The sequence below is a fragment of the Crassostrea angulata genome, chromosome 5 (genome assembly GCF_025612915.1).
Source record: "Crassostrea angulata isolate pt1a10 chromosome 5, ASM2561291v2, whole genome shotgun sequence".
Classification (NCBI taxonomy): domain Eukaryota; kingdom Metazoa; phylum Mollusca; class Bivalvia; order Ostreida; family Ostreidae; genus Magallana; species Magallana angulata.
In genome coordinates this window covers 42407630-42479718 of record NC_069115.1, presented here as the reverse complement: position 1 = coordinate 42479718, position 72089 = coordinate 42407630, and the positions used below count along the sequence as shown (strand labels likewise).

General features: G+C 33.1%; 1 protein-coding gene and 1 long non-coding RNA gene across 3 annotated transcripts; one reads left to right on the top strand and one right to left on the bottom strand.

Moving 5' to 3' along the window:
• Window positions 1-34521: 34521 nt before the first annotated feature.
• Window positions 34522-43221, top strand: LOC128185064 (uncharacterized). 2 transcript variants are annotated; one of them, XR_008243814.1, is made up of 3 exons: window positions 34522-34548; window positions 37146-37211; window positions 43028-43221. It is a non-coding gene; the product is annotated as an uncharacterized LOC128185064 (long non-coding RNA). The 2 variants fall into 2 exon arrangements; XR_008243815.1 differs by lacking the exon at window positions 34522-34548 and adding an exon at window positions 36456-36488.
• A 5341-nt stretch (window positions 43222-48562) lies between these two features.
• Window positions 48563-56732, bottom strand: LOC128184806 (uncharacterized). The gene is made up of 3 exons (XM_052854396.1): window positions 56492-56732; window positions 56197-56372; window positions 48563-49948 (listed from the first exon to the last, which is right to left on the bottom strand). Exons 1-3 carry the CDS (start codon window positions 56715-56717, stop codon window positions 48563-48565), a joined length of 1788 nt encoding a protein of 595 aa, XP_052710356.1. The 5' UTR covers window positions 56718-56732.
• Window positions 56733-72089: the final 15357 nt, after the last annotated feature.

Below are 72089 nucleotides of genomic sequence, written 5' to 3'. Positions count from 1 at the left end.
TGAAACCCGTTAAACACATGTTCAATCAAATGTCCATCATTCATTTAAGCTTCGTGCCTTAATCTCTCACAGTTTCTGAGATCTTGCGGTTACTTTGTTTTCTATAAAAGAGGGCTACCTGAGATATTTGAGATGTCTCACCGGAAGTAGAGGTTTTGTTTTACCATGTGTAGATGACCTTTTGTATTTCTATGGCTAATATGTTACTTCAATGCTAAATAACCAAATATTTCTAAAAATTCAAAATTTGGTGTACTTCCTGTGACGACCGGAAGTTACGCCAGATAAAACAAAATAATGTTAACACATGTACATACATAGGTCTATCATCCTACAAAGTTGGGTTGTTGAAGTAGTTTCCGTTTTCGAGATCTCGTCGAAATAAGGTTTTTGGTTTCGGGACAGGAAACGGACAAACGGAAGTGCTCAATGTAAATTGTATTAAATATTTCTTGTAGACTTGCCTTTTGTACATTATTTTTCATTTATCTAACTAAAATTATCAACGGAAAACAGATAAACTGATAAACAGCTCGATTATTTTTAACTCTTCCTGTGTAGACCGGAAGTGACAGAAAACAAAATGAAACCGGTTAAACACATCTTCAATCATATGTCTATCATCCATGAAAGTTTCGTGTCTTGATCACTAATAGTTTCTAAGATCTCGCGGGTACAAAATGTGTTTTTAATAAAGCTACCTGAGATGATTGAGATATCTCACCGGATGTAGACTTTTTTTGTTTATTTAACATTGCAGAGATAACTTATGTGTAGATTTATACTGATATAATTAATTTGTGGAAAATGAATTTTTTGCGTGAAATAACTATTTTTGAAGTGCTTCCGGTGACGACCGGAAGTTACGACGAACTAAACAAAAGTATTTAAACACATCTACATACACAGGTCTATTATCGTACAAAGTTTGGTTGTTCAAGTCTTTACCATTTTTGAGATCTCGAGGTGACAAGCTTTTTTGTTCCGGGACAGGAAACGGACGACCGGAAATGAATTTTGAAAAAATGAAAAAAACGTCCCTAGCGTTTATCATTTCCTATTATTCCTGAAAATTTCAAGGAAATATATACAGTCATCTCTGAGAAAATCGGGGAAAAAAATAAGAATAATAATAAGAATAATAACTAGACTCTTGTTGCTATAGCAACAAAAAGGTCTTCCGTTCCTCATGTATTAATCTGCACAAGAAATCCAGTTATCTTGTACACAGAAAATGAATAATATATATATAAGTTTTGTGTCTTGATCTATCATAGTTTCTGAGATCTTATTTATTCTTTGTTTTTAAAAAAGAAGGCTATCTGAGATATATGAGATGTCTCACCGGAAGTAGAACTTTTTTTTACCATGTGTAGATGACTTTTTGTATTTCTATAGCTAAAATGTTACTTCAATGCTAAATAACCAAAATATTTTTAAAAATATCAAAATTGGGTGTACTTCCTGTGAAGACCGGAAGTTACGCCGGATGAAATAAAATAGTGTTAACACGTGTCCATACACAGGTCTATAATCCTACAAAGTTTGGTTGCTGAAGTCGTTACCGTTTTTGAGATCTCGTCGATATAAGGTTTTTTGTCTCGGGACAGGAAACGGACAAACGGAAGTGCTTAATGAAATTTAAATTTTTTATATCGTGTTACTTTCCTATTTTACATTATTATTTATCGAAGTAGCTAATACTATCAAATTAAAACAGTTTAACGGATAAACAGTTTGATTTGTTTGAACTCTTCCGCTGTGGACCAGAAGTGACGGAAGACAAAATGAAACTGTTTAAACACATCTTCCATCAAATGTCTATGATAAGTAAAAGTCTCGTGTCTTGATCACGTACAGTACCTGAGAACTTGCGGGTACAAAATATGTTTTAAAAAAGCTTCCTGAGATAATCGAGATATCTCACCGGAAGTAGAATTTTTTTGTTTATTCAACATTGTATAGATGACATATGTTAGGATCTATACTAATATCTTTATTCTATGGAAAATAAATTAAATACGTAAAAACAAAAAAATTTGAAGAGCTTCCGGTGACGACCGGAAGTTACGCCGAACAAAACAAAAATGTTTAAACACATCTACAACTATAGGTCTATCATCCCTCAAAGTTTGGATGTTCAAATCTTTATCGTTTCTGAGATCTCGATGTGACAAGCTTTTTGTCGCGGGACAGGAAACGGACGACAGGAAATGAATTTTTAAAAAATGAAAAAAACGCCTAGAGATATGATCATTTTCTATCAATCCTGAAAATTTCAAGTAAATCTATCCAGCCATCTCTGAGATATCTTGTGGACAAAAACTGGGAAAAAAATAATAATAATAATAATAATAAAAAACATTACAATCACTAGAAGGTCTTCCGTTGTAACGGAAGACCTTAACTAGACTCTTGTTGCAAAAGCAACAAAAAGGTCTTCCGTTTTGATATACATGTTTCAATTTAATTGTAAGACATTGCTTCTCTAACAGAGAAAAAAGTGGATATGATAATTATTGTGAATGATATATACGGACGTTACTTACATGTAAAACAACGAGAATGAAAAAGAAATCAATTTCTGAAGTACTTTCTGTGACAACCGGAAGTAACACCGAACTAAACAAAAATGTCAACCATTTGTACAATCATAAGTTAATCTTTCCTCAAAGTTTGATTGTTCACGTCTCTGCCAAATTTAAGATCTCTTTGAAACAATATTTTTGTCTCGGGACCGGAAACGAACAAACGGAAGTGATTGATAAATACAAAAGCTGGTATTTCCTATACATTTGCTAAGCGAACATCACTGTTTGTCAAGCTAGATGAAACACCCAAGAAAGTCAGTTAAACTTGTTTAAAACAGGATTTGTTTGAACCCATCCGATAAAAACCGGAAGTGACAGTTGACAAAATTAAACCCGTTAAACACATCCCCAATCAAATTTCTATCAATCATGAAAGTTTCGAGTCTAATTCGCTTACAGTGACAAAAATCTCGCGGATATCAAATTTGTAAAAAAGAAAGCTACATAGAGACATTTGAGATATCTCACCGGAAGTAAACATTTTTTGCTAATTTAACATTATATAGATGACATATGTAAGATTGTATACTGATATTTTCATTTTATGTAAAATGAATAAAATATGAAAAAAACAAATTTTTGAAGTGCTTCCGGTGACGACCGGAAGTTACGCCAAACAAAACAAAATAGTGTAAACACATGTACATACATAGGTCTATCATCCCACAAAGTTTGATTGTTCCAGTCGTCATCATTTCTGAGATCTCTGGGAATCAAGGTTTTTTGTCTCGGGACAGGAAACAGACAAACGGAAGTGCTCAATGTAAATTGTATTTAATATTTTTTTTGTACTTGCCCTTTCTACTTATTTATTCATCAACTTCACTACAAATATCAAAGGCAAACAGATAAACTGATAAAGAGCTCGATTTGTTTGAACTCTTCCTGTGTGGACCGGAAGTGACAAAAGAAAAAATGAAACCGGTAAAACACATCTTCAATCAAATGTCTACCATCCATGAAAGTTTTTGGGTTTGATCATTAATAGTTTCCGAGATCTCGTGGGTACAAAATGTGTTTCCAAAAAGCTACCTGAGATACTTGAGATATCTCACCGGAAGTAGAATTGTTTTGTTAATATAACATCGCAGATACAACTTATGTATAGATTTATACTTATATATTTATTCTATGGAAAAGGAATTAAATGCGTTAAAGTTGTTATTTTTGAAGTGCTTCCGGTGACGACCGGAAGTTATGACGAACAAAAAAAAATAGTTTAAACACATCTACAGCTATAGGTCTATCATCCCACAAAGTTTGGATGCTCAAGTCTTTATCGACTTTGAGATCTCGAGGTGACAAGCTTTTTCAACGCGGTACAGGAAACGGACGACAGGAAATGATTTTTGACAAAATGAAAAAAACGCCTAGAGATATTGTCATTATCTTTCATTCCACAAAATTTCACAAAAATCTGTCCAGCCATCTCTGAGAAATCTTGTGGACAAAAAAAAGGAAAAAAAAATAATAATAAAAAACATTACAATCACTATAAGGTCTTCCGTTGGAAACGTAAGACCTTAATAATAAAAAGAAACATTACAATCACTATAAGGTCTTCCGTTGGAAACGGAAGACCTTAATAAAAAGAAACATTACAATCACTATAAGGTCTTCCGTTGGAAACGGAAGACCTTATCTAGACTCTTGTTGCTATAGCAACAAAAAGGTCTTCCGTTCCTCATGTATTAATCTGTTAAGTCCATTTCTCTTGTAAGCAGAAAATGGATATAACATATACTGAAAAAGAATTCCAAAGAAATAAAAAAAAAACAAAAAGACAAAATGTCAATTTTTGAGTACTTTCTGTGACGACTGGAAGTTACGCCGGATCATACAGTACATAGTAAACATATCTTCATACATTGTTTTGTCTTTCCTCGAGGTTTTGATGTTCAAGTTTTTGTAAGTTATAATATCTCTTTGAAAAAAGGTTTTTAGTCTCGGTACCGGAAACGAACAAACGGAAGTGATTTAAGAAATTAAAAGTAGATATTTTAGTACATTTACCTACGGTACGTTTCTGTTCATCAAATTAAGTAAAATATTAAAACAAATCTAAAGTTTAAAAAAAAACTTCTATTCCTTGAACGCTTCAATTGAGAACCGGAAATGACGTACGACCAAATGAAACCCGTTAAACACATGTTCAATCAAATGTTAATTATACATATAAATTTTGTTTCTTGATCTCTCACAGTTTCTGAGATCTTGTGGGTACTTTGTTTTTTTAAACAGAAGGCTACCTGAGATATTTGAGATGTCTCACCGGAAGCAGAACTTTTTGTTGTTTATTTATAATGTATATATGAACTTTTGTATTTCTATAGCTTAAATGTTACTTCCATGCTAATTAACCAAATATTTTTAAAAAATCAAAATTGGGTGTACTTCCTGTGACGACCGGAAGTTACGCCGAACAACACAAACTAATGTGAACCCATGTACATACATATATCTATCATCCCACAATGTTTGGTTGTTCAAATTGTTACCGTTTTTAAGATCTCGTCGAAATAAGGTTTTTTGTCTCGGGACAGGAAACGGACAGACGGAAGTGCGCATTGTAAATTGTATTAAATATTTCTTGTATACTTGCCTTTTGTACATAATTGTTCATTAAAATAACTTAAAATGTCAAAAGAAAACAGTTAAACTTATAAACAGCTTGATTTATTTTAACTCTTCCTGTGTGGACCGGAAGTGACGGAAGACAAGATGAAACCGGTTAAACATATCTTCAATCAAATGTCTATCATTCATAAAAGTTTCATGATTTGATCATTTATAGTTTCTGAGATCTCGCGGGTACAAAAAGTGTTTTAAAAAAGCTACCTGAGATAATTGAGATATCTCACCGGAAGTAGAATTTTTTTGTTGATATAACATCGCATAGATAACTTATGTATAGAATTATAGTTCTATGTTTATTCTATGGAAAAGAAATTCAATGCGTAAAAATAATTATTTTTGAAGTGCTTCCGGTGACGACCGGAAGTTACGACGAACAAAACAAAATAGTTTAAACACATCTACAACTATAGGTTTATCATCGTACAAAGTTTGGTTGTTCAAGTCTTTACCATTTTTGAGATCTCGAGGTGACAAGCTTTTTCGTTGCGGGACAGGAAACGGACGACCGGAAATGATTTTTGAAAAAATGAAAAAAACGCCTAGAGATATTATCATTCTCTTTCATTCCAGAAAATTTCAAAAATATCTATCCGGCCATCTCTGAGAAATCTTGTGGACAAAAAAAGGAAAAAAAAAATAATAATAACTAGACTCTTGTTGCTATAGCAACAAAAAGGTCTTCCGTTCCTCATGTATTAATCTGCACAAAAAATCCAGTTATCTTGTAAACAGAAAATGGATATAATATGTATAATCTTTGTGTCTTGATCTATCACAGTTTCTGAGATCTTATTTATACTTTGTTTTTAAAAAAAGAAGGCTATCTGAGATATATGAGATGTCTCACCGGAAGTAGAACTTTTTTTTACCATGTGTAGATGACTTTTTGTATTTCTATAGCTAAATGTTACTTCAATGCTAAATAACCAAAATATTTTTAAAAAATCAAAATTGGGTGTACTTCCTGTGACGACCGGAAGTTACGCCGGATAAAACAAAATAGTATTAACACATGTACATACATAGGTCTATCATCCCACAAAGTTTGGTTGTTCAAGTTGTTACTGTTTTTGAGATCTCGTCGAAATAAGGTTTATGGTTTCTGGACAGGAAACGGGCAAACGGAAGTGTTCAATCTGAATTGTATTCAATATTTCTTGTATACTTGCCATTTGTACATTATTTTTCATTTATCTAACTAAAAAATATCAAAGGAAAACAGTTAAACTGATAAACAGCTCGATTTTTTTCACTCTTCCGGTATGGACCGGAAGTGACGGAAGACAAAATGAAACCGGTTAAACACATCTTCAATCAAATGTCTATCATCCATGAAAGTTTCGTGTCTTGATCGCTTATAGTTTCCGAGATCTCGCGGGTACAAATTGTGTTTTTAAAAAGCTACCTGAGATAATTGAGATATCTCACCGGAAGTAGAATTTTTTTGTTGATATAACATCGCATAGATAACTTATGTATAGAATTATAGTTTTATGTTTATTCTATGGAAAAGAAATTTAATGCGTAGAAATAATAATTTTTGAAGTGCTTCCGGTGACGACCGGAAGTTACGACAAACAAAATAAAATAGTTTAAACACATCTACAGCTATAGGTCTATCATCCCACAAAGTTTGGGTGTTCAAAACTTTACCGTTTTTGAGATCTCGAGGTGACAAGCTTTTTCAACGCGGGACAGGAAACGCACGACCGGAAATGAATTTTGAAAAAATGAAAAAAACGCCTAGAGATATTATCATTGTCTTTCATTCCAGAAAATTTCAAAAATATCTATCCAGCCATCTCCGAGAAATCTTGTGGACAAAAAAAAGGAAAAAAAAAATAATAATAAACTAGACTCTTGTTGCTATAGCAACAAAAAGGTCTTCCGTTCCTCATGTATAAATCTGTACAAAAGATCAATTTCTCTTGTAAACAGAAAATGGATATAATTTATACCGTAAAGGAATTCCCAAGAAATAAACAAAACGAAAAGACAAAACGTCATTTTTTGAGTAGTTTCTGTGACGACCAGAAGTTACGCCGGATCATACAAAACATAGTAAACATATCTTCATACATTGCCTTGTCTTTCCTCAAAGTTTGGATGTTCAAGTTTTTGTTAGTTATAATATCTCGTTGAGAAAAGGTTTTTATCTCGGGCCCGGAAACGAACGAACGGAAGTGATTAAGAAATTGTAAATACATATTTAAGTACATTTACCTATGATACGTTTTTGTTCATCACATTGAGTAAAATTTTTAAAAATTCTTATGTTAAAAAAATAAACTTTTCTTGCTTAAACACTTCGAGTGAAAACCGGAAGTGACGTACGACCAAATGGAACCCGTTAAACACATGTTCATTAAAATGTCCATTATCCATACAAGTTTTGTGTATTGATCTCTCACAGTTTCTGAGATCTTGGGGGTAGTTTTTTTTTTTAAAAGAAGACTACCTGAGATATTTGAGATTTCTTACCGGAAGTAGATCTTTTTGGGTTTTTTTTTATACCATGTGTGGATGATCTCTTGTATTTTTATAACTAAAATGTTACTGCCATGCTAAATAACCAACATATTTTTAAAAAATCAGAATTTGGTGTACTTCCTGTGACGACCGGAAGTTACGCCGGATGAAACAAAATAGTGTAAACACGTGTCCATACACAGTTCTATGATCCTACAAAGTTTGGTTGTTGAAGTCGTTACCATTTTTGAGATCTCGTCGATATAAGGTTTTTTGTCTCGGGACAGGAAACGGACAAACGGAAGTAATTAATGAAATTTAAATTTTTATATCTTGTTTACTTTCCTATTTTACATTATTATTCATCAAAGTAGCTAAAACTATCAAATAAAAACAGTTTAACGGATAAACAGTTTGATTTGTTTGAACTCTTCTGCTGTGGACCGGAAGTGACGGAAGACAAAATGAAACTGTTTAAACACATCTTTAATCAAATGCCTATGATTAGTGAAAGTTTCGTGTCTTAATCACGTACAGTACCTGAGAACTTGCGGGTACAAAATATGCTTTAAAAAAGCTTCCTGAGATATTCAAGATATCTCACCGGAAGTAGAATTTTTTTGTTTATTTAACATCGTATAGATGACATATGTAAGGATCTATACTAATATCATTATTCTATGGGAACTAAATTAAATACGTAAAAACAGAAAAAAATCAAGAGCTTCCGGTGACGACCGGAAGTTACGCCGAACAAAACAAAAATGTTTAAACACATCTACAACTATAGGTCTATCATCCCACAAAGTTTGGATGTTCAAGTCTATACCGTTTCTGAGATCTCGTTGGTACAAGCTTTTTCAACGCGGGACAGGAAACGGACGACCGGAAACGATTTTTGACAAAATGAAAAAAACGCCTCGAGATATTGTCATTTTCTTATATTCCAGAAAATTTCACATAAATCTATCTAGTCATCTCTGAGAAATTTTGTGGACAAAAACTGGGAAAAAAATAATAATAAAAAACCTTACAATCACTATAAGGTCTTCCGTTGGAAACGGAAGACCTTAAATATAACTTTTTGCTTTGAAATCACCAGAATATGTTCACCATCTAGTACATGTGTGACAGAGTTCTTCTCTGCTCCACCCAGAGTATTGTTATTTCACTCGGAATGCATTACATTTATATTCTATTGGGACCAGCTTTGGGGACAATTACATTGTAAAGTAATGCATTACATTTACCATCACCTTATGAATTTGGGCATTAAATTACCATTACTTAATTTTCTTGAAGTAATGCATTACATTACTATTACACGAGTATAGTAATGCATTATCATTTCTTTGTAAAAAGTCAATAAATTTAAAAAAAAAAAAGTAATTTAAAAGCTGAACAAAAGTTTTTTCAAATGTTTCTTATATAAAACAGGATTAAACGTAGATTTCACGATTTTACAGGTTCATGTTCACTATCAGGTTCAAATTTAAGGACTTATACAAGATTGCTGTTGCACTTTATGATCATCGAAGTTTCACAGGTTTCATCTTTTAACTGACTCATGTCGGGTGTGAAAATTTAAGATATATATAAGTGTTCAGGCAATAATAGAAAAAAATACATGAATCTTGTTTTTTCTATCAGTCCAAACTATTGTACTAAATGCATGTATTCAACAGAGAGAGAGAGAGAGAGAGAGAGAGAGAGAGAGAGAGAGAGAGAGAGAGAGAGAGAGAGAGCGTAAAATTATTTTACTTCCAGTAATTTTCAAGCTTCAAGAGATCATGGTTGGACAGTGCATTCTTTTTAGTGCATTCATTTTTGCTTTTTAGGGTGTATGTCTGTTCTCTATTCTAATGGAACACGGCCAATAGAAGGGCGGTGATTGGAGTGTTTAGCTCTTAAAACAATAGATTGTTTTGATACTTAGATTATCCCGGGGGCATTGTGTGTTGTTGACACATTCTTCACAGTAAAGAATTCATTGAATGAACAATTAATTGGAGTACATTTTTCAAATGATTTGAAATTCTTAATAAGAACACTCTTAAAATGTTATGAAATTGTGTTGATATAGCCAGTTATATTGACAATTTAAGAATGGATTTTTTATTTTTTTTTAACATGCTTAATCATACAACTAAAATAGTTTTATCTAAAGAATTATTTTTCTTCTTTTAAACAATTTTTAATCAAATGCAATTTCAGTTATTCAATTCATCATGATTTTACAAATGAACATGCATAGAAAAGCATAGTAATGCAAAGTAATGCCATGTAATGCCAGCATTACACTAGATTTTTGGAAGTAATGCATTACATTACCATTACTTGTAATGCTAAAATTGTGGCATTACACATTACTAGCATTACTTTGAAAATATGTAATGCATTGCAATGCATTACCATTACATTTAGCATTACCCAAAGCCTGCTATGCACATAAATATATACATTCATTAGTTTGATAATACGAAGCTTTAAAACTGCTGACTTCTTCATACTCCATATTGATAGTATTGAATTTAGTATCACTCGTACTTACAACAGCGTCTAAAGGAATTAGGCGGTTATAAGATGTTAAATGAAATTCTTTTAATACAATACGATGATACATTCCCGAGAACGATCGAAAAACGTGCAGATCGTGACGTCAAATTTCATGATGATGTCACATCTTTTGAAGCAGAGAAAGGTGATTTTGTACACACCGCTGTAAAATCAATCGGGCCGCTCTAACATATCCGCTTTCGGTGCTATTCATAATGATTTGGAAAAACTCTAATTTGAGCTATAAATACAAGTAGTCGTTTTTGATTGCAAGGATGAGTTGATTACTTTCAAAAGTAATCGATTAAATAACATTTACTTTGGGTTTTAAAAGAAATCGATTAAAAGCTGAATACATTCATTTTTAGAAGTAATCGATTACATTAGATTACTTTTCCTTCTCGTAATCATGATTACTTATTATTATTTTCGTGTGCATAACCAGTATTTGGTTGGTAATTTTTCTCTGTTTAGGTATTGAATGTTCTGGAAAGAAAAATGCATTTTGGACAGGAGTTACTGTATTAGTTCTGATGTCAAGTTATCAATTTTTACAAGCTTTTTAAGTGCACGTTATCATCGGTAAACATCTTTTTGAGTTGGGAAAATATCTCCGTGTTCCATAAGGACAGAAAATCGATTCATTCATCAAATAAGACACATTTTAATTATATTAAACAGAAAACACATAATCGGCTGAATAGATATTTGTGTTAAACTTAGACTACAAATTGCTACAAGCTTTTGCTACAATTAACACACTGGTTTACTATGAACACTGTGGTACATCATTGTTGTTATAACTGTACTAAATAAGGGTATGTTACCGTTTTTCATAATTAGATAATTCGGTAAAAAACAATAGGTGTGAATTGGGTTTTGATAACAATTTTTTCAAGTCTGCTTTTTACCCGAGATTTACCAGAGTGTACTTTTCAAATGCAGTTCAAAGAAGAGTTTAGTGAATTATACAGTAAATGTTTTCTAGTAGTGCATTTAGATAAATGATTTTAAGAGAGGCTGTCTGTACTCATCGAGAAATTTTTGGAAAGCGCAAATTTTTTTTTAACAAAAAATCCTATGATTACCTATATCATTATTGATAAATTCAATATACACACAAGTGTGAGACATTTAAATGCGTTTCTTACAATTTTATATTTACATCTACCATGTATTATTTCCTCTTTTTCTTACGGAAAAATAGTCAATTCGTAGCTCATAGCTCAGCAAAACTGGAATTTACACGCCCCATTTATCGATTGGTCGAAATCTACAGCGGCTGGAAATTGACACGCCCTATTTATCGATTGGTCTGAATATACAGCGACCTAAGGAAACTCACGGACTGCACGAAATAAACATGATGATGCCAGACTCAAAGTCTCACAAGAGACGATTTTTGGCCTAACGTACTTATGTATATTAACAGTATTTAGTGAATTTTACTAACTTTTCATAATCAATTTATTAATTAGTTAAACAAAGATGTTAATATAAACAATAAAATGTTTTCTTTGATGATTCATGCGGGTTATGAAGGTAGCGATCATTGCAGGAAAAAGTAACATAACCCGCTAACGCGGGTTGTGTATTTTTCCGGCAATGTCGCTACCTTCATATCCCGAATGAATCACCAAAGAAAGCATTTTATTGTTTAAATGTATCGTTTTGTCGTTACTATGGTAACGGCTCCAGACTCTTGGGAAAAAACCGTCAAATATGCCACATTAAATGCCAAATTGTTTATAGTTGGAATTGTAAAATCCATTTTTTATAAGTTTAAGGTAAATGAACAGAACTTAAAAATTTTATTAAAAAATAATTTAAATTTTTTTCCAAACTTGGCTGCCATGGAAACCAAAATAACCTGAAATTTTTTACAACTGAAAATTCAATAAAATAAAAAATTTTAAGCTACGATAATTCAGTGACACAGCTTGATATGAAAGTTAAGTGCACAGCCATCCAGTGCAGTCATGTAAGTCTGGGATAATTAAGGTCAGACGACACGTTCCTCAATTTTAGAATACTTTTTCCAGGAATTTGTTAATGGTTTACTACTACTTTGACAAGCTTTCTTGCAAAAAATTAGGATACCTTACCAGGCATTTCTGCAAAATACTAGAATAGGCAATTTCCTATATAACCTTCTTGAAAATACACTTGAATTGCTGATATAAAAATAAATTCATATACAGCACAGTAAAATTCACTATACTAGAACTCTATCTCGGCCGGGTCGGGGCTTTGAACTCACGACCTCTAGAACCTATATGCTTCTGGCAGTTAGCGGCCACGGTTCTAACCACTCAGCCATCTAGACACATAACCACATCCAATTAAATTTTATTCATTTTTGAAATAATAATAAAATTAATATTTTTTATTGGAACTCTTTATTACGAGGAGATACAAAAACGATTCTCGAGGAACGTGTCGTCTGACCTTAAAGGATTTCCCGATTGTTGAGTTATGGTGCAATTATTAATATTATAAGAGAGTTTCATTTAATATGCCCAAAAAAATGTATATGCCTGTTTCCTGTCCCCTGACCAAAAAAAACCCCGGTAGGTAGGGAGGTAAAAATTGTTTTAAAAAAATCTTAAATCTCAGAACATGTGCGTAATAACGAGGAAACAGTATATTCACAGTATAGGACGATACAAATTCATTAATAACAATAATAATAAAAATTCAAAATTTCCCACAAGGTCTTTGTGTTGTTAATGCATGTAATGTATCCTTAATGTGAAGTCAATTTACATGTATAGACAAACAAAAATTTGAAAAAAAACCCTTTCTTTCTCAAATTTAATATATTAACGTATTTACACATTTTATAGATCAATGTTTCTTTATTGTGAAAGATCAATGACAATATTCATAAAATTAGTCACTGTCCTTCTGTGTATTTGGGGTATTAGTCTAATCTTTTGATCCACTTAATACCGTTATGTAAACAAATGGTAAAGGATCTGTTTAATTCTGAAGATAATTAAACAGGTTTTATGAAAATTTTAGCATTTATTGTAGAGTTATTAACTAATAACGTTATCAACTAACTGTAATATCAGGATTAAAAGTAATAATAAACATCATTTCTGTCATTTTCAATGCACAGGCATATTGCCCGTATTTATAACCTCTCAACATGCTGAATATAAGATAGTTGCAAGTTATAAATCACTACATTGTTAATCAATTCATGCAGTGAAAATGTCTTTCAAATTAGTTTACTATCATGTTTTTGCCAATTAGGAAAATTTACACGATCGTTAACTTAGAAGACAGCGACTTCAAATTCTCCGAGGAAATTCTGGCAATTACCGATCAAATAAAAAATATTTTAGGGTCGTAGGGTAAAATGTAGGGTCAGTCGGGCGAGAGGAAACAGGATTATATATAAAAATTGTTTACCTTACCTTTGCTGTCACCCCGATTTCGATGTTTGTTTGATAGTGGTAAATCAAAATGATCATCGATTCATTCCATCGTCGTCTAGTATTGGATTTCAATCATTTCTTCCTCCAATTCCAGAGAGTTCGCATCAAGTGGGTAATCAGTGAGTGAAATGCGAGGAAAATGTGTATAGTGTTTCGGTTTTTACAGAAAACTAGTAAATTGTTTTCTATTAACTGAGAATCCATTAAGGTACATCACAAAAAGTTCACAGACTATCAAATATCAACTTCAGCAGAGCCAGTGCTCATAATATTAATAAACTACGGAGTTTTCCATTTATAAATGTCCGAATCAATTACTGCCCTAAACATTGTTTTATTTATGCGAGAGATGCTAGAACTTAAGATTTTATCAGTATAAACATAACATTTCCTCCCTTCATATTTATGAACATAAAAGATGAATGGTAATTCAAACAACACAAAACTAATCTACAGTTATGAAAATCAAGGTATATATGATTATGATATTGTCACAATGTCTACTATCAAAATGAACATTCTTCAATCAGTCTTTTGGTTTTATTACGTGCACGTGTCGGATAACGTCTCATTAGCGGCGCGTTTTCAGTCGGTACGGTATCGGTACACTCTTTGTTTGATGGCGCAACGGTGGTCAACTCTGTTTGCTCTTTGAACTCTGGTGTAGGGTCGTCCCGGTAATCATGGTAACTCGGTTCATCGATTTTTTTATTCGAATCTCGCATTTGATCGACATGTCTTTTCCACACGCTCCCTTGTTCGGTTGTAACTTCATATGATAGCGGTCCTAATTTTGATTTAATTTGTCCGTCTATCCATTTTTCATCATTTCTGTAATCTCGCACTATAACATGGTCGTTTTCTTTGAAATAACGAGTTGTTCCTCTTTCCTCCACCGCATTTTTCATGGTTTTATCTGTTACAGTTTTTCTTGTGTCAGTTCTAACCAGATCTAAGCATGTCCTAAGATTTCTTCCATGAAAAAATTTTGCCGGTGTTTCATTTGTAATGCTGTGAGGCGCGTTTCTATACAACAGTAAGAAATTTGCAATCTTTTTGTTGAGCGACATTTCTTGATTTCTCATCGACTTTAGGCTACGTTTGAACGTTTGCACGAATCTCTCTGCTAAACCATTAGTTGCAGGGTGGTACGGAGCGGATTTAAAATGTTTAATTCCATTTTTCCTAATGAATTCGTCAAATTCGTGTGATGCAAACTGTGGTCCATTGTCTGATACGATCTGTTCTGGAATTCCGTTTCGTGCGAATACTGTACGCAAAATTTCAATGGTTTTAAAAGAAGTTATTTTTTTCATTGGAAAAACTTCAGGCCATTTTGAGTGCGCATCCACCATAATGAGAAAATTCTTATTTAATAATGGTCCGGCGAAGTCAATGTGTATTCTTTGCCAAGGTGCTGACGGCCATTCCCACGGATGTACTGGTGCCTTGGTTGGATTATTTTGAATTTTTGAACACCCACTACATGATTTTGTGATGTTTTCTATTTCTTTATCGATGCCTGGCCACCATACGTAACTTCTCGCAATGCCTTTCATTTTCACGACTCCTAAATGAGACGCATGTAGAGTTTCCAGTATTTTTGGTCGGAGTTTCGTTGGAATTATGACTCTGATTCCCCACATCAAACATCCATGTTGTGTGGTTATTTCATCTCTACGATTGTAAAACGGCATCAGAGATGTGTCCTCTGGCTTTTTCCATCCTGATGTCACATGTTGATAAACAAAACTCAGCATCGGATTTCTCTTTGTTTCTCTTGCAATTTCCATTGCAGTAACGGGCAAATTTTCAATTTGTTCAATGTTGAAAATATCAGATGCATCTGGCTCATCGTTTTCACTTGACTTCATGGGAAGTCTTGACAATGCATCTGCGTTTGTGTGATTCTTTGTACTTTTGTACATGATTTCATGGGTGAATCCTGACAGAAACACAGCGTATCCTTGCAATCTTGAAGCGGAGGTTACAGGGATGCTTTTTGAAGGATTAAAAATCGAAGTTAATGGTTGGTGATCCGTGATCAGTGTAAACTTCCGTCCAAAAAGATAAGGGTAAAATTTTTTACCGCCCAATATATCGCCAGTGCTTCTTTGTCGATTTGTGCATAGTTTCGTTCAGCCTTTGTCAATGTTTTTGATATGTAAGCAATTGGTCGTTCACTTCCATTTTCGTATTTGTGTGACAACACAGCTCCTATTCCATATGGTGAGGCGTCACAAGCAAGGTACAAGTCCATATCTGGGTCATAATGAGCCAGGACCGTATCGGAAGTAATATGCCTTTTTGCCTTTTCAAAAGCTTTCTGTTGGTTTTCATTCCATGACCATTTACGTCCTTTTTCCAACAGTTCATGCATGGGTTTCAGTTCACTTGCCAGATTTGGCAGAAATCTATTGTAACAGTTCACCAGTCCAAGAAATGATCTCAGTTGCGTAAGATTTTCAGGTGCTGGCGTTCTTAATAAAGCATCAATTTTGTCTTTTGTTTTCCAGATTCCATCTTTTGTGACTTCATCTCCACAGTATTGGCCACTGTCTTTGAAAAAGTAACATTTTTCAAGGTTAGCCCTTAATCCAAATTTCTGGAGGCGTTGAAGAACACTATCCAAATTTCTCAAGTGTTCCTTATCGGTTTTACCAGTGACTATCATGTCATCTAATATGCAGTGAACACCTGGTAATCCTTGTAGAATCTGATCCATAGTTCTTTGCCAAATTGATGGTGCCGATGCTACCCCATACAAAAGTCTGTTATATCGATACAATCCTTTGTGGGTATTTATCGTCAGGTACGCTTTGGATTTTTCTTCCATTTCCATGTGTAGATATGCTTGTCTCAAATCAATTTTAGAGAAATGTTCTCCATTGGACAAGGACGCAAAAATACCCTCTATTTTCGGTAAGGGATATTGGTCTACGTTTAGTTGGGGTTGAGTGTGACCTTGAAGTCTCCACAGATCCTAACTTTTCCATTTTTCTTGGGAACTGGTACAATTGGTGTTGCCCAATCGCTCGTGTCCACTTTTTCTAGAATTCCCATATTTTCTAGGTTTCCTAGTTCTTGTTCAATTTTTGGTTTCAAGGCATATGGAACTGGTCGTGCCTTACAGAAAATTGCTTTCGCATCATCAATTAGATGTAGATTTGCTTTGATTCCATGCACTTTACCGATTCCGTCAGCGAACACTGAGCTATATTTTTGTAAGATTTCACGAATTTTCCTTTGGCTTTCAGGTTTTTCTGTGGCAACCGTCATGATGCTTTTGACATTTTTCCAGTCGAGTTTTATTTCTTTTAGCCATGACCGTCCAAATAGGGTTGATGTCCCTTTTTCTACAACATACAGCTTACAAACTGCACTTTGTCCATTGTGTTCAACTTTTACATCTAGGACTCCAACTGGTTTAAGTTTTTCACCAGAATATGTGCGGAGTTTGATTTTGCTTGGTTTAAATGGCTGCTTACCGAAAATTTCTCGGAACTTTTCCTCTGATATTACGGACACAGCTGATCCGGTATCCAATTCCATTGGAATTTCCTTTCCATTTACTCTGACTTTTAAGAGTATAGGATGATCATCAGTCTTGATAACTGAATTAATGCTCAATTTTTCGATTTCTCATGATGAATCACTGTCATCACTTGTCTGGTCAACATTTCGGACAAATTTCTTTTGTTTTCTTGGTTTGAATTTTTGTTTTCCTTTACCTGTAATTCCACAGGCTCGAATGATATGTCCTGTTTTGTTACACTTTCGGCAGACAGCTGATTTAAAATAGCAATCAGCTGAATCATGATTCTTTCCATTACAATGAATGCAATTACTTGGCTGCGGCGACTTAGGTTTTTGATGGTACGTCCTTTGTTGGTTGAGTTTATTGACACTTACTTGTTTATGTCTTAGTTCTTGTGCATCTTTTGAGGCGGTCTCCATTCCCACTGCTATATCAATGGCTTTTTGAAGTGTAAGAGTTGATTTGGATAATAATTGCCTCTGTATTTGTTCGTTATTAAGTCCACACACTATCCTGTCGCGAAGAGTGTCGTTTAAGTTTTCGCCGAATTCGCAATGTTCAGCCAATTTCCTTAGCTTCACCACATATTCGTTTACTGATTCTCCATCCAGTTGTTGCCTACGATTAAATCGGAATCTCTCTGCGATTACAGATGGTTTGGGAGATAGGTGATCTTTCAATAACTTCACAATATCCACAAAGTTTTTATCTGCCGGTTTTTCAGGACTGGTCAGGTCTCTCAATAATGAATAGGTTTCCCCCCCCCCCCCCATCAAACTTAAAAGCGCCGGTACTTTCATATCATTTTCTACTTTGTTGGCCTTGAAATATTGTTCAAGTCTCTCAACATATGAAGTCCAAGTTTCAATGCTGTCATCAAAGGGATCAATTTTTCCTATATAACCTGCCATCTTAGTAATAATGACTCAAACTGTTAATCACAGAAACTTTGCAGTAACTTTTATACGAAAATTTCCATGGAATTATCAGTTAGTCTTAAAACATCCTCGTCGCCAATTTGTTGTGTATTAAGAAATACAAACACGTCCGTTTACTACGGCTACATTTTATTAACTGAGAATCCATTAAGGTACATCACAAAAAGTTCACAGACTATCAAATATCAACTTCAGCAGAGCCAGTGCTCATAATATAAATAAACTACGGAGTTTCCCATTAATAAATGTCCGAATCAATTACTGCCCTAAACATTGTTTTATTTATGCGAGAGATGCTAGAACTTAAGATTTTATCAGTATAAACATAACATAGAACTAGAGCAAAGCTCGTTGCAAAGCAACGAGTGGGTCTTCCTTTCATGTTGGAAGTAAAGCTGTAAGTTCCTGTAAGAAGCAGAGCTCTTATACCAATTGCAAGAAAAACTAAAATACAAAGATGAAAAAATCGAATTAGTCCTGGTACGACTTAACAAAATACGAATTATTTTAAGTACGACTTAACAAAAACCTTTCCGATTTCAAGAACGACTTAACAAAAAAAAAATCGATTGTGTTTAAGTACGAATTAACAATTTCCGAATTATTTTAGGTACGAGTTAATTTATCTTTGAACACAACACTATTTCCTTAACCAAGAACGTGGAATCAAAATTTCCGGAAAACTCAATTTTTAAATCCCAATATCTCTGTAATGCATCGTCCGATTTTAAAACGGATTTCAGTTTAAATTAAGCTTAATAAAAGCTCCTTTGTTGCTTTATGATTTATATCAAATTATTGATCAGAAAAGAGTTATTATAAAAAGACTTAGTAGCCCTTCAGGCCCTTAATTTGAAGGGACAGCCCCTTTTTCTTGATATCAAATAAAAGGTCTCGCTAATATAAACATATTTTGTTCTAGAAGTGTTCATGAATTTCAACCGTTTTCGAGATATCTAAACAACTGTATTTTAGGGGCCGACCCTTTAACCACTTACCGGGGCCACTAACAACAAAATGTTTGGTATCATATTGTTAAAAACATTATTTTTAACCACTTTTGTTCTACATTGCTTTTTAAAATATTTATCCTTTTTCAGATATTAACGATCAAAATATTGAATTATGGCCCCTTGAAACCCCTAATTACATAATTTATGACTTAGGTATGGTACTGTTTAGATGAAGAGATGTACAAACAACATTTTTGCTTCTATATTTAATAACAAATTATTGTTCAGTAAAGAGTTATTGTAAGAAGACATAAGAGCCCTCTTGGCCCCTAATTTGAGGGGCCAGCCCCTTTTTCTTGATATCAAATGAAAGGTCTTGCAAATACAAACATATTTTGTTCTACAAGTGTTCAAGAAATGTTAACCGTTCTTGAGATATATGTACAAATATGTTTTAGGGGCCGACCCTTTAACTCCTAAATGGGGTCATAAACAAAAACATTTAAGGTAGCATACTGTACAAAACATTATTTTGAGCAACTTTTGTTCTACATTGCTTTTAAAAATATTTCTCTTTTTTCAGATATTAATGATCAAAGTTTTGAATTTCTGGCCCCTTGAAACCCCTAATTACGTAACATATGACTTAAGTATGGTACTGTATAAATAAACAGCCTAACAATGAACATTTTTGCTTCTATAATTAATAACAAATTATTATTCAGTAAAGAGTTATTGTAAGAAGACTTTACAGCCATTTTGGCCCCTAATTTGAGGGGCCAGCCCCTTTTTCTTGATATTAAACGAAAGCCCGTGTAATTTGAAACAACTTTTGCAGGATATGTTTTAACTAAATATTTATACATCAAAAGATATCACAGAAAATGTGCAAAAATTTCGTGGAAAATTTTGGTGCCAATTTTCAGGTTCAGGCGAGCTTTGAGGCCTTTAGCAATTTTCATCATTGGACGCATGGGGGTACATCTACATACATTCGTTTACAATCCCTGAAAATTTCAAGCTTCTATCTTGATTAGTTTCGGAGGTGATGCGTGGACAAAATGACCCTTAAAAATTTACAAAATCGTCAATATCTGAAACCGGAAGTGACGTCATCATTTGAATATTTTATAATGTGTAGCTCCGATCATGCTTTATCCGTCCTGAAAATTTTGTGCGAATCGGTTGGATAGTTTTTGAGAAATAGCGTTCCAAAAAAGTCAGAAAAAGAAAAAAAAGAATAACTAGTGCAAAGCTCGTTGCAAAGCAACGAGTGGGTCTTCCGTTAATGTTGGAAGTAAAGCTGGAAGTTCCTGTAAGAAGCAGAGCTCTTAAACCAATAACAAGAGTAACTAAAATAAAAAGATGAAAAAAATCGATTCATTCCTGGTACGACTTAACAAACCCGAATTATTTTAAGTACGATTTAACAAAAACCTTTTTGATTTCAAGAACGACTTAACAAAAAATCCGAATGTGTTTAAGTACGATTTAACAATTATTTTTGGTACGAGTTAATTTTACTATGAACATTACGCTATTTTTTAAACCAAGGACGCGGAAACAAAATTTCCGGAAAAATCAATATTTAAACCCCGATATCTCTTTAATGCATCGTCTGATTTTAAAACGGATTTCAGTTTTAAATTAAGCTTAATAAAAACTGCTTTGTTGCTTTATAATTAATATCAAATTATTGGTCAGAAAAGAGTTATCATAAAAAGACTCAGTAGCCCTTGTACCCCCTAATTTGTGGGGCCAGCCCCTTTTTCTTGATATCAAATTAAAGGTCTCGCTAATATAAACATATTTTGTTCTACAAGTGTTCATGAATTGTAAACCGTTCTCGAGATTTATGTACAAATGTGTTTTAGGGGCCGACCCTTCAACCCCTTACCGGGGCCACTAACAACAAATTTTTTGGTTTAATATTGTTCAGAACATTATTTTGAAGAACTTTTGTTCTACATTGCTTTTTAAAATATTTCTCCTTTTTCAGATATTAATGATCATAGTTTTAAGTTCTGGCCCCTTGAAACCCCTAATTACGTAATATATGACTTAGGTATGGTACTGTATAGTTGAACAGCTGTACAATGAACATTTTTGCTTCTATAAATAATAACAAAATATTGTTCAGTAAAGAGTTATTGTAAAAAGACATTAAAGCCCTTTTGGCCCCTAATTTGACAGGCCAGCCCCTTTTTCTTGATATTAAATTTAAGGTCTTGCATATTTAAACATATTTTGTTCAACAAGTGTTCATGAAATGTTAACCGTTCTTGAGATATCTGTACGAATGGGTTTTAGGGGCCGACCCTTTAACTCCTTAATGGGGTCATAAACAAAAACATTTAAGAAAGCATATTGACAAGAACACCATTTTAAGCAACTTTTGTTCTAGATTGCTTTTAAAAATATTTCTCCTTTTTCAGATATTAATGATCAAAGTTTTGAACTTCTGGCCCCTTGAAACCCCTAATTACGTAACATATGACTTAAGTATGATACTGTATAGATTAACAGCTGTTCAATAAACATTTTTGCTTATATAATTAATAACAAAGTATTGTTCAGTAAAGAGTTATTGTAAGAAGACTTTAGAGCCCCCTTGGCCCCTAATTTGAGGGGTCAGCCCCTTTTTCTTGATATCAAATGAAAGCTCGTGAAAATTGAAACAACTTTTGCATTACATGTTTTAACAAATTATGTTCACATCGAAAGGTATTACAGAAAATGTGCAAAAATTTCGTGGAAAATTTTGGTGCTAATTTTCAGGTTCAGGCGAGCTTCGAGGCCTTGAGCAATTTTCATAATTGGAAGCATGGGGGTACATCTACAGACATTCATCTACAACCCCTGAAAATTTTAAGCTTCTATCTTGATTAGTTTCGGAGGAGATGCGTGGACAAAATGACCCTTAAAAATTTACCAAATCGTCTATATCTGAAACCGGAAGTGACGTCATCATGCAAAAATTTTAATAATATGTAGCGACGATGATGTTCTATCACTCCTAAAAATTTCGTGCAAATCGGTTGGGTAGTTTTTGAGAAATAACGCTCCAAAAAAGTCAGAAAAAGAAAAAAAAGAATAATAAGAATAAAGAAAAAGAAACCGTAGAATAACAAGAGGGTCTTCCGTTGGAAACGGAAGACCCTAATAAAGAAAAAGAAACCGTAGAATAACAAGAGGGTCTTCCGTTGGAAAGAGATTAATGTCCAGAGAAAAGCTAGAAGTACCTGTAAGAAGCAGAGTTCTTAAGCCAAGAACAAGAGTAACTAAAACAATAAGAAAAAAATCGAATAAATCTTGGTACGACTTTACAAAATCCGATTGATTTTAAGTATGACTGAACAAAAACCTTTCCGATTTCAAGAATGTCTTAACAAAATAAACCCGAATGTGTTCATGTACGACTTGACACGATTATTTTTGGTACGACTTAATTTTACATTTAACTTCACGCTAGTTTTTAAACCAAGAAAGCGGAATCAAAATTTCCGGAAAAATCAAATTTTTAATCCCAATTTCTCTGTAGTGCATGGTCCGATTTATAACGAATTTCAGCGTTAGATTAAGCTAAAAAAAAGTTCTTTGTTTTTGCTAAATGAAGGATATCAAATTATCGCTTAGAAAAAAGTTATCATAAAAAGACTTACTAGCCCTTTTAGCCCCTAATTTGAGAGGCCAGCCCTTTTTTCTTTATATCAAATAAAAGGCCTCACAAATGTAAACATATTTTGTTCACATGTATTCACGAATTGTTTAACGTTTTCGAGATATCTGAACAGCTGCGTTTTAGGGGCCGACCCTTTCACTCCTTATCGGGGCCACCAACAAAAAATTTTTAGTAGCCATATTGTTAAGAACATTATTCTTAACATTTTGTGTTATACATTGCTTTTAAAGATATTTCTCCTTTTTTAGATATTATTTATGATCAAAGTTTTGAATTTCTGGCCCCTTGAAACCCCTAATTACGTATTATATGACTTAGCTATGGTACTGTAAAGATAAACAGCTGTAGAGTGAACATTTTTGCTTCTATAATAAATAACAAATTTTTGTTCGGTAAAGAGTTATTGAAAGAAGATTTTAGAGCCCTCTTGGCCCCTAATTTTAGGGGCAAGCCCCTTTTTCTTGATATCAAGTTAAAGGTCTTGCAAATATAAATGTATTTTGTTCACCAAGTGTTCACAAAGTGTGAACCGTTCTCGAGATATCTGTAAAAATGTGTTTTAGGGGCCGACCCTTTAACTCCTTAATGGGGCCATCAAGAAAAAAATTGAAGGTGGCATAATGTACAGAACATTATTTTGAGCAACTTTTGTTCTACATTGCTTTTCAAAATGTTTCTCCTTTTTCCGATATAAATGATCAAAGTTTTGAACTTTTGGCCCCTTGAAACCCCTAATTACGTAATATATGACTTAGCTATTGTACTGTATAGATAAACATTTGTACAATGAACATTTTTGCTTCTATGATTAATAACAAATTATTGTTCAGAAAAAGGTTATTGTAAGAAGATTTTAGAGCCCTCTTGGCCCCTAATTTTAGGGGGAAGCCCCTTTTTCTTGATATCAAATTTAAGGTCTTGCAAATATAAATATATTTTGTTCACCAAGTGTTCACAAAGTGTGAACCGTTCTCAAGATATCTGTAAAAATGTGTTTTAGGGGCCGACCCTTAACTCCTTAATTGGGCCATCAAGAAAAAATCGAAGGTGGCATAATGTACAGAACATTATTTTGAGCAACTTTTGTTCTACATTGCTTTTCAAAATGTTTCTCCTTTTTCCGATATAAATGATCAAAGTTTTGAACTTTTAGCCCCTTGAAATCCCTAATTACGTAATATATGACTTAGCTATTGTACTGTATAGATAAACATTTGTACAATGAACATTTTTGCTTCTATGATTAATAACAAATTATTGTTCAGTAAAAGGTTATTGTAAGAAGACTTTAGAGCCCTCTTGGCCCCTAATTTGAGGGGCCAACCCCGTTTCCTTGATATCAAATTAAAGGTCTTGCAAAAATAAACATCTTTTAAATTACATTATTTAAAAAAATATGTATAGATCAAAAGAATTTTCAGAAAATGTTCAAAAATCTCGTGGAAAAATTTGGTGCTTATTTTCAGGTTCAGGCGAGCTTCAAAGCCGTGCACAATTTTCCGAAATGAAGGCAATGGGGTACATCTACATACATTTATCTACAATCCCTGAAAATTTCAAGCTTCTATCTTGATTAGTTTCGGAGGAGATGCGTGGACAAAATGACCCTTAAAAATTTACAAAATCGTCAATTTCTGAAACCGGAAGTGACGTCATAAGTTCAAATTTTGATAACCTCGAGTATATACGATACCAAACAAGTTCTGAAAATTTCGTGGAAATCAGTTGAATAGTTTTTGAGATATAAGCCACCAAAAAAGTCAGAGGAAGAATAATAATAACTAGAGCAAAGCTCGTTGCAAAGCAACGACAAGGTCTTCCGGTGGTGTCGAGAGTAAAGATAGAAGTTCCTGTATGAAGCAGAGTTCTAAAACCAACTACAAAGAAAATGAAAAAAATATTTTTTTAAAAATCGAATAATTCTTAGAACGACCTAACAATGTCTGAATGATTTCAAGAACGAATTAACAAAAACCTTAACAATTTCTAGAACGACTTAATAAAAACAAAGTCCCGAATGTCTTCAAGTACGAATTAACAATTTCCGAATCATTTTAGGCACGAGTTAATTTAACTTTTAACATAACACTATTTTCTTAACCAAGAACCTGGAATCAAAATTTCCGGAAAACTCAATTTTTAAATCCCAATATTTTTGTAATGCATCGTCCGATTTTAAAACGGATTTCAGTTTTAAATTAAGATTAATAAAAGCTCCTTTTTTGCTTGATGATTTATATCAAATTATTAGTCAGAAAAGAGTTATTATAAAAAAGACTTAATAGCCCTTCTGGCCCCTAATTTGAGGGGTCAGCCCCTTTTTCTTGATATCAAATAAAAGGTCTCGCTAATATAAACATATTTTGTTCTACAAATGATCACGAATGGTTAACCGTTATCGAGATATCTTAACAACTGTATTTTAGGGGCCGACCCTTTAACTCTTTACCGGGGCCACTAACAACAAAATTTATGGTATCATATTGTTCAGAACATTATTTTGAACAACTTTTGTTCTACATTGCTTTAAAAAATATTTCTCCTTTTTCACAGATATTAATGATCAAAGTTTTGAATTCTGGCCCCTTGAAACCCATGATTACGTAATATATGACTTAGGTATGATACTGTATAGATAAACAGCTGTACAATGAACATTTTTGCTTCTATAATTAATACCAAATAATTGTTCAGTAAAGAGTTCTTGTAAGAAGATTTAAGACTCCTCTTGACCCCTAATTGGCGGGGCCAGCCCCTTTTTCTTGATATCAAATGAAAGGTCTTGCAAATATAAAAATATTTTGTTAAACAAGTGTTCACGAAATGTTAACCGTTCTTAGGATATCTTTACAAATGTGTTTTTTAAGGGCCGACCCTTTATCTCCTAAATGGGGCCATGAACAAAAAAAATTAAAGGTGGCATATTGTACAGAACATTATTTTAAGCAACTTTTGTTCTTCAATGCTTTTCAAAATATTTCTCCTTTTTCATATATAAATGATCGGAATTTTGAATTTCTGGCCCCTTGAAACCCCTAATTACGTAACATATGACTTAAGTATGGTACTGTATAGATAAACAGCTGTACAATGAACATGTTTGCTTCTATAATTAATAACAAATTATTATTCAGTAAAGAGTTATTGTAAGAAGACTTTACAGCCCTCTTGGCCCCTAATTTGAGGGGCCAGCCCCTTTTTCTTGATATCAAATGAAAGCCCGTGTAATTTGAAACAACTTTTGCATTACATGTTTTATAAAAATATTTGTACATCAAAAGATTCCACAAAAAATGTGCAAAAATTTCGTGAAAACATTTGGTGTCAATTTTCAGGTCCAGGCGAGCTTTGAGGCCTTTAGTAATTTTCATCATTGGAAGCATGGGGGTACATCTACATACATTCATCTACAATCCCTGAAAATTTCAAGCTTCTATCTTGATTAGTTTCGGAGGAGATGCATGGACAAAATGACCCTTAAAAATTTATAAAATCGTCAATATCTGAAACCGGAAGTGACGTCAGCAAAAAATTTAACTAAAAACATTTATCGTCTCCGATGTCCTATAAGTCCGGAAAATTTTGTGCAAATCGGGCGAATAGTTTTCGAGAAATAAAGCTTTAAAGAAGGCAGAAAAAGAATGTTAAGAATAATAATAATAGAAAGAAACCGTAGAATAACAAGATGAAAAAGAATCCGAAGAAAAACAATAGGGTCTTCCGTTGGAAACGGAAGACCCTAATAAATGTCAATCCTGTTACGCCTCAGAAAAAATAGCGTCTGAAAAGAAGTCCATTTTGCTCATTTTTATATATTTTAATGAAATATTTTTTATGAATAAGGAGAGAACAATGTATTTTTTTAAAGATAAATGAAATAAACTGATTGTTTTCCTTAATTTTATCACTTTAAAAATTGTTTAGATATTGTATACCCATAGATATTTGTGAAAAAGTTGAAAATACAACATTTCATGAAAACATGGTAACACGGTGTGTTGCCATAGAAACACACGCACAGTTTTCGTAAATTTTCACATTTTTATAATTTAATATCACTGTACACAAAAGTATGAAAGTTTCGTTCTAATTCGTGATTTTGCACTTTCCACTTTTTAAAAGATAATTCTCAATAATTACCAAGTCTGAAAATATAAAGATATCACATACATTGTCACATTTTGTTCTATAAAGTATGAGTGTGCGTAAAATCATGTTTTAAAAAAACAAGTAAATTAATTGAACCGTATGCATCAACTTCGTTTTTTTTTAACAATTATATCTTCCGTAATTTTAACTACCGATCAAATTTTTCAAATTCTTTTCATTTGAGCTAATTTTTTATACGATTACAAACTTTGTATGTCAGTAATTGCCTGGCAATTTTTTTTGGCATTGATTGACTCAGAGTTTCATGAAAATAGCAATTTTCTGTATCTTTACAACCATTAATTGCATTTGTGCATTTGATAACATTCACAATAATGTCTAACTAGAGGTACTGTGAGCAAGCTCACAATTGATACCCCCCGCTAAGATAAAAATCATAATGCGTGTATTTTTCCAATTATAGAAAATATTGGATGAATCTATTTCACCGTCTATTTCTTTAAATAACAACTGCTCTATTTTTTTAAAACTGTTGGTCATAAGCAATATTTGTGTGAAGTAAGAACATTCAATGCTTCTCCATAAGAAAGATAATGACCAGACACGAATTTTGCACTATTTTTCCCAACGACCTTGACCTTGCCCAAATGAACTTGGATCAAGGTCATGACACATCCTTAGGTCATAAGCAATCTTTGTGTGAATTTAGAACTTCCAATGTTTCTCTATACGAAAGATATGGGCCGGACAAAAAATTTGAACTTTTTCTGCCAGTGACCTTGACCTTGCCCGAATGACCTTGGGTCAAGGTCATGACACACCCTTAGGTCATAAGCAATCTCTGTGTGAAGTAAGAACTTCCAATGTTTCTCCATACGAAAGATATGGACCGAACACGAATTTTTGTATTTTTTCTGCCAGTGACCTTGACCTTGCCCGAATGACCTTGGGTCAAGGTCATGACACACCCTTAGGTCAGAAGCAATCATTGTATGAAGTAAGAACTTCCAATGTTCCTCAATAAGAAAAATATGGGCTGGACACGAATTTTGTATTTTTTCTGCCAGTGACCTTGACCTTGCCCGAATGACCATGGGTCAAGGTCATGACACACCCTTAGGTCATAAGCAATCTTTGTGTAAAGTAAGACCTTTCAATGTTTCTCCATACGAAAGATATAGACCGGACACGAATTTTAAATTTTTTCTGCCAGTGACCTTGACCTTGCCCAAATGACCTTGGTGAAGGTCATGACACACCCTTAAGTCATAAGCAATCATTGTATGAAGTAAGAACTTCCAATGTTTCTCAATAAGAAAGATATGGGCCGGACACGAATTTTGTATTTTTTCTGCCAGTGACCTTGACCTTGCCCGAATGACCTTTGGTCAAGGTCATGACACACCCTTAGGTCATAAGCAATCTTTGTGTGAAGTAAGAACTTCCAATGTTTCTCCATAAGAAAGATATGGACCGGACACGATTGCACAGACAGACGGACGGACAGACGGACGGACAGACGGACGGACAGACTGACAGACAGACGGACGGACAGACGGACGGACAGACGGACAAGGTGATTCCTATATACCCCCCCCCAAACTTTGTTTGCGGGGGGTATAATAAGTATTTACATGTTCTAAAATGTGTTCATCAGCTAGTCTTGTCGATAAATGCATTTCATTTTTTGGGTCTCAGGCGTAAGGAAACGATGACGTCGAGCTAACGTCGCAATGAAAATATAAGGTTTTGAGAAATCTTTCAAATCTTTAAAGTTGTTTTGCAAAAAATTGGCTGAGAACACATACAATGATTATTTTTTATGAACTGCTTCATAATTATCTCCTTTGTTATTGTGTTGAGCATAACTAATTTCGTCTGAAATGTTTAAAAGTTTAGAGCATAGTTTTAAAATGCGTTTCTCGACCAAGATTTGCATTTTACTATATGTTTCATTGAAATGGCGTTGCTTGATTTTATCAATGACACTGTTTGAAACACGATAACAGTATTAACAGTATAACAGTAATACCGCATAGATGAATCTCAAATAAATTTTAGTGATAAAACCCTGAAACCTATGGATCATGTGGACAAATTTTCAAGGTGCGTTTTCTTACAAGCAGGTAAACCCGCGCGCTACCTTAAACTATAAAATCAAACATTAACGGCTCAAAAATAATATTAAACATAGTCTAGTCTGCTTGGTCCGATTTTTTTTACAGTATCAATTAATTTCCCATACAAACTAATTACCTGAGAAAGTTATGGACTTTCTCCTATACACCAGCAGAATTGGTCTCCTTTCAAAGTTAAAAATATTTAAAGTAAATAAAATAATTTCTTTTTAGGCAAACGAAAAAAAAAAAACCAAACTGCATCACGGGAATGTTTAGAAAAGGGAACCGTTTGGTTTTGTCCCCCGGATGATTGGATTTATTCAACCCGCATGTTATGCATCGATTGTAAACAAAGCAAACTTCAGAAATATTAGCAAATAAAATGTACACATTTTTTTTAATTTACCTGTACATGATGACCTTTATTTATAGCGATGTCGAAGTCGTAATACAACCATACCGGTCTCTATGTCATGGGTGAATTTTAACATGAGGCGAAATAACCCGATTCCCTTTTTTCTCGCTTGTTTTGTTCACAAATTGTACATAATTTTTTTCATTGAAATATGGCGTAATTTACCGGGAAAATTACTGAAATGTCAATTATTATACACATACTTAGCATAATCATCGTCTAAAAGCGTATCGAAAATTTTATATAAAATCGAACCAAGCAGCTTTAAGACTACTACGTTCGTAGAACAAGAGGGCCATGGGCCACATCGCTCATGTGAACAGCAGATCCTTGTAACATTACAATCTATTTTGTAGCATATGCTTTTTCTATTTTAAACATTGAACCCCTTTCTGGGGCCCCAGTATTGGTCCGAAGTTTATGCTTTGCTTTAAATACATAAATAGTAACATAGGAATGAAAATGTGTAGCACTGGGACGGGACCGCACGTACACAGCCGGAAAAACTGAACGTAGAAGAGTTCCACATCAATAGGAATAACTCTCAGACTGTACAGAACAACATCAAGAAAAATAACTCTTTGTCCACTATACTAGAATTTACACATTTTGATGATCCTTGCATAGTAATCTCACAAACTGTAGCATTATAGTTCTCGAAAAAAAACCTTTTTAAAAACATTTTCAATATATCTTTCTATGTTAAACTTTGAACCCCTCTTCGGGCCCCAGTATTTGTCCTGTGCCAAAGCTTTATTAATTTGGAATCTACATTATTTAAGGATGCTTGCATAGTAATCTCACAAGCTGAAGCATTATAGTTCTCTAGAAAAAGATTTTTAAACATTTTCCCTCTATATTTTAATGTTAAACTTTGAACACCTCTTGGGGCCCCAGTATTAGATCGAGGGTCACAGTTTTTATAATTTGGAATCTACACTATTTGAGGATGCTTATTTATTTATCCGACAAATTAAAGCATTGTAGTTCTCGAGAAGAAGATTTTTAAACATTTTCCATATATACTTCTACATTTAACTTTAATATTAACTCATCTTGGGTCCCCAGTATTAGTCCAGGGGTCACCATTTTAAAACTATCGAACCTACATTAACCAAGATTGTATGCATGATAGTAATCTCACAAATTGAAGCATTGTAGTTCTCGAGAAGAAGATTTTTAACATATTTTGTTACCTTTATATTTCTATAATAAACTTTGACCCCCTCTTGGGGCCCCAGTATTAGTCTGGGAGTTACAAATTTACCAATTAAGAATCTACATAAGCTAGGGATGCATGCATAGTAATTTCACAAACTATAACATTGTAGTTCTTGAGAAGAACATGTTTAAACGTTTCCTTTAAATCTTTTAAAATGTTTAATTTTTGAACCCCTCTTGGTGCCCCAGTATTTGTCCGGGAGTCACGACTTTTACAAAATAGAATCTACATTATTTAAGGATGTACATGAATAATGCATAGTAATATCCCAAACTGTTGCATTATAGTTCTTAAGAAGATTTTAAAACATTTTCCTATATATGTTAAACTTTAAACCCCTCCTGGGCCCCCACTTTTTGTCCCGGGGGGGGGGGGGGCACGATTTTTACAATTTAGAATCTTCACTATATATACAACCTTTTGAGTAAATATTGGCATATTTGGTGCAGTAGTTCTTGAGAAGAAAATTTTTAAACATTTTGTCTGTGTACATGTAGTTCTATGCAGAGGCAGATCCAGCAATTTGGAAAAGGGGGGGGGGGTCCATTTGATGAAAACCAATATGTGCAATATTCATCATTTGTCAATAAACAAGGACTTTTTCAACGTTTTCCGTGCGTTTACAACTGTATTTAATAAACATTTCACATCTATTTCAACAGCAGAGTGCACTGCATTTTTGAGCGTTTTGCCGTTTTTGGTTTAGGTAAGGAACATTTGCATATCTAGCCTCAAGAAACCCAAGTATCCAGCAATGAGAAAGTACGTCTATGCTTGATAGAAAAGAAACAGTAGGAAACAAAAAATAACACAGACTAATTACGACAAACTATTATAAAAATGGATATTTTGGTAACTTTTTATGTATATTTGATGTTTTTAAATTCTGAATTATTTATCGATTTTGATTTCTATCGATTGCTTTCTTAAATAAAGGTCTAAATAATAGAATATAACATAAGAGAGGGGATAATTTATCTGCTAAATAAATGGTACGTGTGTAATACAGTAATAAAAGCAATTGTTGTCCCAGGGATCTTGATGTGACCTCTGTAATGGGTGCGCTACATCACCCGGCACTAGTGCATATGCGATCATATTTAGAAAAGTTTTGAAAAGTTGGGCATTTTCAGAATAATTTACATATAAACCCTTAACATGGTATTTTTGTTACAGAATTTCCGATTCTTGGAAACAAAAAAGGCTTATTTTTGTGTTTCATGTGGGTATGAAGGTAACTAGCATTCCAGAAAAATAGCATAACCCGCACAAGCGGATCATGTAATTTTCTTTGTACAGTATTTTTCGTATCAAAGGAAGTAAAACTCATCTATTATAATTACTTTAGTTAATTAATTAAACAATACATTTGAAATAGGCTTTTTAAGGTAAAACAAATGCGTGTACTCGTACTTGAACGTCGTTTTATCTGATGGCTTGTCAGTTCCAAACTGTATGAACTATAATCAATTTTTTAAAACAAGAAATAGAGTAGAAAATACATTGTACATGTAGCTGTTATCATAAATCTATGTTTTTAGCGATACTGCTTAATTGTGTGTATTTTTATCTCTGAATTTCCACATGTTTACTCAGTGTTGTAAACACCAGATGCTGAAGGGTAGTACAATGTACTTTATTTCGATAAAAATCGATAGGGTATTTTCATAGAAGAACAAAATTATGGGACGCAGTACGAAATTCTTTAAATAAACGATTTTTAAAAGCATTTCTTTGAGATAATTACAGTATTTCTATTATAAATGGGAAAAATTGCCTTTAAATAGGCATTGGACGTTTAAAAAAAAATGTCCCAGAGAAAGGTGGGGGGGATCCGACCCCCGGAACCCCCCCCCCCTCTGGATCCGCCAATGAAGTTTGTAAGGATCAGGTAAGTGTATGCCCTTGCAATTAAGTGATTTAATTAGGTACTCAGCTTTAAGATATAAGATATTTTATACAAAACCGAGGTTGCCTCTATATTCATGTACGATGCATAATGAATCTACACTCTCTGAAATGCTAACACACATGTTTTAGCTCCCCTGGCCAAATGGTTCTAGAGAAGAAGATTTTCAATCATTTCTAATTAGCTCCTCTTGTTAAAGGGCGTGGTTCTTAATTTTCACAACTTTAAATTCCTTTTACCTAAAGATGCTTTGTGTTAAGTTTGGTTAAAATTGGCTCAGTGGTTCTTGGGATGATGTTGAACATGTGAAAAGTTTACAAATCTACTGAGAAGCGCTTCGGGCGTCACAGGATTTGGTCACGTGACCAACCAACTTCATATCCCGGTGAAATTTTTAAATTGCTGTTTATTTCTTAACAAAATTTTAAACAAATATCTAGCATTAAAATCCTTGGGTGGCATTACAGTGGTTTTTAAACAATTCACTTTACATAGTCAGGGAATGTAAGTCTTCCGAACTAGAATTTTCTCTGTTCCCATTAGACACAAATACCTTTATTCACCCTTATAAGGATAATCTTAAATTTCTGAAGAAAATTACTAGTCAGAATGAGTAAATTTTTCTACATAATGGTTTTTCTGAGATTTCAACCCTTTCTCATTTTGCTCCTTTTTCATGATTTTTTCAACGTTTTAGACCTCCCCCAGCTAATTCCCTGCAAAGGGTTGACCTTCCTACGGTGTGCATGTTGCATCATCAAACGACAGAAACTTACCAGTGTATAGTTTACTATGTCCCATCCACCTGCTTTTCGTGTTTGATTTTTTTTACCTCGCGCCCGTAGCTTGCAATTTCACTGTGTAAAGTCAACAAAACAGTGATAGCCGCAAGTTTTGCATTTAATTTATGATAATCATGTACTTACCATTATGGGCCTACGTATTGCATACCAATTCCAACAAGAGACGTCCCTCTAAGTAAAGATTATCTTCAGATATAATTTCATGAATTTTTTCAACACTCATAAGCCTTCTAGTACAGCAACTCTTAATTTTACAAAAATATTGACGGGTGCTTTCCCAAGGCTGTTCCTTGCTACATTTGTTCAGACTTTTTTTTTTACTTTGAGGAGATCTTATGTTTGAAAATTATAGACAGATTTCTGTTTGTTTGTTCTGATAATACAATATTTCAACTCTTGACTCGTGCGATGATCGCTCTGACATCAAATATATAACCTCTTAACTCTTTTTTGAGTTCAAACATAAACAAACGTGTCTGCTCTTTTATATCTTTTTTCTATATATTCCTTATTATTTATGTGCCTTTGTAAGAAAAGCATGTTTAAATGTCAAAATGACCCAATTCTCATGAAGTCCAATTCCATTTTACAGTATTTGTTATTGTGATGAATGATTTGCCGACTTTCTATAACATTTGATCAATTTCATTATAAATCTACTTTCTGTCATTTTCCCTTAGATAAAATTCACCATATTAACTGAATTGGGTATATCCCTCTAACTATTTAAAGTGCCTTTAAGCAAAATAGTCCCTATACTTGCAGAGTGTATATACAGTTATTGGGACATTTTAAATCAGAATGCTTGACACATGTCAGAAAAGAGGATTTGCAATTTTGAAAACAAGTGTCAAAATTGAATTATTATTTGAAGAAAAGAATTGAAATTGTTTGATGTACACCCTTTCCACAACTGAGAAATTCCCTACTTTTACTTTCATTTTCAGAGTTTTTCAATACAGACGCATTTTGCCGGAAAACGAATCTGACTTCAAACCACGAAATTTTAACAGGAAAGAGACAATTTGATGAGCTTTTTTATTCAAGAGGTCCCTCGTTGCTGAACGAAAATTAGGGCCGGAGTTATGAACCATAACGTTAACATTACCGCCTATGGAAAATGCATTAGTTGACTATACCCATATTGAGCTCCATGCTGGTAAGGCATATTTCTTGTTTATTTGCAATTATTATGATAAACGTGCATTTTTCTTTTGTACATCTTCTCATTGATGTGAATAAACTAAATTTCCAACAAGTTCAACCAGTTTAATCATTTTAATAGCATATTTTCCAAGAAAATATCCATCATCACCCCCCCCCCCCCGGGATTTTCAAAAAAAAACAATTTAGATTAAAGAAATTGTGATTTTAACTTGAATGTAATTTATTTTGAGTTTTTAGATTAAAAAAATGAAAATGTAGGTGGGTTTCTAATTATAGCGAGCGCAGCGAGGCGGCGCGAAGCGCCGCTCGCGTAGCGAGCTCCATAGACAACGTGTACGAACGGAGGAAATTCGAGTTGAAATCTGCACATTGTTCAAAGAAAATTTTGTGGACCCGCGTGAAAACGTTCTTCTATCCCAGTGATCCTTTGCGGTACATAGCAACATGGTAGAACAGGAAGCGTTTCTAAGGAAAATTCTCACCTCTAAATCGAATACATTTATTTCATTTAGCAATAAAAAAAATCCTTAAAAACCACTAAAGTAAACAACACATATCGTTTGCTGACATATGACGTCATTTCCTTCCCCGAATTTATCCGACAATTTACGAGTGCAAAAGAAAGTTAAGTATGACGTCACAGTGATCTCGCGCAATACATTTAGAGGTGGATCAAGCATCTGTGCTGGGTGTAACTTGTAGTAAGTACTCAATGTTAACGGCAACTCTTCGGCTGATTAGTTTTGTTCTGATTTTTTTTTTTGCTTATTAAATTAGAATGCGAGTTCCATGCTTAATTTACTGTCATATTGATCTAATCATATATGCATACGTTAGGTAGGTGACAAAAATGTATTTATAAAAGTTTGATTATTATTAGAACTACGTGCAGCCACGTCATTATAGCATTGAATCATGATTTTTTGAAGTATACACTCTCATAACTGCAGCGGTGTGTGCATACAAATTGATTAACGCGCGTTAGCGCGTTATGAAAATTTGTATGCACACACCGCTGCAGTTATGAGAGTGTATACTTCAAAAAATCATGATTTAATGCTTATATTTACATTTTTTTTAACTTCTTGCCTTGTCTGCAAATGTGATTCATACATTAAAATTCCTATCTTATCCTAAGGGTAAGTTAATATTAATGGAAGAGCCACAGTAACAGCCACAAGCGTGAACTTTGATTTTCGCTTGTGACGTTGCAGTTTACAGCGTTCAACGTTTGTGACGTCATAATAAAACTCGTCAATTTGACATTTGACTACTTGTTGCATTTAGAGGCATTTAAACATGACGAAATTTAATAGAAAAACACAGTAGAATGTAAATATTTTGTAATAAATAAATAAAAAAATAATAATAAAATAAACAGTTAAAATATCTACATGTATTTGTTAGCTGCATATGTTGCCAAACCTTTAAATAATATTGGATATCACACACTAAAAAAATGGGAGGGCACATGTCTAAAATACAGATATTGCGTACACAGATTAAAAAAAAAAATTAAAACAGAATTGATGTGTCAGAGGAAAATAATTAAAACACAGATAACAATAAGGAACAAAATGAGAAATAACAAAGACACGCAGTTTATTGTTTACTGAATTTAATATGATCATTATCACATAGTAAAGGAATAAATCATGATTGTATTTACATTAAAAAAAAATCAAACAGCTTTGTATTTAAAGCCAATGTTTCCTGGTTGGGCCAAGTCCATGGGTTGCAGATTTCTGTAACATTACAATGATGAGAGATGTGTAGTTTTTTTGCGCTCGCCCCAACGGTCACACCGTTAAACATATTATATGAGTTTAGAAGACATTTTTTTATAAATTTTGAGACCAAATATCACTTCGGGTTTTTAGTGCGATCATTTCAAGCGAGCAAAAGTGAAAGTAGAAAAGCAGAAAGTTTCCGGTGAGGAAACTTACTTCATTCTAGCAGTGCCCAGCTATCTAAGATTAGTTTGCATTGTAAAGGAATTGTATAAGATGAGTGTCCGGTAGGTTCCAAATCTATATTTTTGATGATAGATTTGCATTAAATTGGAATAAATTAATTTGTCATGCATGTGACATGACTATGTACCGAAGATGTAGGTATGTAGTCTTTAACATGTAGAAGCCTAGTTGGTTAGTACTTAATCCACAAAATCTATCTTTGTTTATCATAATCAAAATTGAATGAAATTATCAGTAATCATTTTAAGTAGATATTTACTAGTATTTATTAATTCTTACTATTGAAAAAATAGATCAGTATGTTGGGGTGGGGGTTGATATTGAATGTTATTCGGGGGGGGGGGGGATGTTGGTCTTTAGGCTGTATAGATGTGTTGTGCATGAAGATGTAGTTATTGTTGCTATCTGTTCTCTCTTTCTGTATCTTTCCCCCTCTCTCTAATTCTGTCTCTCTGTCTGTCTGTCTCTCTCTCTGTCTGTCTCTCTGTCTCTGTCTCTGTCTCTCTCTCTCTCTCTCTTTCTCTCTCTCAACTGGCTGCTTTTGATATGGAATTGCAAATGTTGGGAATAGTGTTGGATAATGTAGAATTTAATTCAAAACATTTCATTTTAGATAAAATGTAAATTGAAATGGAAGTCTTCTTCAAAGAATAAAACACAACAATGAGCCACACTTGATGTAAGTAAAATTTATTTTTGTAACTTCACTCGTCCAAGTTTAAAAGAAGGAACCTATAAAAACTATATACCCTGCATGGCCAGTATTTTACATGCAGATAATTTAGAATATTATAGATACTGGGAAACTTTACATTTATTAAGGTCTTCCGTTTCCAACGGAAGACCTTGTACTGATTCTGATGGTTCTTCTTCATTATTATTTTTCTTCTTCTAGACGTTTTTAAATCCTCAATAACTTATTTGTTTGTCATCCGATTTCGTTCAAATTTTCACGGTACATTGTAAATTAAATAAGGTTGCTAGAGCACAAAAAGAATTGAAATCGCAACTTCCGGTTTTGAGTTATTCCCCTTTTTCTAAAATTTTAGGGGCATTAGTTTCCAGACAAAGGCTCCGAAATGGTCCGTAGCAAATAATTTATAGTTAAAAATCTTCATTATTGACACTTTGAATATTGTCCTCTGATTTTTGTATTTTAGTTTTTTCCAATTATTCCACTCGAATTAATCAATCGAAATCTATGTTCTAAAAATAGCAAAAATGTTCTCATGTTTTAGCTTCGTAACTTTTTAGTTTGAAATATTTCCTAAATAAATATAGAACAAAAGTTGTGCATAATGTTAAGGGCTTTCATTTGACACCAATAAAAAAGGGCTGGCCCCTTAAATTAAGGGCCAGTAGCCCCTAAAAGATTTTGCTGAATAACTCAAAAACGGTTAGGATTTCGATATGGCTGTCGCTGGAAAAGTTGTTTGTTGGGATCTTATAAAGGTCGTTACAATGTTATTTTGTAAGTGATTTGTGTAGTATGAGTGTAAAAAGCTTTACATGTTATTGTGTACCTGTTTTCATTTGGCAACTTAACGAAAGTCTTTGTGCCTAAAACTTGCATAAAGTGAACACAGAAAGTATGCTGGTTTATACAGGAGGCTTTAATTCATGAGAAAAAAAATTAAAACACATGCTGTTTTTTTTATTCAAAGAATTCCGAAGTTTAAGTCATTGTTGCTTAGTTCTTATAGTACACAGTCCTCAAAGACGAGAATCGGAAAACAAAACATTCTTTTTCTTCTCTAGTAAAACACAAACTACGTATTGAAAAAAATTCTATGCATTACATTTTAGTTATCATACTGAATGCATTTAAAATCCACCTTGGATCAGAGCTGTGTGCGTATCATTACATAAGCTATCCCTCGCCCGCGGCCGAGAAAATCGGTCACCATGGTCGCGGCTGGACTACCTAGCGGTCAGCGGTTATCCAATACACGAGCGTTGCGTCTCTCATATATGAGTTAATTTAGCTTCGAACTGAAGAATTGTTTCAGTTTTGATTACGTACACATAAAGGTTTATTCTTCAATTGGATTTAAAGGTTAGGGTGTCAATTAAAAAATCGTTCAGTTAATTAATAAAAGCAATGCCATTCTCAATCTAATGCAATATCAGACATATAGATCAATTGTGGGTTTTAAGTAAAAAAAAGTTTCTATTTGATAGATTTTAGTCATTAAATTGCAAACTTTTCAAATCTTCCTAGGTTCTGAGCTGTGCGTGTGTATGCGTTCAATCGATCTTTACGTAATCTATCGTTCGCCCGCGGCCGAGGAAATCATCCGCGGCTGCACTACCTAGCGGTGAACGGTTATCTAATTAAATACACAAGATTCGCACCCGCACACTTGCATGAATATGAACTTGTTTGAGTTTATATAGCCGTAAATATACTGTACAATGTTTTAACTATATGTTATAAAAGTTTGTTCATTTTGTATCTGTTTAAATCAAACATTGGAGAGTAAATTAAAAAGTCGTTCTGAAAATTAATAAAAACGATATTACTCCAACTCGTCAGACATATTTGAATGGTTGGTTTGTAAGTCTTAAATGTTTTAAAAACTGTACAAATAATGTTTTCAATCAACCAAAAAAAAAACCAACACAAATATTAAAACCTTTAAATAATGATCATCTCGCACATGGCCGAGGAGATCCCGCGCAAGTGACATCTTCTACATTTACCTTATCACGCGTGCATGTTTGGTATTTTGTATGAACGCAACAATTTTTTATTATGTTTTCAATTATTATATTGATTTAAGGTGAACAGATGAATTTATGTTACTCGTACAGTTGATTTAGCATTGATTTATACGACAGCGTACAAGGTAATTTAAAAATCAAATCAATTTATGATCAAAGTTCCATGTTACATGTTTGCAGTAGGTGCTGGCACGATAAAGGAATGCCCTAAATTGAGGCATTCGGTGATTATTTTAAAGAATATTCACTTGAGTTTTGAAACAAGTTTTCTTTAGATTCTATCGGTCACATATAAATAACTTCTGTAATGTTTGTACATGGTCGTTCGATCATTTCATTGTGAAAACGAACTTATATCTGTGTTGCCCTCCCACCGCCCCGCTGCCAAGTGCTTTTTTTTTTAATTCCAGATCTGTCGAAAATCATTTGATAGTGACTTCTTCTAATGTTTAACATTTTCACCTGAACGTGTTTCTCTTTCCCACCCGTTTTTTTATTCGGTCAGTCTTTGTAAATTTCAACTTTCTTTATTGCGTTAATTCAATCGCCACGTGCTACCGAAAATCTTGTGTCGCTTCAGCGCACACAGCTCAGAACATATATAGCCCCAGGTTATTTATGGCTGCAAATCATCAATTGTTATGTAATTAATCAACAGTTCGAAGGGTGCTTTCTTCAAAGTGGTCAATTATCAAACAATAAGACTTTCATTTTCACATTAAAGGTGCGGGTACATAATCTGATTGACCTGTTGAACACGCTAAACTTCTATTATATATAGTTATGAACAGAATTATATATATTATAATAAAAAGTTTTAAGTCAAAGGTAATTTGTTCTTGGGATTAGATGTTATGAAATACGACTACATTATGCTATGCAGGCGGTCGCCATAGAAATCATCAAAGTATTGCAAGTGTGGACAGATTAGTTCACTTGACTTACAGGCTATAATATAGTGACATATCTGCCTCCAAAAAATATATGCGCTTCTCAAAGTTACACTTCAGTGAGATGGGACATGTGTTCTTTGGGATTTTCTTTATTGCTAATTATATGAAAATTGATTTTAAAAAAAAGTTTTATTGAAGTTGTGTGGTGTGAGGTTGTCATGCAACTTAATTTACTTACAAGGTTAGCTAAGCCAGTGGAATACTAATTTTAAGTCAACTCTATTAAAATACCAGAGAAATAGAGAAGGCAAATATTGCATGTGACGTACGTAATTTTTTATATATATCTTTATGATAAAACAGAGAAAAGCAAATAACAAACAAAAAACCCACAAAATACAAACATGGAACTTGCATCAAATTTACTTCATGTACATGTTACCACAAAATTCCGACCGAATATGCCCCTTTGTCACATTTAATTAAAGTAACTGAAAATAAAAACCGTAACACCTAAATTTTTCCCTTATTTTTATTGAAGTTTCTACCGTTTTTTTTTCAAAATACATACGTAAACTTTCTCCGAGAGAATTACTTATGATCCGATAAAGGAGAACAAACTGACTTAAAAATAGGTATTTTGCATATTATTGCATTGTCGAGAGAAGTAATATTCATTTCTGTAAATAATGTCATTTAACTTTACGTTACATAACGGTGTCTGTATATCAGATGTAAAATTTAGACGCTCACTCATGCATAAATTCTCCCGATGATCTTTCATAGCTGATTATTATTTTAAATGTTCAAGTCTACTCGTATTATCAAATGATATCAGCCCTGAACAAATTTTCAGAGATGCCATCAATTTTGGCTATTTAACAAATTTTGACAGCACGCAACAATTTCAAACTTGCACATAGTCTTCAAAAAAATTAGAAAGATTTAATTACAGAAGTTACGTTTTTTTCTGCACGTTTTTGCGTGCATTTCCTTACATGAATCATGAATACATGTATATAACAATCCTTGCTACCCTTAAAAATTTAACTCGCCATTAAACTTCTCATTGTTTAAACCCCTGTCACACTGGAGCTGTGTCCTCACGGCGATCCCGCTGCGTCATTGAATAATGTAAAACGCCATGGTAAACAAACTAGAGTCTACTACAGCGCCGTAACAATGCAACGGCATCTTCGTTCGCCGCGGTGGGATATCCTAGAACATTTCGAACGCCGTGACAGCGCATGTGCACGCAGTCAGCGCGCAGGGCACGCTGTGGACGTGTGGTTAAAAACTCCTAGCACGTCATGAGCACTCGGCGGATACCCAGCGAGATCAGCGCAGTCAATCGCCAAGAAGAACTCTGTGGAAACGTAGTTGGGAGCTCTGTAGGGACGCCTCAGTCGCCATCAGGATGCCTTGACATTTTCACTTGTAAACTTTTGTTGCGATCCTACGAATTCCATGAATTTTACAACGCCGTGAACACGCCCTGGGAAAGCAACTTGGTGTGACAGGGCTTTAAAGAGTTTTGAAAACAATTACACAAACTGTGTTCGACAAATAGTTTTCCTAAAACATTTTTTTCCTGTCTTTATACAGGCTTTCAATCTCAACACGTTTTTATAACAAAAGCAGAAGTGAAATTTTAGTCATTATAATCGTTTGACACCAAATCATTTAAATTTTCAACGCGCAGCAACAACGGAAGACCTACTCGTGGCTTTGCCACGAGCTCTGCTCTAGTTATACATATTTCACAGACTTTGTGGGTATTTCTTGTTCTTCTGGATTTTGAACTTTAGTTAAATGTAGACTCTCTTCCACAGGATATGTCTTTTGATAATATTTGTTAAATTTGTTACCATGGTAGCAATATACAAGAGTAAAAGAAAAAATCCTTATTAGCAAGTTTCTTTTCCCTATGACATATATTTAATGAGTTAAGTCATGGTGCATTTGTTCCGAAATAAGGCTTAAATAAAATTTCACCAAATATTACATTTATATGAGTAAAAACAACTCATCACTATGACGTCATTATGACGTCATAGGTGAGGTAATCTCAAGCTAGCATCAAAATGGAGCAAAAACTGAATTGAGGGCCTTACATTATAGAGTCATATAACTTTATTATTTATAAACCAATACCTACATGTAATACCTTGATGGATAGGGAAAATCCTATACTTTTCTATTTTACCTTTTTCGTGGTGTTTGAAAACAATTCTTTTTTGTAACTTAAGAAAAACTCATGATTTTTACGACAACAATTTTATAAAATCAGACATAATTGAGCTTTTTCATAAGAATATGAACAAAATAAATTTGGTAAAATATTTAATGATTATGTTTTACATGTATTTTAATCCTTGAGATTAAAGTTTCCTCAATTTATGCAATTTGAAGAGCATCGAGTGCCAATGAGCTATATGTTGTTTAGGTAAATTATGACTGGACTGTTTCTTCAAATTTCATGCATGTGTATCAATGCTGCAAAATCCATAGTTATGAATTGAATTTTTCCAAATTTGAAATCATGGTTCTTTATAGTGTCTAGAGTGAATATATAGGCTAAGAATTGTAAATAACCACAATGACTGTTTTATATTGGGTATATCCCTCTAACTATTTTTAGAATCGGTAGGACAACAAAGAAGTGCTTCTAAGCAAAATAGTCCCTATACTTGCAGAGTGTATATACATTTATTGGGACATTTTAAATCAGAATGCTTGACACATGTCAGAAAAGAGGATTTGCAATTTTGAAAACAAGTGTCAAAATTGAATTATCATTTGAAGAAAAGAATTGAAATTGTTTGATGTACACCCTTTCCACAACTGAGAAATTCCCTACTTTTACTTTCATTTTCAGAGTTTTTCAATACAGACGCATTTTGCCGGAAAACGAATCTGACTTCAAACCACGAAATTTTAACAGGAAAGAGACAATTTGATGAGCTTTCATTCAAGAGGTCCCTCGTTGCTGAACGAAAATTAGGGCCGGAGCTATGAACCATAACGTTAACATTACCGCCTATGGAAAATGCATTAGTGGACTATACCCAATTGTCACCCAATTGTCACGAATTATTCAAACTGAACAAAAGAAAACAAGCAGAAGGATTTTATTCCGATTATGATTACGACATTGATCTACAATAAAAATAAAAGGTAAATAATGCTACAATTCACACAAATATAAATTAAATTGCAAACCTAGATGACAATTGCAAAAATTGTTTTTATGTGTCTTTGCAGTATAAGAAATGTGCACACCGGAATAAAATAGAAAGTTATCAAAGCGAATTATTATATAAGAGTGTTAACGAAGCATTAAAGTCTTGAATACAGTCATGTTATTCCGCCACATAACATAAAGGTTATTTTTTAACCATGTTGAAACAAAATCAAACCTCAACTAAAACAATAAAAAGACCAAACATCCCCCCATAAGTTATGATAAACACATTAATTAGGGCATTATTAAATGTTGCATGCTAAGTAAATTTCATCGAACAGCTTTTTAACAATAAAATGGATAGGATTTTAGCAGTAATCTAATTTTTTGCTTTTAAATTTTCTGTATATTTTTATTTTAACATTTATGGGTCGAATAATGTATGTTTGTGACTCATCTGGACGTTTTTCTTAAATTTCTAATCGTAAGGGAGATTTACACTTTGTCCGAAAAGAAGCGAGAACTATTCATAATTTTCCAAAGTTTCTTATACATGGTTATAACGCCAGAACAATTATGATAGGATATATATTCTTTCGAAAAGGTCATGAATACATTATACATTCAATTTAAGTCAATAATGGTTCTATAACCTCACAATGAGCATTTGTCGTCCGAAATATGTTGTAATTGTCAAATCTAAACATGATCTTACGATATAAAAAATTCTATTTTTTTCTAACTTTGGCTATTGCTTTAAACAATTCATCAGAATAGATTAATCATTTAACAAATCTGTTCAAAAGAAAAAGAAAGTAACACCAATGAAAAATATACTGAACATACGTTTGGGCATTTTCATTTAAAGAATCATCACATTAAAACAAACTGACAATTATGACAATACGAAGATGCCACTCAAAGCAACGTATTCTAAAGACTAAATTTTAATATTTTGCAAATTTTACGTAATCACAACAAGCAACCCAAAGAAAAATTGCGTCTCATTCCTCAACTAAAAGCAAATATAAAAGGGTGACAATAGTTTTTTTTCTCACAAATATGGTAAAATACATTTATGCACACTTGACATACAGCTTTTAGGCCATCCCATTTCTTGTAACAAGAGGCCAAGAAGCGTTAACGGTCACCTGAGTACCATAACCCATACACAGACATGTCGAGGATTAACATATATATATATATACTTTTAAGTAAGTTTTATTCTGAATTTTAAAAAATCCAATGGTAATAACCACTCTCTCCCTTATTTGAAATAATGCAGTCGCCCAAGTTGTATATTGAATACGACAAAGGAGTAATAATGGTACTTGCCACGTGCCTGTTTGGACAATGAAAAAGTTTTATTCAATATGTTCAGATATTCCACCTGCCTAATAGTTATTGTAACGTCAATTTTCCTTGCAACCTGGCATAGAAAGGTATCAGCTAAACACCTGGCTATCTTAACTGGTTATGCCACTTGGTTTAGTAACTTGGTCAAACAACTTGTCACTTGATCACTTGCATGTAATGGTCACACTACAGTATTGTACATCAATACTATTTGTACAAATTCTAATGTTTATTAAATCTTACAGAATACACCACAATGATTTCAATATGTAGGCAATACTTCTGCAATTAGTATTTACTCAAGGACCAACTAAGCTTCAGCTTTCAGTATTCATCCCAGGATTTCCCCCAGACTGCATCTTCTCTCATAGAAATACACGACAACCAATTTGTGACATCTGGCATTTAAAAAAATCATTGTACCACACATCAGTATTTTTGGCTAATTATTACTTTCCTCTTATCAAGTCTATGTGACTATATTGAAATTACAAATGCTGTATCTGTTGTTTTGTTTTATATAATTACATGTTTAGCTCATTTAGCATTTACCTCTAAATTATATTATTTTCAATAACAACTTATAAAATATAAACAAGCAAGCTAAGATACACATAACTCTATTAACCGTATTAACTCAATACCACTTCCACAAACGATCACTTTCCGCCCCCGAACCTGAAACTCTGCCTTATGTGTTATCAAATCTAATTTAAGAGGCTTAAGACGACTTTATGGTCATGTAAAGAAGATTATTAAACATATCATATTACACCGTTTGACCGATTTTGACCGCACCCTGGGGTAAGAACCCCTACTCAAGGGTTATGATATTAACAATTCTGATATAGGGCTTAAAATATTTTTCTTAAGATGGATTCAGTTTCAATGCACTTTCAGTAGAGATGAAAAATATTTTAAAACAGTGCGTATATATTATATATATATATATATATATATATATATATATATATATATATATATATATATATATATATATATATATATACCGTTTTAAAATATTTTTCACACTCTAGAGCCAAAACCCCTATCCCGCAGGATATGAAGTTTACAATTTTGTTAAAGGGCTTTATAATCTTTCTAAACGGGCTGCAAGTTTCTAATCAGTGTTAATAAAAGTAAAGAAAAAGATTTTCAAAATATAATACACATACCGTAAAACACGCTTATAACGAAGTCCCAGGGACGGCCAATTTAACTTTGTCATATATGTAATTCGTTATATCCGTCAAGTTTACAACATGAAATAGAGACTTGGGAATGAAATTCACTTCGCTGTAAGCGTCAATTCATTTTAAGCGTGTTCGCTATAACCGTGTTTTACTGTATACACTATCTGACCACTTAGTGTAAACTTTTCTACCTTGGGTAACATGAAATTTATAATTATGACAACGGGTTTTATGGCCTTTTTTATAATGCGGTTGTTTTTGGTCAATATCAGCAGAATAGAGAAGATTTTTAAACATTAAATGTACTAATGCATTAAAGCTTTATGACCATTTTATCTCAGCGATAGATTAAAAATTACTACCCCGAGGGACATGAAATTTAAAATCTTGGTATAGGACATCGTAGTCTATCCATATAAGCATCTATTGAATGCCAATATACACCCTTAAGTAAAAAAGATGATTTTTAACATTTTTTACATTTACATTATATAACCATTTAAACCCCGTGCTAGAGTCAAAATCACTAACCCGGGGCCAAGAAATAAAAAAAATTGATAGAGGGCTTTTTATCTATATAATAATGAAATTAGTTTTTTTTAGTTACAGAAGTAGATAAGATTTAAAAAAAAATCAGTTTTGACAATTTTGACCCTTTGATCCCCCTGATCCAAAAAAGGGATCCAATTTAATTTGAAAAAAATTCGCCCCGTAGTTTTTAAGAAGTTACAAATGTTTAATTGTTAAAAAACAAAGCAGGACGACGGGCGAAAACCAATTGCAATAGGTCACCTGTGTGATACGGGTGACCACCTGAATGACTCAGGTGATTTAAAAACATAAATGTCATTGATAGTAGGTGCTTAAGGGTAGAAAAAGCTTTCACAATTTTTTTTCCAAAAATTATTAGCATGTGCATATACCTGGTATAAAAAGAATGCATTTTTAAATAGTACTTACTAATCACGCATATATATACACGTATTTTCATAGAAATATATTCAAACCCAAATTATTCAAAGGTACATTAACGACTTGACATTTCAATCTTAATGTATTATTTACAGTAAAATAAAGCTACCCAAACACTAACAATAAAGTCTTTTGATTGAAACACGTTGACATCTATTGTTTTTTTCAAGTGTTGAGCAGCTGTGAAGAAATATCAGAAAAATGTATGAAGTAAATATTAAACAATAACATACAATTACTACTTCGTTAAAAAACCCCTCAAAAACATACATCATGATATTATTACTATATATTATTACCAATATTTTTTAAAAGGAGGAGGTTCATTTTTTTGCGCTTGTTTACAAGTCCACCACTTTAACCATTACGCCACGAGATTTGCTGTAGAGCCTAAAATCTATAAAATGTATCACTCGATTTAAAAAAAAAAAAAATATTCTACATTCAGTAAACCATCTCTATCTAAAAAAAAACAACAAAATTTTAAAAGGCAAAAAAAAGTTTTAAGAATTTGCTTCTGTCAGCGACTAGAAGTACTGACTACTAAAAAAATGTGCGTACGCCAATGTATTAGTCGTGTTCTACCTTCTGCGTCAAGTCTACAGTTCATACCTTTAGCCGTTCTTTAGAAAATTTGCGGTCAAAATTTTGTTTGAAATCAAAAAATTGTTCACAACTATGCGCTGAAATCGAATATATATATAAAATTCATATAAAGACATTTTATCAATGAAAACTTCAAAGATTTTTTTAATAACATTCCAGAAATTGCTAGCACAAAATGTTTTTAGATAAAAATATAATAATGATCATTAGAAGAAAAGGAAAAAAGAAGCGACAGCATCTCTATAAAGTATTCAGCGAAGCCAAAATAACTTAATAATCATAATCATGCTTTAACACAAAAAAAAAATGGAAATAATTTACAAATTGAAATTCACTTATAGCGTTCTATTACGTCATAATGAAAATATAAAGTTTAACCATTGTTCAAAGTATAAGATTAGATCGCGTCTTGATTAATTTCATGGATTTTCACCAAATCATCACTTATCATCTAATTACTATTAGAAATAGGAACATGATTCGAAGTGCATACACCGGCAAAATGTGTATGTTTTAATGCGTGACGTCATTAAAATAGCGTCATTTTTTAGGGTCAGCATTGCTGTGTTTGTTTTACGATAGAATTATAACAACGCAGAATTTGAAATCTAAAAAAAAAAACTTTCAAAAACCAATACGTTAAAAGCAAAAAAAAAAACCAGCTCAAAAACTGTAGGGTAGATTGTCTGCAAGTCTACCATATATATATATATATATATATATATATATATATATATATATATATATATATATATATATATATATATAGTATCACACATCCATCATTGCTTTCCCTTTTAAATATAAATTCCTAAAATAAATATAGTTCCTGACGAATCTTTGATCTTTACGTCCCAAGGTTCATATCTGGAATATAATGATTGGCAAAACGTTCAGAAAACCGTTTCCTTTAAAAGAAACTCGCCGTTTATGTATCTTTTTTTTAGCTGTCTACAATTCATCACACATGTTTTTTTTCTTCACATATCCAAATGAAAAACTGAATGTTCAAAAGAGTATATAATTCATATGTATGGATCTTTTAATGTCCAGTAGTAATACGTTACTCAATTACAGAGATTTTATGAACCCTGTCACCCAATCAAAATAGATTTTTTATGTATCGATATCCGCGGACGACGATATTTCTTGATTTTTTCTTTGCTTCGTTATCTCTTTCAAACGATTTGCCTGTAATTGTCTTGATGTTTTCTCGAGCCTCTTGTATATTCTTGCTTAAGTCCTCTACGTCCTGATCAACTAAGGCCATTTTTCTAAACTCCTTGAGCATTTTTACTCTGTTAAGATGACCTGGTTGTTTTTCCTCTTGTTCGGATTGAATCATTAGGTCGATATGTTCTACTGCCGACAAAGGATCCGGCCTCAGTGCAATTTCTTTCAATCTTGTTTTACAACGATTCATTTCATTCATCATTGAATTTATCTCTTCAAACATATCGTCCACACAATATGTCAAATCTTCAATGTATTTTTCGTGCGTGATTGTTTGCCCTATAGCGTCTTCATATCTTTCTTTCATTTCAGCATATGTCTTAGTAACTTTTTCGGTTACATATTTAAAAATGTAAGCGGTATTTTTATGTTCTGACCATATACATTTTTCGGGGCAAATCCTACAGTTTCCATCCTTGTCCATGGCCCAACACCTTTTCTTTTCTTCATCATCAGGAATACGGCATTCCTCGTGGCACGTTATATTGCAATGTAGACAGTTTGTCACATGCTGGCCTGGTAGTAGTTCAAGCATACGCTGCTTTGTTTCTTCAACCGTATATTCAAAGTTTTGATTATTTTCGATTTCAGACTTACATCTTTGAAAGATATCTAATTTTTGCTGCAATTCTGATAATTTGGATAAACCCGCAGTAATTTGTGGTCTTATATTAGATATAACAAATTTTAATTGCTCCCTCTCTTCTAGTACGTCTTTTGTTTGACAAAGACTTGCTGCCTTTAAATCTTTTATATGTTTGAAAAATCTTTCAAAACTTCTGCAACCCATTTCCCAAAACATCGGAGACAATGTACTATTGGCCAGATCTTTGTTTTCAGCAAACAAAGCAGAGTTGTTAAATGTAAATGTCGTCTCGTGCGGAAGTTTTGACTCTTTTAGTGAGGCAAGTACAGGAGGTTCTGCACCATCGGCGAAAGTGATTAATGTACAGATATTCGATTCTATGTCTTTTCCGAACAAAGCCATCATTGAGCTGAAAATGTATTTCTGTACAACTGTGAGACGCGCATCTGGAGCCTTGACGATAAAGCACACAGCATCAATATATAAAACACCGTCTTCCCCTTGTGAACAAAACAAATGCCGAATTTGATCAACTATTGAATTGTCGCGTTCTATTCCTCTGGTATCACCAAAGCCTGGTGTATCTATGATGTTGAGTGTGTAGTTGAGCCGACTTCCAGGTTTTGGGTGAAGTTTATATACAGTTATCCATTCAGTCTGCGAAACAGCCTACATAAAATGAAATAAAAATCAATAAGAATCTATGTATTCATATGACACCAGTCAATTAAATATGGTTGTGCAGTTGTATTGAAAACAACCTTTTTGAAATAACTAACAAGTCTCTAAAACGGAAAGAAAAATGACATGTAATATACCGCCAATGCATTGAAAAAAACAAAGCCACTCCGAGGGTAATCTGCTATTAAAAAGGTAAACGACCTACATTCTCGGAAAATCACATGCACTTTTCTACACAAGTACACCTCGAGTGTAGTGACAAAATAAAGCGTAAAATAATAAGAATTGTCAGGCTATCCTTGGACTCTTTCAAACTAATTATATGACTAAACTTATTCGGACTGTTTTAAACCCTTGATTATCAAAGAATAGTTATCAATATCGGTCTACTGGTCCATCTTGTTGAGTCTTACTACTGTGACATTTGTACGACAATAACGGTGGGTCAAAATACGATTTTACTTAAAATGCATAGATTCCAAACTTAATACGCATGTTTCCAAACTGTTTCAGGTTCGTTCGCCTTATAAACATGTACCTGTTTGCAGTGTCCATTCGCCCAGAGTCTGTTCGCCATTATTATCGTCCGCCTTATACTTTGTTTGCTCCATATCCGGTTTGCTTTTTTGTATATATTATGTTAACATTTATTATGATTTTAAAGTTTTTATCCTTTAGTGTAATGGTTATTTTGTATTTTAGTACTGAACATTTTTGATAGCTTCTGCCATTCTGTTTACGTCATGGTTGAAAATACATTGATTAAAAAGGGCGCAATATATAAACGTCTAATTTGAAAAATAAGCAGTGGTTCCTTTGATTAAGGATATTTCTAATAGCCTACGTATTTACTAGTAATTGATAATCAATAAGATGATCTTCTTGATGTTTCATGTCATATAGCTAGCCCAGTCTTTGATTTGTATAACTATTTTATTTAATATGATAGATTTTAATGTTTTCCGTTTTTTTTAATTATAAATTTAAATAAATTTAAATACAAATATAGAGCTTGTTTCTGTCAGCAGTTCGCTAAATTCAAACGCTCGTCCAATCGCCGGCATCAAAGACGTGCCGCCGAAGTACTCCTGCAATACAACCGCATTAGAATTCGCTGGGTCACTTTGCCGGCATCAAAGAAATGTCGCCATCTCAATGACAGACACAATATTAAGCATTGCACCCACGTTTGAAGCAAGTATTGTGCATGGCTTTAAATGGAGGACTGATTAGTATTCATTCACATATATAGATACACACATGCATGTATATACATGTGTTAATTGACATACCTTGCTGATATACTGATTCTCTGAACACTATAAAAAACTAGAAAATCCATCTCTCTTATACATATGTTTATTTCTTGTTATGGGATAATGTCTGTGGAATCAACTTATTTGAAATTCATTGTTTAATGATTGTCTTCTTACTGATTGGATATCAACGCTAAAAAGTCATTTTTATTAAAGATGGTGTACTTTTTCCTTTTTTGTGTATGTCTATATACAGATACAAATTTGTTGCCTGTGTGGGATTAAGAAATACCTCTGAAGTCAACACATTTAACTATACATACATATATATAGCTATTAATTTAAAAACAATTCAGCCAATTTTAATGAAATTTTCAGATCTTATTTACGACAAAAATTTTAAAAAGAATTATCGATATTTTTTTTGTCGTCACTTCCGGTCCCAAGATTTTAGGGATTTTATGTTTTTGCTTGTGCCTTAGTTTTCTCCATAAGTATTTAAGATAAAACTTTCAAATTTTCAGGGATGGTAGAGAGTAGAGAAGTGCCCTTTGCATATCTGAACGTCCGTCGTCACTTCCGGGTGTCACCGGAAGGAAATCAAAAACCTTAATTTTTCATTTTTTTTACTTTAAGTATTTAATGTTTCTATTTAATAGGGACGATCTCAAAACTTCCGAATATGAAATTTGTTTTATAATCGATCAACGCGCATTTGAGATTTTCTCGCTCCAAAGTCCTGAGGCGAGAGTCCACGTAGCTCAGTCATTAGCTTCAGTGATGGACTTGTGCCCATGCAACATTTTAGTTTGAAATATTTTCTAAATGCATATAGAACAAAAGTTGTGTATAAATTAAAGGGCTTCATTTAAGACCAGAAAATAAGGGGTCTAGGCGCCTGGAAAGTCTTAGCTGTATAAGTAAAAATCAAAGTACTGAAGTACTGACGGGAGTTGATTTTATCGATTATTTTAAAATCAATTCATCTTGCATGGCAATTGGTTTCTAGTTTGTATTTGAATTTCGCACTTTTTTATAATATGAATTTTCAAACTTTTACGACAAGAATTTCGAGAAACCCCATATGAATCAATATTTAAAGATAGATTTCAACTACTAGTATGTATTAGTTATCGAAACTATTCTAAAAATTGTATGAATCCAATCACTTTTGATATCGAACTCAAGTCTCGTTAACTAGACGCTCGGCTGTCTCCGTTAATATCCGACAAGCAAGAGAGCCCCCTCTCTGCTTGTCGCAGATTTACGGAGACAGCCAAGAGTCTGGTTGAACGATACTATATTAATTCTGGCGTATGAATACATGAGATTACAAAAATATCTAAATTGTTCGTAGTATATAAAATCTGACTATTATCAAAGTGTTTATGGATTAGTTTCCTTGAAGAAACAATGCTTCAGCGTACATTACATCGATTTTTTTCTATTATTTTCAAGAACTTAGTTTTGTCAGCGGTGATGATTTGTGCTTAGGTCCAAACACTGTTTCACTTTCGGTTTGCCAGAGTAACTGCATAGGGGAGTTGATTAAAATCAACTCCCAAAAACGATACATGTTACGATAATGATGTTGCTGAAAAAGTTGTTCTTCATTATCTTATCAATCTAATTGTAATATTGTATTGTTTGGATATTGCGTAATATGAAAGTTAAAAGTTTCACACGAAGACATGCAAACCTGCTTTCATTTTGCTTATAGGGAATAGCTCCCTGTGCGTAATAGTGTTTTAAAGTCACAGTCAGTAGTTTTCTCGTCTATATATATCCCCAACTTATCACAGACATGCCTCAATCTGTTTTACGAGAGGTCAGCTTTTCAATACTCTGCAGTCTGGGGGTTACATTAATACATAGAAAATAGGAATGAACTAATTTTCAAGAGTTCAAGTTGATTTTCTAAATCCCTGATTGGTCAGAAGCTAAGGTAGTGTGAACATGACCTGCTATCGATATCTATCAGTCCTTGTCAGGTGTAAGGAGAGGAGGAATGGTTTTATTAAGATTGAATGACAATCCTTTCTTGATTTGAAGCTGTAACGGAAGACCTCCTCGTTGCTTGCAACGAGCTCGACTCTAGTTTGAACATATTTTTTTAAAAACTGAAATTAAAAACAGCATAACCGAATATTCAGAGAAGCGGACAGTGATGCAAAATATAAACTAAAATAAATGATATATACATGTGCGTGTTACCGCTGACTGGAAAAAAGATAGTCAATTTTTAAATCAACTTTTCACCAGTGAGTCGGTATTCCTAAATTTTGTTCTTAATCTCAAATTTCTTTATAATGTTTGTTCTAAATAATAACTTCAGATAAAAGTATGGTTTGAAAAAAAAATTGCCCTTCCTCATTCAACTTCCCAGATATTTATGCACACATCATTTATTAATACAGACGGACAACACAAAAAATGTTCATTGTTTTTTAGGTTTACTACTAATCTGCCGTGTTAAAAAAAGTATGATATAAAAAAAAACCGCTAGTGTATGCATAATTATTTGCACATTTTAAACTAAATTATTCAAATATAAAGTATCTGCCTAATGGTCAAATCGCACTTCTGGCTTCACTTTCATATGACATTTAAAAGTCTAACCGCGTTCCTCGGCACCGGTTCTGAAAAATTCTTTCCAGAAAACTAAAATCGTATCAAAATAATCCATTTTATTTATTAAGTTTTGTTTAAAAATAGATTGCCGATCCAAGTTATCAGCCTGTGATGACGAACTTGCCCTGTTAACCCGCGTCCTTGGTTGCCTCGTTCTGGAAAGTTCTATCCGATTTTTTCACCACAGGCTCACAATGGGTCGTGCTTTGCAAGCGTTGTTCCATGCAAACTAAAATTGCGCATTAGAGGAACGAGTTGATTCATTTTATTTATTCAACATTTGTTAAATCTTAATTTTTATGTATAACCTAAATAAATTACCAGTTAATAAAATTACACTTTACGTAATCATTCATAAATATATATCTTGATGCAAACTCACACTGACTTGGTATTTCGGGCTTGTTAATCGAAAATGATAGTTTTTAAAGCTGCTTGGTCCGATTTTATATCAAATTTTATGCACGCTGTTAATCGAAGGCTATGCTCAGTATATGTATAATAATAGACATTGCAGTAGTTTTACCCATCAATTATGCTAAATTTCAATGAAGAAACATACATACAAAATTTGCTAACAAAACAAACGACATTAATAGGTATTGCGTTATTTCGCCTCATGTTAAATTTCACCCCTGACGACGAGACGGGTATGGTTGTATTACGACTTTGACATCGCTTTAAATAAAGGTCGAAATGATCATACAAATTACAAATAAACATGTGTACGTTTTGCTCGCTAATATTTCCAAAGTCTGCTTTCTTTACAATCGATGCATAGCATGCGGGTTGAATAACCCCAATCATTCGGGGGACGTAACCAAGCGGTTTCCTTTTCTAAACATTCCCGTGATGCATTTTGGTTTGTTGTTTCGTTTGCCCAAAGAGAAATTATTTAAATTGACTTTGAATATTTCTAACTTTGAAAGGAGACTGATTCTGCTGGTGTAAATAGTAGAAAGTCAATAACTTTCTAAGGTAAATGATTTGTATGGAACAATTTTTGATTCTGTAATTACAAAAAAATCGGACCAAGCAGCTTTAATTAATTTCTTAATTACTATTTATCGGCTAAAATTCAGATATAGCTTACGGACACCATATTACACGTGTTGAAATACCAAAGGTATAAGCAGTTACTCTGGTGCAGACGTTTCGTAGTTCCTTGGCGAGAAGTTTTAATTTACAAGTATAGATTTACCACTCCTTACCAAACCATGGTTCATCATTTCAGTTGAAAATAGAATGTTATAATTAACATTTTCGTCAAAATGTATCTTTATGATATCCCATTTTTACCGAAAAGAAATTTAAGATATTCATGTATTACTTAATGCTAGGTAGAGATACACTGTTTACTTCAAATTCCCATTTATTTTTAACCCCGCCCACCTTTATAAAGCTTTTAAAATATATAAGCGCGAGAAGGTACATTTGTTCTCCTTTGGCTAGTTGCTATATTTTATAAAATCTCTATGTGAGAGGTGAAAAATGTACGTCTATGCGCTCGATTCCTGAAAGTAAAATCATTCAAAAATCTAAATGGCATTTCCCATTATAAACGATTGTTGTTTACTTGGCGTGAACTCGCGTGACCTTCTATAACCTAACTCACCTGTTCTGATGAATAATTTTGAATTTTCTGAACGCATATCACGTGATCTATATTCTTCTCACTTGATCGGGCACATGTGGCCCACATTACTTCATAAGCTCATGCCATAGCAATTTTGGCTACGTTTACATAAGCATATAACATATTTATCACTTTTTAAATGGTGTAATTTAGTTTAAACTTATTCCATTCGGTGTTTTTCTTTAGGTAAGTATACTATCAATCTATATACCGGTACTTATAGGGACACTGTATTAAATTGCAAGAGGTTTGTCTTGAGTCGAGACTGTTTATCGTGCCAAATAAAGGTACCCTATATGCAATATTTTGCCCAAAAGTTCAAAAGCTGGTTTTTTTTAATGAATTATCAAAAATCAAAATCCTAGCAATATGCACACCACTAACATATGTACAATTAATCTACAAAAGAACAACTTCCTATCTTGAAAACTGAAGGACGAGTTATCCGTACAATGAGAGTACCCCCTTTTGCCCCCCACCCCCGCCTGATCGCCTGCCATGTTCACCATTATAATAACCGGATTTTTCCATTGGAAAACCCGGTTAACAAAGTATGCTTTTATTTAAAATTGAGGGAAAAAAATCGTGTGGTTTTTTCTTGCGTGTGCGTGTTCATTTGTGTGTGTTGTCAATCGTTGAATAACTAAAGTTTGTTTTTTGAATGGGCTGTATATGTGTATAAATAGGGAAAATATACATGCACATGTATTTACCTGGTTATGTGTCTTCATTTCTTCATGCTCTAGCATAGCTGTTGTAAATCGAAATGGATCATCAAAACTAACTCCCATGAGATAGTTTACAAAACCGTCCACTAAAGTACTTTTTCCTGAGCCTGTTGCACCAACTAACAAAATGGTTTTTTCGTCTGATACAGGGGGAGCATTTCCTGCAAAAAATAAATTATGTACTTTTTACATCAAGCTTTAAACACCTACCTTGTTTTGTTTGGGTAAATGAATAAATAAATAAATAAACATTAGATTTTTAAAGTTAAAAGTATCGTACCGAAGACCAGTTGTTTCGTCCTGGCAATTTCGTTTCTTGCTTTGATATTTTCTTCTGCAGGGAGGCGATATTTAGAGGGATGACCATTCTTCAAACATACACAAAATCCCAATAAATTTGTTGCCAAAGACTCCCTTGTTTCAATGCTGTCACTTACTGGACCGTAAGGCCCTTCAACATCTTCAATTACTCCTCGCACTTGAAACGTATACTCTGTTTTCGCCATTAGTCCGGTAATGACTAAACTGTTTTGGTTTGACTCAGTTTCAGCAAATTTCCATTTCTCTACTTTATTTGAACATTTATATCGAACCTGATAGTGGGTTACATTTTCGAAGGATTTGTTCCAAACCAGTGTGACGGAGTTTGATTTGGTTTCTGTAGAAGAAGGTTTTCCAGGAGCCTGAAAATATAAGAATTGTATATGCTATGCTTCTTCTCAGATATATTACTATTTTTGATATATTATACCTGTACACTTTTTAATTTTTTTTTTCATTTTTTTTAAACATTTTTATATAGGGTCTTTCATCTTCAGCGAATGACCTTTCTATTATTCTATTGTTTCTTTTTCAGGTTTATTATTAGAGTCTTCCGTCTTCAGCGGAAGACTCTTCTACTATTATATTGTTACTTTTTCACTTTCCGTTTCCGACGGAAGATCCTTTTGTTATTCCATTGTTTCTTTTCTTTATTATTTTTTTCTGACTTATTTTGAACGCTATTTCTCGTAAACGACTCGACCGATTTGCATAAAATTTACAAGACTTATAACACTTTCCTGAAAAATAATTTACCGATTATAAAAGCAACACTGTTCATTGTACAGTTGTTTATCTATACAGTACCATACCTAAGTCTTATGTTACGTAATTAGGGGTTTGAAGGGGCCAAAAGTCCAAAAATTTGATCATTGATATCTAGAAAAGGAGAAATATTTTGAAAATATTGTAAAAGAATAGTTGCTCAAAAAATATTTCAAACAATATGCTAGTGAAAAAGAATGTTTGTGGCCCAAGTAAGAAGTTGAAGGGTCGGCCCCTAAAACACAGATTTTTTTTAAACGGTCAACAATTCGTGAACACTTGTTGAACAAAATGTGTTTATATTTTCGAAACCCTTTATTTGCAATCAAGACTAAAAGACTGGCCCCTCAAGTTGGTGGCCAAGAGGGCTGTAAAGTCTCTTTATAATAACTCTTTACTGACAAATAAAATAATTTGTTAATAATTATAGAAGCAAAAATGTTCATAGTACAGCTGTTTTTCTCCCCCCGGGGGTAGGATGGGGCCACAATGGGGGGGGGGGGGTCGAATTTTAACATTCGAATATATAGAGTATATCTTTAAAATCTTCCTCTCAAAAACCATTTGGCCATATATATGGACTTATATGGAAGCATCCCCAGGTATTGTAAATTCAAAGTTGTGAAAATCATGACCCCTTTGGTTAGGTTTGGGTCACAACGGGGGTTGAGTTTTAACATAGTTATATCTAGAGTAAATATGAAAGAGTCAAAATCTCATAAAAACCAGTATGTAGAGAATTTTACAGGTTTTGACTAATAATTTTCTTCAGAAATTGGTGATTGGCCTTATAAAGAGTGAATTAAAGGTATTTGTGCTGAAAGGGAACTGAGGAAATTCTAGTTACAGAGTTCCGAAGACATGCATCCCTTGGCTACAATGAATTGTATCAAAAAACTGTCCCCTGCCACCTTATGTTTAAAGGTAAATTCACTCGTACCTAAAATAATTCGATAATTGTTAAATCGTTTTTAAACACATTCAGATTTGTATTTGCTAAGTCGTTCTTGAAATCAATAATTTTTTGTTAATTCGTATCTAGAATCAGTTGGATTTTGTTATCTTTTACCAGGAATAAATCCTTTTTTTTTGTTTTAGTTACTTATGTCAATTGGTTATAAAACTTCTGAGAGGAATTTCTAGCATTACTCTCAACATTAAAGGAAGACCCACTCGTTGCTTTCCAACGAGCATTGCTCTACTTGTTAAAGTCTTTCGTCTTCAGCGGCAGACCTTACTGTTTTTATACTGTTTCTCATTCTTCTATATTGTTATTAGGGTCTTTCTTTTCCAACGGAAAAACCTCTTTTTATTCTACAGTTTCTATCTCTTTATTAGGGTCCTCCGTTTCCCTCTTGTTTTTCTTCGGTTTCTTTTTATTATTATTTTATTTGAGCCATTTGACGGCCATTTTTAATTTTTTAAAAAGTGATTTTGTCCGGAAGAAATATCCATGAACTTTAAAGATATCGCTTTGAAATGTTTACTGATAATAGATGTATCAAATCTTTTGTGTACTGGGGGGTTTAAAATTTAATTCATCAATTTTGCTCAAAACTTGAAGAAGTTCCAATTTTTGGAAATGTTTTGAACAAAATAAGACAATACTACGGTGTTATAGAATTTCCCATGGTGAAGTCAAATCTTAAACCTGTTTTAAAATCAAACAATGCATTGCAGAGATATTGGGGATTGAAAATCGATTTTCCTGGAAATTTTGATTGTGCGTTTGAGGTTTAAAAAATAGAGTAAAGTTCAAAGTGAAATTAACTTGTACCAAAATTATTCGATTTTTGTTAAGTCTTACTTTGACAGGTTCGGATTTTTTTTGTTGAGCCGTTCATGAAATCGTAAATGTGTTTGTTAATTCATACTCAATCATTCGAATTTCGTTAACTCGTACCAAGAAATATTTGATTTTTCAATTTTTTTATAGTTACCCTTGTTATTGGTTTAAAAACTCTGCTTCTTATATGAACATCTAGCTTTACTCTCTACATGGACGGAAGAACAAATCGTTACTTTGCAACGAGCTTTGCTCTAGTTATTATTTCATTTTTAAAATTTCTGACTCCTTCTCGGCTTTATATCTCAAAAAGTTTTCATTCGATTTCAATGAAATTTTCAGAGCCTTTGTAAAGTTACCGTGCCTAAAAGATGTTAACTTTTCCGTTCAAATTTGACAGCCAGTTTAATTTTAAAAAAGTGATTTTGTCCGGAGGAAATCTCCATAAACTTTAAAGATATCGCTTTGAAATTTTTACTGATGACAGATGTATCAATTCTATGGTGTACTGGGGGGTTTAAAATTTTATTCATCAATTTTGCTTAAAACCAGAAGGAGTTCCAATTTTTGGAAATTTTCATTTTTTTTAACAAAATAAGGTAATACTGCAGTGTTATAGAATTTGCCATGGTAAATTCAAATCTGAAATCTGTCTTTGAAATGGAACGATGTATTGCAGAGATTTTGGGGATAAAAAATCAATTTTTCCGGAAATTTTTATTCCGCGTTCTAGGTTTTAAAAATAGCGCAAAGTTCAAAGTGAAATTAACTTGTACCAAAAATAATTCGATTTTTATTATGTCTTACTTTTGCACGTTAAGATTTTTTGTTAAGTCGCTCTTGAAATCGCAAATGTTATCGTTAATTCGTACTCAGAATCATTCGGGGTTTGTTAAGTCGTACCAAGAATTATTCGATTAAAAAAAATTGATAAAGTTACCCTTGTGATAAGAATTATGCTTCTTACAGGATCATCAAGCTTTACTCTCGACGTTAACGGAAGACCAGCACGCTGCTTTGCAATGAGCTTTGGTCTAGTTTTTCTTTTCTTTTTTTTTCTTTTTCTGACTTTTTGGAGCGTTATTACTCAGAAACTATTCGACCGATTTGCACCAAATTTTCAGGACTAATAGAGCTTTATGGTCGTTACTTATTATTAAAATTAAGTGATGACGTCATTTTCGGCTTTATATATTGACGATTTTGTAAATAATAAAGGGTAATTTTCCCAACGTATCTCCACCGAAACTGATTAAGACCGAAGATTTAAATTTCTAGTAATTGTAGATGAATGTTCGTAGATGTCCCTCCTTGCTTCCAAATGAGAAAAATACGAAAGGCCTCGAGGCATTTGAAAATTAGCACCAAATTTTTTCATGAATTCTTTTGCATATTTTCTGTAATATCTTTTAATGTAAAGACATTTTGTTAAGATATGTACTACACAAGTTGTTCAAATTTAAATGGGCTTTACTTTGATATTAACTAAAAGGAGCAGGTACCTCAAATTAGGGGCCAAGAGAGTTTTAAAGTCATTTAATGATAACTCTTTACTGAAAAATAATTTGTAACTATTTATAGAAGCAAAAATGTTCATTGTACAGCTTTTTATTTATACAGTACCATCCCTAAGTCATATGTTACGTAATTAGGGGGTTTAAGGATCCCGAAGACCAAAATTCTGATCATCAATATATAGAAAAGGAGAAATATTATGAAAAGCATTGCAGAAGAAAAGTTGCTCAGAATAATGTTTTTAACAATATGATACTTTACATTTTTTTTGGTTGGTAACCCCAGTATAGAGTTGAAGGGTCGGCCACTAAAACACAGGTGCCAATAGGGCTACACAGTCTTTTTTAAATAACTTTTTTGAGCGACAATTTGTTATTAGTTATAAATGCAAAAACAAAAGCTTATTAAGCTTAATTTAAAACTGAAATCTGTTTTAACATCGGCCGATATATCGGGGTTTAAAAATTGTTTTCCGAAAAGTTTTATTCGGCATTCTAGGTTAAGAAAATAGTGTTATGTTCAAAGCTAAATTAACTCGTACCTCAAAATAATTCGAAAACTGTCAAGTCATACTTGAACACATTCGGATTTGTGTTTGCTAAGTCGTTCTTGAAATTGATAAAGTTTTTGTTAATTCGTACTTAGAATCATTCAAATTTTGTTTACTTGTAGTAAGAATAATTTGATTTTTTTTTGTTTTAGTTACTCATGTTAATTGCTTTAAGAACTCTGCTTCATTAAAAAAACTTCTAGCTTAACTTTTGACATTAACGGAAATCCCACTCGTTGCTTTGCAACGAGCTTTGCTCGACCTACTATATTTAACTAGTATATAACTAGTATATAACTATATAGAACGCAATATATTATCATAAATATTTTGTCATATATGATTGTTTTAAAGTTAAGCAAATTAATTATGACAACAAAATTTATTTAAAATATGCCGCCAAAATTAAATGTCGCAGAATTTATTGCAACATAATTGTGTTTGGCAAATTCACCTAGGCGACTTATGTAAGTCAGAGAGGAATTTTTACTAAAATTTGAACGACTAGAATAATTAGTTTACCGATAGAATGCTATGATATGGAGAAGAAACGGTAAACCCCCTATATGCTTTGGGGTTAAACTTATTTTAGTTATAAAGAAAGACATTTATTATTTCAGGTACTCTTCATTCAACATTTCAAAAACTGCATTCTTTGTGATTTCTTATATCCTTTTTCGTTACTATCAAATAATTTAACTTATCATGGTTCCCAACCCAAATGTGTAGTCTTTCTTTTTTTTACTTTTAAATTGAAGTTTAAGAAATATATAGAACCTTCGGAAATGCATATTTCTCTCGGTATTTTTATATTTATCTTTCAAAACACTGCGAATTATGTAAAATCATCATTAATTGGGTATACAGTGGAGCCTCAGATATCCGGACGCCAGATATCCGGACGCTTCACTTACCGGTCGATTTTTATTGGGAACGGAATTTTTACACAATAATTTGTCTCGTTTATCCGGAATTCCGCGTTCCGGATCCGGACCGTCAAATTTTACCACATAATACAGTTTTCCTTTAAATTTTACCTCATTTAACCGGACGGTCACATTTAAGTGTTCGGGGGCACAAAAGTTTTTTATGCGCAAGTGTAAATTGGTGTAAAAACATCTGACACTGGTTGTTGGTTTTAAACAATGCCTTCGTCCGGTAATCGGGGTCACCTGTGTCACGCTATGTACTCTCCCGAGGATATTACGGTAACCATGGATGCGACATGTTTAATTGTCGCCATTTAACTTATGAACTGTTATTGTTTGATAAAAATGACATGAAAATTGTTTAATTTGTGTTTAAAAAAGTCATCAATTGATTGAATTAAAATTCTATTAATCGTAGTGTGATTAGATCGTTCGTACGCCTATTCATTTTAAAACGTAATTGAAATGAAATATTTGATAATTTGAGTTCTGTTTACGATAGTTATTAAGACCGCTTGGGATGTTCAGGGTATCGACATTAATTTTATAGCGTGTGTTCAATTAACAGTGTAATAATAATTTATGCCAAACATGGCGTGGATGAGTGTTCACGCTGCTTGTAAATATCGCTTGGGTGCAATTAACTCTATAGAAAGATGGATACGTAAAATTAGCTTGGGTAAGTTCTGTCAATGAAAAAATAGCTTGGACAATTATCAATAAGGGAATATATACAGATTTTCACCCATCACCCATTTTCAATCATCAAATGTTGAGCAGCTTCAAACATGTCAACACCACCGGCCAAGAGAGCGAGAGTTGCGATCACCGCTAGCTTGAAGAAAAAGATTTGTCAGCGTAAAGTGGAACACCGATTTTCCTCTCTTCGCTTTGTTATGCGAATGTAATTAAATTATCGGTTTAATACAGTGATTGTTATGTACATGTACATGTGTATGTGTTGCCTTGAAGAATGTAGTGCTAGGTTTCCTGTGGAAAAAACATACCTTAAATAATGTTTTTAACAATATTTTGTTTTGTTAATTTAAACAAAATCTAAACTTTTTTTGTAGTGCTATCAAAATAAAATATTTAATTGTATAATTAATCTATGAGTTATGTTTCCATAAATATTAAAGGTAAATATCACAATTCAGATATCCGGACGCTTCACCTATCCGGACGATTTGGCCTGGGGACAAAAGTGTCCGGATAAGTGATGCTCCACTGTAGATAAAACTCTTCATGTATACATTTAAACATGTATTATCTGAAACCTAATTAAAATCTACAAAAATTTATTCGTTTTGCATTGCAAATTTAGTTTGAATACAATCATGTATTGATTAAAGTATTTACTGAAATAATAAAAAACTGTTAAAATCTTGGTTGTATCATATTTGTTTTATTTTTGCATTCGTTTATTTACACTTTAAAACTGTTGGATTTTTTTATTACTAAAGAATGTGCTACGCCCCTCTCTCTCTCTCTCTTTCACGCTTACGGAGCTTTGCAGTTAGCTATTATGTTTACTGCTTTACATTATTGTGTTTATGGTTGACATTAATTGGGTTAAAATGTTTCTCAAAATTAAGACGACAAACTTAAGTTGACATTCCTTTTAAACAGACAAGAAGTTATCAAAATATGGACGCGAAAGTTCCACAAACTGTACAATTTCAACATAATTAATTTTCAATATGAAAGATAGCGAGAAAATTTCTACGCATTTATATAAATGCGACAAAGTTATAACGCAAAATAATATAATTACTTAATCAAAGTCAACAACGCTTGAAATGAGCGATTAAATCATCCTAATTATATCTTCTTGTATTTTTTTCTTTGTACAAGTCGACATAATTTTGACAACATATACATTTTATAAGAAGATGACACCAATTTTAATTTGCCATTTAGAGGTTGAACACAACATCAAGAGGCGGTTATACGTTTCCGTAGTAAACCCTAATCAGCAATTAGTATTCAAAGACAGTTCAATTCTTTTTTTATATAAATGTCACCGTCATCTACATAGTATGGCGAGTGAAAATTTTATGTTATTATGTGTCATTTAAGCCTGCGTGTCTAAAACTGAGAAATGCGTACCCGAGCGTGTAAGTTGAGACCGACTATAGTAGAGTAAACGAGATCTTAGGAAATATTGTAGACTTGTATTATTTTGATAAAATCAAAGTAATACCACTGCTTTTAGCATCTTGTTTAAATGATATTAGTTTTACCTATCTAAGGTGAGATAACGTTATCGAAAAACGAATTAATTCAATAGATAATATAGAATATTACTTTCAACTGGTTGGACCTGAAAATCAACGTCTGAATTTCGTGCATAGCAATTTATATTGCTTTTTCGTTTTATCACTTTTTAAGATTAGAAATCTACAAAATTTGTTAAGTCGTAAAAAGATCATCAGAAAATTATAGATCTCCCTTTCGCTGAACAGTATATCAACCAATGAAATATTGTAAACTTTCACATCATGTATTTTCTACCAATCACAAAGGAGAGGAAGCGCACAACTCGGAAACTGTAAATTATTTCAACTCTTTATACGCATCACTGTTATGGTTTACTGTGTGGTCGCACCGACAAGAAAGTACGGGAAATGTTAACTATGACATCACATAAAACAACAAGTCGTCAAAAATGCTAAAAAATAAAGTAATTTCCAATTGTTATGGGTACGAAAACATTAAACTACATAAAAAATTACCTATGCGTGCAACTTTGTAGTCAAATAAGTCCAACAACGATAACTAAAATCTAGATGCGATCTCATTGCGAGCAACGAGTGGGTCTTTAGTCCAATTTTTCATCAGATGCAATGAGATGAGATTATTGACCAATCATATCGAGAAAGATGTCATTAGACGCAATATTGTAAGCGTAACTTAAATATCATATTTTAAAATTAGTCTTAGACAATTTAAACACGATTTAATGAAATTTATAAATTTAAAAAAAAAATTAAATTCATCCAATCATTTCGAGAAAGATGTCATTAGACGCAATATTGTAAGCGCAACTTAGATAGTATGTTTGAAAATTAGTATGAGGTCATTTTAACACGATTTAATTAAATTGAAATTTTTGAAAATTTTTAAAATTCATCCAATCAATTCGAGAAAGATGTCATTAGACGCAGAATTGTAAGCGCAACTAAGAAACCATGTTTTAGAATTAGTCTGATGTTATTCTATTACGATTTGAATGACTTTAATTTTTTTGAAAAATTTAAGGTTTAACCAATCAATTTGAAAAAGATGTCATCAGACGGAGAATTGTTAGCACAACCTTGATATTATGTTTTTAAATTAGTCTAAGGTGGTTGTAACACGATTTAATTAAATTTAAAATTTTCAAAAAATTTAAATTTCGTCCCATCAATTTCAAAAGCTTTATTAGTCGCAGAATTATAAGTGCAACTTAGATATTCTGTTTTAAAATTAGTTTGAGGTCATTATTACACATTTGATATGAGTTTAAAAATTTAGCTTCCCTACTCGGAATTTCCATACAATGATTTTTCTCGTGGGAATATACTATCATGTCCTTCATCATTCCTGAACATTTCAGCTTTCTATCTTTTTTAGCTTTAAAATAGATGTGTAAACAATGAAAACGAAAGTGTGTCCTATATTTTGACCCCAGCTAGCTTCCGTATTCAGAATTTCCAGACAATAATTTTCCTTGTGAGGCTAGATTTGTATCTCTTCTACCAATCTGTAAAATTGCAGCTATCTATCTTTACTCGTTTTTGTGGAGATGCGTGGACAGAAAGAATTCGTCAAAAACGTGTCCTATATTTTGACCCCGTCTAGCTTCCGTATTCGAAATTTCCGGACAATGATTTTCCTCGTGAGTCTAGACTTTTGTGTCGTCCATCATTTCTGAAAATTTCAGCTTTCTATCTTTGCTCTATTTTGAGGAGATGTGTGGACATGGAATGTTTGTCAAAAACGTGCCCTACATTTTGACTCCAGTTAGCTTGCATACTCGGCAATTCCGGACAATGATTTTCCTCGTGAGGCTTTATGTTTATGTCCTCTATCATTCCTGAAAATTCCAGCTGTCTACATTTGCTTGTTCTTGAGGAGATGCGTGGACAAGTATTTTTTTTTCAAATGACAAAATGGCGGATAAGTCCGAGCCGGAAGTGATTTTTACAAAATAAAAAAAATTATATAAACTTAAGATGATTATAGAAGGATGCTGAGAATTTGACAAAAATCGGACCACCCATCTCCGAAAAATCTTCTGCACAAAAATTGTCAAGAAAAAGAAAGAAAAACTAGAGCAAAGCTCGTTGCAAAGCAACGAGTGGTTCCTGTTAATGTCGGCAGTAAAGCTGGAAGTTCCTGTAAGAAGCAGAGCTCTTAAACCAAAAACAAGATAACTAAAATAAAAAAGATGAAAACAATCGAATTATTCCTGGTACGACTTAACAAAATCCGAGTGATTTTAAGTACGAATTATCAAAAACTTTTTGATTTCAATAACGACTTAACAAAAAAAATCCGAATAAGTTCAAGTACGACTTGAAAAATTATTTTTGGTACGAGTGAATTTTACTTCGAACATTACGCTTTTTTTTTTAAACTAAGGACGCGGAAAGAAAATTTCCGGAAAAATCAATTTTTTAACCCCGATATCTCTGTTATGCATCGTCTGATTTTCAAACGGATTTTAGTTTCGTGTTCAGTATAACCAACTCTATAATCTGCATAAACATTCGAAATTCAAACGAAAATTCGAAAATTTTTAAAACACTTCCAGTTTGGACCGGAAGTGACGGAAACTAAATTAACAGCCTTATGTCCAAATAAAAATGATTAATGCTTCCACACAGACAATTTCAAGTCTCTATCTAAACGCGTTTTTGAAAAACGCCCTGGACAAAATCACTATTTTAAAATTTAAAATTTGACGTTACGTAAAACGAAAGTGACGTAGTGGTTAAAAAATTGACATTTTTAAGGCACGGTGATGCTCCATAATCCCTGAAAGTTTCATGTAAATCTGTTGAAAACTTTTTGAGATATTAAGCTTTAAAACGAAAACGGAAACGAAAGACCCTAAAAAGTGAAAAAGAAACAATAGAAAAATAGAAGGGTCTTCCGCTGAAGACGGAAGACCTTAATAACTGACTGATCGCGGTGCACTTGTCAAAGTGACGTCATAATGTAAATTTTGACGCATTTTTGTGTAGAGAGAGGCGGATCAATTTTATAACATGGAAAAATGCATTTTATAAATAAACAGAAGATAATCTTAAAACAATTATCATACCATTAAATCTTGTCTATTATGCTTGTTTCGATTCGGCATGTGATTATTCTTTAAAGCGTGTATTATTTCTTTTCTATGGTATTTACTATACAAGTTTGATGTGTTTGATATCGGGAAGCCTATTTAAATCCGCATTTTACAAGGGAATACACTAAACAGATCGTTACGATCTTTTGGATATAAATTAAGGGAATGTTTATTTCATTAAAAAGTGCTGCTACTTTGATGAAATCTATAGAATAAAGTTAATCAATACGTAAAATATTAAGCGACGGTCAGATTAATTCCCACCGGAGCTCATTTCTTTGATGTTTATTCTAATAAAAGAACTCTATTCAAAGCAGCAGCCCTTTTCAAAATCTACCAAAAAAAAAAATTAATTATGATTTAAATTCTTAATTAAAATAAGGGTATGCCCTTGTAATATTGAAATTTGTTTATGACCTCCATTCGGAAAACTTATCAGGGGACCACAATGAGTGTCATACAAAGTAGCGTTTCATTTTATATTACGTTTACATCATGATAAAATAGCTGTACATAGATAGTTTGTATCCGATGCATCGTTTTATGAACGTTTAAATCCGCTGATATTTTCATAGTAAGCCTTAACAGTGCTTTATCTTAAACAATTTTGACATAAGACACAATTACAGTAGTGGCAACGTAAGTGTTGACAATTCTCATTTTATCATATATTTCATATCTTAGTATCTCGTACGTTTGACTTAGTATCTCGTTCGTACTAATTAGTTAAAAATTATTTTAACTGGCTGCAATACGCTTACATAGTAAATAAAGCTTTATCTTAAACAATTTTGACATAAGACACAATTACAGTGGTGGCAGTGGTGGATACACGAACGATAACGATAAAACACGCAAACAAACGATTCTAAACCATTAAACACGCAAGATCAAAATTAATTTAAAAGATTATAATTAAGAAAACACATTGCATTAATTTGTACCACGATATGATTTGGTTTTACTGAGAAGCCGCATTTAGAGTAGCCATTCACTGGTTTATTTTTACGAGTAAACGATATGATATGATCCATACTCCAATTAAATTGTTTTGTCTCCACATCGAATGGACAGTAGGAGCTCTATATTTTCAAAACGAGTACGCAATCGACACACCCCAGTCATGTTTCCATTTCACTGATTAATAGACCTAAATGATTGCCGTTTTTAGGATTTTTACTAGATTTGTTTTGAATAGTTTTCTATAGGTTAGCTTTATGTCTTTGTTTTGAAATGCACCTATTACCGTTAGCTATCAATATTGCTCGGGCACGAACAAGACGCAATAATGTAATAGATTACGTCAGACGTTGTTTGTGACGTATGGTTTGTTACGTACTTTTATTTGAAAGAAAACTTAGGGAATAATTCTTTTTTTAAAATAATAAGTCAGCTTCACCACTTTCTTTCAAAGTGTCTCTCTTGCTAATATGATAAACATTATTATGGTATTATGGATGCTTGATATTACGAAAGCCGAGAAGGATCATTCGAGATTCGAGATTCAGAATACGAGATTCGAAATACGAGATTCAAGATTCGAAATTCGAGATTCAATATCTAAATTAACCAATAAAATCATGGATCTGAAACCTGTATCCTAGCAACATCAAACTGTTCTAAATAAAGATCATTTGTGCATGCTCTTTCCTACAAATAATGTCTTAAAAGCTCTTATGTAGTGGTTATAAAATGGTTAAATTAACATTGATGAATTAACCCCACACAATATAAACACTTAAACTAGTGATAACACTGTTGGCTGTGCGAATCTATGTGATTTTGTTTGTCCTGTATGTATTTTCCCCCCGAACCATTTTTACCCGTAGTGTATTCGCCCCAACTGTGTAAAAATCTGCTCGCGAAAAACGATCTGTTTTATCTAAATAACTAAAACTGAGTGTGGTTTAAGCTATGAAACGAAATTCAATGAAATAATCGACATGTCAAAATATAGGTTATGATAAAGTTTTAGATCATAGAAGATATAATGATTTACAACCTCAACGACAACAATCCAGATAGGAATAGTGTAGGGTATCAATGTCATTGTCGATATGAGAGAGAGAGAGAGAGAGAGAGAGAGAGAGAGAGAGAGAGTTTTACAGTGTCGAATTCAATTTTGATTTAGAATTTGAAATTGATTTGAATGATACAAGCATATATAGACAACTAAGCCTCTCAAAGGAGAAAAGAGAGGAGGTAGCTAGGGTAGGGTAGAGCAACTAGCAAGCTTTAATTTGAACGGTGTTAGCGCAACTGTGATTTACATCGACTCTCTCTCTCTCTTTCTCTCTCTCTCTCTCTCTCTCTCTCTCTCTCTCTCTCTCTCTCTCTCTCTCTCTCATCACCTATCATTTCCTTTTCCGTGGAGGGGTTTGGGATAATTGTGATGTCTTACATTAGCTAGCGAAAATGATAAAAAAAAACATGGAATTTTCTTTAAATTGTGTGGGGCGGTTGTACTCAATAATCTGTTTTCAGTATATAAATTAAATTTCGGGGGGGGGGGGGGGGCTATATAGTCCTAATTTAATTTGTCAGTTATTCTGTCCCCACGTCGTTCTCTCTTCGTTTTCCAGGCCTTTTTTTTATTTGGCTCGGCAAATTTATTTCAAACTTTCTGAGTAGCTCCATGACGATGCACTATAGATAAATTATGAGTAGTTTTACTTTTGATAAACAGGTATATGTAATAATATATATATATATCCGTACTTGATTTAATTTGACTCTTATAATCGGATTTAATGTTCCAATAAATATAGGTTAGGATAGAGTAGACGGGACTTTTTTGCGCATATCCTACTGTACCATTTATTCAACACAGGTATTAGCACTCATCGAGTTCGACTTGCTTTCATTTTTTTATCCACTGGTTTTAAAGCTATTAATTTTTGAAAATATTTCGAATTTATTGCCTGATTATATATAAATTAGCGCTGCGCTGGTGCATCTATTTACCCAAATTGACCAAAATATAACCAAATGAATCTAAAAAATTTGACAAAATTAGTTTTAAACGACTCATTTTTCAATTCTAATCCGGTATGTCCTTTAGAAAAATCCTGAACCACACACATGTTTAGCAAATAAAACGACAGTTGTTTCATTTTTTTATTGGGAGCAGGTGGTGCCGGTAAAGGACATGTATTGTTTGTGGCAGTTGGCCTATACTCTCATTTGTTATAATAGGTAATACTACATATTGATATAAAATGAAAGTTTCCAACTGCAATGTACATAGCTTCTATCATGCATTTTGACTCACGCGATAGTTAAAAACAATTTTCAAAGCATTCAATGCAATTCAACCGATCATTTCAACCGAATTTATTTTTCTGGATCCCCGCCTGATACGTCCGCCTCCTTGTATATTAGAATTGCATGTACGTTGACCATATGTACACATTAACTTAATCGGGTATGTTATGTGACGATGACATTTTTTATCAATGTTTTTGCAGGATAGTTAACAAATAACAGCCTATTTGTTGGTTTTTGCGCTGATTATTTGAGATAATTTGCCGCCATCTTTTATGCATTCCCCACACCACTCACAGTTTCTTTATTTGGTGTTCTGTGTGTATGGCAACAAATTGGTAAATGCACCACTCGCCCCTTGTAGCTTCACCCTGATTACATTTTATCTGGCTAAGTGTAATGAAGTAGTATATTAAGTACACACATCTTTGCAGTGCTTATTTACATCTTTAGAGAGTTACTTACATGTACATTCAAAGTAAACATTGTAAGATTTATATGTAATTATTGTCAATTTTGGTGCAAGGGGGGGGGGGGGGTAGGAAATTACAGGGAAACTTAACTTGGCTGTGATACATATGCCTGTCTATACCTTCTATTCTTTCTTGTTGATATATCAATGAATGAATTATAACAAAATACAATTCATTTTGAAAAATTAATCCACAATCAAATTTTTAAAAAAGTTTTACTGTTTTTTGCACAAGAAATCGGCAATGTGTACAAATTGGCACCCTATCATCCCTACCTTTAATTGAAGAGAGTATGTATCCTTCTATATTGAAAACAATGCCAAAAGTAAGACTCATAATAAGTTGTTTACTGAAGAAAAGGAAAAAAAAATGTATTAATTAATAATTCCGTATGATGTGATAATATCTCAATGATTAGTTAATAATCATAGTACTAGTGTTTGCCTGTATACATACTTAAAATCGATAAGTAATGCTTAAAGTTATTGGTGAAACCGGACTGATTATTTATATTTAGAAAGGAGGGGGTCAGGGGGTCTTGAACCCCTCCTTGGGAAAATTGGAGCTTATTAAATTTACATACTAGTAGTAAAATTATTTAAAATTGGCCAAAATTGCCCCCCCCCCCCCCTTATACAGAACAAATTAGCTCCGCTTATTAAGTTCTCTACCATAACCGCATTTTTACACGAAAGGGGTGAATAAACTCGGGGTTTAAACTATTATTATTAGTGAAATACCCCAGGGTTCAAACGCATCAGGTGGAAATGCACCAGGGCAAACAAAATCACTTAGATCTGCTAAGCACACTGCATCATTACTAGTCTACTTAAATATTCTGTGTAAAAATAAATACAAACTAGATACGATCTCGTTACGAGTAACGAGTAGGTCTTCCTTGCGATTTCTGTTTTTAATCATACCATGAATAATCGAT

What these genes read in the sequence shown, in the direction of transcription:
- LOC128184806 (XM_052854396.1), bottom strand. Translation starts at nt 56,717, where the DNA reads ATGGCGAAAACAGAGTATACGTTTCAAGTGCGAGGAGTAATTGAAGAT. An exon ending in GACGAAACAACTGGTCTTCG is followed by an intron (nt 56,373 to 56,491) that starts GTACGATACTTT and finishes TATTTTTTGCAG; the next exon opens with GAAATGCTCCCCCTGTATCA. An exon ending in AAATGAAGACACATAACCAG is followed by an intron (nt 49,949 to 56,196) that starts GTAAATACATGT and finishes CATTTTATGTAG; the next exon opens with GCTGTTTCGCAGACTGAATG.